This window comes from Trifolium pratense, linkage group LG2, assembly GCF_020283565.1.
Source record: "Trifolium pratense cultivar HEN17-A07 linkage group LG2, ARS_RC_1.1, whole genome shotgun sequence".
Lineage (NCBI taxonomy): Eukaryota > Viridiplantae > Streptophyta > Magnoliopsida > Fabales > Fabaceae > Trifolium > Trifolium pratense.
Window position 1 is genome coordinate 51,107,214 of NC_060060.1, and position 71,317 is coordinate 51,178,530.

Sequence of the window (71,317 nt, forward strand, 5' to 3'; positions counted from 1 at the left end):
GTTTTGTTGAGGGCCAGAATCGATCCTCTAACCTCTTTATCACTCCAATCCCTAACTCATTCATTCCGGCCGCCAAGCCATCCTTATATCTCCCTGACATATATTAGATTGATGGACTGTCTAAATGAATGGTAAAAAGTTAAAGATGTTTTCTAATCGGTAGTCACACCCCAAATAAACCTAGTTACACCCAAATTCAATCAAAATTTATACATAATACCGAAATTATCCTTGTACATGTTGTTTAAATTCAGTTTACATATGTATGTATTCGTAGTGTATGCAAACTGAGCTTACATAGTTACATGGTATAAAATTTTGGATGTTCTCAATTTGTGTGATAGTGGCTTCTAGTTGTGGGATTGTGTTGAAAGAGGGAAAATTCATACCTTATTGATACAACTAGGTCTGGTCCTGAATATGATTGTGGATTTATGATTTGGGAAACTTTGCACTGTTATATGTGATGCTACTTGCTACCATGTACACCGATATCAGTTTTTTCTTTTTGAAATGGCCAATGTTAATAATTACTAGTATTGTTAGTTTTATTGAGGGTGAGAATTGATCGCCTGACCTCTTTATCACACCAATCCTTAACTCATTCACTCCAGCCGTCAAACCATTCTTATATCTCTGTGACATAGGTTAGATTGATGGACTGTGTTTTGATGAACATAAAAAATGAAACTGTCTCCCCTGTCTGTGTTTCTATTGTAGTAATAGTCTAATAGATAACTGTCTGATTATGATAAAAGAAACTTAGACGGTTATGATTAAAAGTTGGCAATGTTAATCTTTTTCATCCAATTGTTTGAATAAGAAATCAACCGGTGTTACTTTTTCACTTTACAATTGGAACATTATTGAAAAAGGATTTTGGATGGATATATATGCAGTTGATTCTGGCACCTTTGTTTTTTTCTTTTAATGTTACATATTCTTATATACACCTTTGTTTCATATGAGTACCTCTCCTACTTCTGTAATCAAAATGCTTCTTTTTTAGAATCGAGTTTTTGCTAATAATCTTAATATTTTCTTGTTTGTTTCACAGGCAGGGGTTTATGCATGATACGTGGCATTGGGAGAAAATGTCATTTGGAATCGCCAAAAAAAACCTTTGGATTGTAATAATCTACATCCCTTTATGATACCGGGTTTAATTTGCTATTGAAACAACCAGTTGTGACTTATATATAATATACATATTATGTGACTCATTCCTAGTTTCATATGTACGTAGCATTTGTCCGACTCAATTGCATTTGAATTAATGGTTTCTACTTACTGGTATATATTGGGTTTCTTTAATTGACCGACATTTCATTGCAAAGTTCAATGAAGTGCATAAGTTAAATTCATCTAAAATACTTTAGGTTCCTTTTATTGAAGTTTAATTTCCTACAAGATTGATGATTAGCATTCCAAAACAAATTGTGTCAAATCGTCATTGTTCGGGTTTTGACTGAGAAAGCAAGTAATATCTTTGATACTTGAGCTGAATGCAATCTTTCAATTTATCTATTAACCGTTTATAAAATCTATCTACTCCTCTTCTGCAATATCAATTTAACCATGTGTTACAAGACTGAACATATTAGATTTTTATATCTATCTGTATTGCCAATTTCTCTTACAGGTCTGAGATCCCTTTTTATCCACTTGTCATGTGACTCACGTCTCACATTTCATTTTTTCTTTCTTTCAAATCACCTCTATAAGATGAGTAAAAATAGTAACAATATAAAAAATAAAGATAAAGATTGACAACTAAAATAAGAGTTATTCTTTATTATCATGACGAATTAACTCTTAAATAGTAGTAATCAGTCACTTGTCTTATTACCCTATTCATTAATAACAACCCTTAATCCCTTAGGTGAGTTGGGAAATTATGAAAGCATTAAAGATACGCGTTAATTCAAAAGTCACAATCTTCAAGTTAAATATATCTATGTAACTATAAATTTATAATTACATTAATACAATCATACATGTGTAGGGTGTAGTAGTTTGATTTTCCGTATGAAACGACATTTGATCTTTGTGACCCGCAAACGACGATGACAACGTATCCCCCTCTTGCGTTTTTCTTACAAATTCGATGAGTTGATGCATTAGCTCTTTTTTATCATGATGACCAGACATTACATTAACATTGTCACCACTAAACGCATATTTCTCTAGCAACATCTTCAGTTTTTCCGGGATCGATTCCGAGATTTTGGAGGCCCGGGACAAATAATAAAAATGGACCCTAATAAAAAGTATAATTTTTTTAACAAAGAAATCATTTATTTAAATTATAAATAGTATCAACAATTTTAAAAATAATCATTTGTCGGTGTAACTAACATAAACAAAGGTCATTCCACAACGTTGAAATTGAACTGATAAAATTAAGAGATAATTAATAAATAAAAATAACATTTTCACAACAATGCAAATGTTGTTATGGATGAAGCTTTTCCCTTTCTATGATCAGGAAAAAGAAAAAATCAACTAAAGTTTGTCAAACCAGTTGGCTTGTGGTTCTTCCTTAATTGAGACTCCTTATTCCCTAAAGCACTCTTTAGAGAGGGAGAAGAGACGATATGTGATTCGTCTGGTATATTGTGGACCATAGTTTATATATAATGTGATGACCTATTAGAATTCTCATTATTCTCAAATGGATCATCATGACAACCACTCATATTAAATTCATATTAAATTATTAATTAATTAAATGTTTAATCAATTATCCAATTAGAAACCTAATTACCCTTATTACTTAATTTGACCACTAATCAATTAAAGCTCTTTATTCATAAACATCTAATATAATTACGGGGTTTGCTAACTTACACCCACCTAAAAACATGAAGGTCTAAGTTAGCAAGGTGCACCTTTTCACTTTGGACAAAAAATTCTTGACATTTAGTTATTTTATACTAGAAAATTGAGGGTTAGTTAGGTAAATTTTATTAAATGTTGGTGCACTCATTTGCTAATTTACACTCACTTAATTATAAATATATGCAATCTAAATAAACATAGGAAATCAAAAAATGACAACTCAAGAAAACATGTTACTCAACTTTGAAAAGGTACACCTTGCTAACTTAGACCTTCATGTTAAATATCAAATCAGTTTTACTAAACTACCCTTGGCTTGAAACTATATTAAAATAGTAAAAAAGGGTATTTTGGTCTAAAGTGAAAAGGTACACCTTACTAACTTAGACATTCATGTTTTTAGGTGGGTCGCAAACCCCTATAATTATATAAAGATTTGCTCACATAATATTATTCAAACATAATAAAATATTCCAAACAGCTCTTAAATGAACGTCAAGTGTAACCAAAAAATAAAACAAAATGAACGTCAAGTATTTCTTAAGAAAAAAAATTGTCATTGCGTAAAAAAAAATGGCATTTTGTTTGATTTTCTTTGCCTTAGTGAATGAAATATCCACTATCAATTAAATTAAAAATACCAGCCATAACGGGGACATAAAGTTACAACAGACATTTAAATTTAATACAAATAATAATAAATAACTAAATGTAATTTACAAGAAATGGATTATGTTACACAGACATGAGATATGGTCATTGTTGCGGCACAACGTCAACTTCACTACCTTTGTCGGTAACATCCTGCACATCTGGAAGATCTTTAATAGTCTGCAAATGCATAAAAGAATTGTTGTATCACTAGCCATAACCTATCAACGATATTACCAAAAAGCTTGAAACAAGATGAAGTTAGAAATCATTTATTGGTTGATTGAATTTACTATATAGGATTCATTTAGCGATCATGAGTATGCTGAGTTCTAGTTTTCAGTGTTTTGTATTGGCTTAGGTAGTCCACCAGATAGTATTGTGTTATCATATATATCATGTGTTTGAGTGATTCCGGTAGTGAAATGTTATGATACAACATATTAAGATTGGGTCAGTTGAAAATGACAGATGGAAGATGGCAGTGATGAAGGGCGTTGGGAAGCAGTGCTGATGGTGGTAAGTGTTCGGTGGTGATGGTGAAAAGGTGATTGGTAACGGCAATGGTGAAAGATGACAGGCAGCGGCAATGGTGGAGGGTGTCGGGTGCAAGTGTGGAAAGTAGGGAAGTGTGAAAGAAAGGGGGGGAAATTCAATCTCATTATGTAAGTTTATAATCTTCTATTAAATCACCAAACTATGTATCAAATCATGACACAGTGAAGTGATGACAGATGAATGATGATTGCTCTACCTTATCTTGACCATCAAAGAATTCCGTAGTACCTGATAGAGAAACCAAGAAGCAAAAGCATCCGTGGCAGCATAGTCTAGTTGTTCCTTTGACAAAAAAGGAGTCTCCCAATTCCCCATTCTTATTTTGCTGGGCTTCATAAGCTGCAAATATAAAAAGCTTGCTAAATATTCCATCGATATAGTTCTTAACCTTTTTCAAGAAAGTGGTTCATGTTCAAAGTGAAACACCTTCACAGTTCACATTTTCCCTCTCCCCAGTGGCAAAGAAAATAAAAATCAGTTGACAAAGGTTACTAAAGCAGGGAAACAATCAACTAGGTAACAAGATGTCTACAAATTCCCATGATGTCTACAAATTCTGGTAAATTTGAAAATATATATAATTTGTAATTTTTATCGTTTAAAAGTTCCCATGATGTCTACAAATTCTGTTTGTCTGACAAAACCTTTCCCCCATTGAAGAACTTAATCTGCATTGTGAAAACCCAACCAGTGCCTAAACTGGAAGGATCAATTCAGAATTATCAAGTATCAACTATGACTATCTGCAATAAAATATATGCATATATCAATTTATCATGAAACTCTCGTGTAACTACTACTCAGCAATTGGAAATATTTATGGTGAACAATAGTCATTATTATAACTGCAGCATTTTTACATAGATGATGATTCAGGAACATTATAGAGAGGTAGGTGGCAGTAGAACTGGTCTGTGATCTCGTGTAACCTATATATGTAATGTCAGGAATTCAAATCCAATTAACTAGGGGTGTACATGGGTTGGGCAAATCCGGTCGACCCGGTCAAACCCACCCAATCCAACCCAAAAAAGTGGGTTGGGTCGGGCAAGTGGGTGGATATGAATTTCAAAAATGAAAAACCCATTAAAAAAGTCGGGTTTCGGGTAAAACCAGACCCAACCCAAAGAACCCACTAACCCACTATTGCTATGTTTCTTGAATTTTTTTTATGAAAATACTAAAGATTTTTTCATTTGATTATTAAATATTTTTATATTGAAAATTAGTTATACTATTTTTTACGAAAATCAAAAAGATTGAATAATTTTTATGAACAAATATGATAATTTTTCGCATTATTTTTTTAAAATTTAAAAAAATTGAATAATTTTCATAAACAAATATAGTGATTCATGGTTTAGTCATTTGATATTAAAAAAAGCAAAAAAAATCATTTGGATAACACGCTATCCAACCCGTAAATTAGTAGATTTACACAAAAAAATGGTTGATTATTTTTAATAGTGAAAAAAAGTTACCCTATTTTTCAAGAAAATACATTGATTGAATTATTTTTTATGAAAAAATATTTTTAGATATTTAATATAAAAAAAATAGAAAAATAATTTGGGTAACCCACAACCCAACCCAATCTAACCCGGAAATTGGTGGATTTACCCAACCCGGCCCAATGTTATAACGGGTGGTTATTTTACTAAACCCAACCCGGAGTACCATATGTGGTTTGGGTTTTGCTTTTGGCCAAACCCAACCCAATCCGGCCCACGTACACCCCTACAATTAACAACTAAACCTACGGAGAAGCCCTGTCAAAATAACAAATAACAAAAAAAAAAATTCTTCCCCAAAAGATAGTACAGTATATAAAGAATTGAATATTGCATTTGTTTGGCGGGAAGAGGACAACAACTTTCCTTATCTCTAGTTTGAGGCTTAAGGTAGTGTTTGGCCTGACTTATTTTCTACTTTACTACTTTTTTAAGTGGAAGTAAGGCCAAACATAATTTTGATTAAGTGCTTAAAATAAAAAGTATCTTTTTTGTAGTGTTGAAAACACAATAAAAGTGACTTAAAGAAAAAGAAGATAAAACCAACTTTAAACCAACTTATACGGAGGTTTCACTCTGAGGTCTGCCCATCGATTCCCGTGTGTGGCACTTTATATTTTATTTTATTTTTTTAGCACAGTTCTCGCTTTTTATTTTTATTTGGGCAGCAGTTCCCGCTAAAATTGATTATCCTATTTGTTCTCACTGCTATATTATTATTATTATTATTTCCTTTACACCACACTGCCAAAACCCTCACGCCGCCTGACTTTGTTGCAGAGTTGCAGCAGGTATGAATTTCTTTTTCATTTGTTTAATTCATATCTTTTTTGTCCTTTTGTTGCTTTGTTTTATTTTTTACTTTATGCCATTTATTTGAGATATACATCATTCAGTTTTTGTTCTCTTATTCCTTAGTTTCTATCTATTTATTTTTTGTCTATTTGTTTTTTATCACCTATATTATCTATCTTGTAAAATTTATTTATTTTCTTTACTATATTCTTGCATTTTTTTTTTACGAAATGCAAAGAGATATGAATGAATTAATAATAGTTGTAAGACCTGCCTAGATCGGTAAGAGTAGAATAAATAGCAACCAGATGAATTCCAAAAAAATTTATAGAAATATTTCACCAAACAGATTGTAACTTAAAAGTACTAATTAAGTTGAAAAAAATAATAAATACCAAACAAGTTTAACTTTAACTTAAAATTTCTTATTTTCAACTTTAAGCTTAAAGTGACTTTTAAACCAAAAAAAAGTAGGGCCAAACTCACCCTAAGAAAATTTCAAAGGAACCTACTAAAAATAAGAACATAAGAATAGGTGAGCAGGTCTGAGACATTAAAGTAGCAACAGTTTTCTCGTTAACCAGCCAGTTTGGGAAGGATGTAAAACAGTTTCTTGTGCCATCAGGTGTTAGAAGAATACTGGACACATCGAAATGTCGCATCGGGTGTCAAGTCAGTTTTAAGAAAATTGAACTCAAAGCATACCTGTTTTGATAAAAGTTTTTCGGTCAAAGATGCAAGACCCCACTTATGCAGACCCCCGCCTATCTTTTGATTAGCATGAAAAGAAAGATCTTCCACACCTTTAATGGATATGCCATAATCTCTAGAAACCTTTGTAGCATCACCGGCAATCCCAGCTCCAACCTTGTAAATGTCAAACATAATTTAATTTATTACTTTTAAATTATGACGATTGATTAGTTCCTACAGATAGAAAGGAACACAAACAAGAAAAATAAAATCCAGCTTAATATAAAAACCTTCAAAACTGTGGGATCTTCAAGTAAAAGCTGTAGATTTTGAGGGATTCCAGAATGAATTAGATGAAGAACATGACAATGATTAGTGTCACAACATATCTGCATCACTGCTGCTTTCCCAGGTGGAACACCTACAGAAGTTTCATACAAATACTGATTCAGTAATTTTAAAGGATTATCGTAATCAATGCTATTAAATGATTATGGTTTACAGGCACTAAAGGAACAAAACACTTTTCTTCTCCTGAAAAGGTAAGAACATAGGTGGCATTGTGAAATGTTCCTAACAATAGAACTAATTAATGGAGCTAGAATAGGGGTATATTTTATTGAACTTTCAACAAACAGTTGGCAGGTAAACAAAAGGAATTACAAGATGTGAAAAGAGAGTTTGGGAGAGAGAAAATAAAAACTTCACTCATCACATAACAAACAGAATACCCCTAATACAAACTATATAGCTGCTCATTTCTTCACAAAGTGCTTCAACATGCAATTGGGCTTGCGTGACCTCACTCCTCTGCATGGTCCAATCATATCCGCGTGATTGCTAACGGTATTGCTTTCATGCATATTCTGTGGACCCTCCATCTGTTTTGCTGACTCACAAGCTACTAGAATATCCTCATTAATTGGCTTCATTACACGTTGCAACAAAGCCATTAGAGGATAGATAATCCATAAGCTATGTGATCGAGTGAAGAGATAACAATTGACTAGAAGAAAACTGTGAAAGCAGTTGTGAAGGTGATATTGCCATGGAGGGACATTTTCTTCATTGAGGTGATAGTTATGATAAAGTGTATAAGAGAACACATAGGCAGAAGGGTGAGGGAGTGGGAGTGCATGTGAGTGCACATGCCAATCCTAACTAATTTTGTCTGTAGCACAGGACTGGTGATAGTTGGCGGGAATGGATTCTCTCAAGTGTAATTTACACTTGAGAGAATAAAGTGTGGTTTGTTACCATTGATCAAGAGAGAGAAACATATAAAAATTTAGAGAAAATGAATTTAGATGGTGTTAGATTACACTTTATTCTCTCAAGTGTAAATTACACTTGAGAGAATCCATTCCCATTTTAGTACTCAATTCCCTAGGAGAGATAAGGCCTCTCGAAGAGCTTGTATCCCTTTTCCCAGTTTTCTTTCATTTTCAGTGTTATTTCTTGTGCTTGTACCAGATCCCATATGAACTCTTGTCTTATTCCATCAATAATATACTATATTTCCCCTATTGTTTACTGTTTCATCACTTATTTTCACTAGAGTACTAAATTGAACCTATCATGAGGTTCTTCTATCAATAACATTATCGAACCTTCTTTACCGGAATTCCTATTTACCTAGTTGTTTCACTGTTCTGTGGTCCCTAAAAGACATATTCAAAACCAAAACTACTTGATCAACTGTTCCACTCTTGTTTGCATATTAAATCAATGGAAATATATTAATATCAGACACATCGCCAATATTGTTCCCTAAAGGCAGAAACCTTAATAGACTGAATATAACTAAGTAAATATGATAATAAGCCATTAAAAAAGAACGAAAAAAGCGAACCAACCTCTTCTGAAGGTGGGTTTCCACTCAATGTCAAACCCAATTGCAATTTGCATCATCTCTCTTTTCTTTTCTTCAATATTTTTTATGAACTTTGTTACAGCCTTCTCAACATCATTAAAAGTCCTACTATACAAAATTTTCCCACAAAACTTCATTACAGGCAACCGCATCTTTGAATGGCCTTGCAAGAATAAAAAGAAATGTCAAAAGCTTGACAGAAAAATAAGAAGAAATACTGATATAAATTTATCCGAAATTTCATTTTGCAAAGAAAAAGAGAAGACTTTTCCGGGTTTCCACCGAGTAGAACCATTAGGAGATCCATGCTGAATTGGGTAGCCTAAAGTAAACTAATCACCAGTTTCCAATTAAGCCGGTAAATAAATCAGTAAGAACTTATTTCACTTTCATGATCAAATTGAATTCCTTTGAAAATATACTAACCAATATAAGTTAACAAAGAGTAGTAAATACTACAAGACAGTTTGAAACTTTGAATAACACTTGCAACAAAATTTACAAGAAAACAAAATTCAAATAATTCCACAATGATTATGATGGTAACTGATCCAAACATATGAATAACTGTATAATACTGAAGATACTTTAGTTATTAAATCTCTGTTTACTAACTTCTAAGAGACACAATAGTTAAACAGAAACATAGAAGCACGATTAGAGAGAAGAGAATAGCATGGTAACTGCTAATAACCACCTAGTCTCTCCCAATCTCCCAATACATGAAAATGGCGATACCCTCTATCTGTCACCTCCACTTTTATTTATAATCATTTTGTTAAATAACTGTCGTCTTATTTAAAAAACTGCTGCTAAAAGCCCTTTTAAATTTGAAAAGCCCTCTTATATAACTTCTCCATTACCACATGTAAACTTGTAAAGGGATTTTTTCAGTGTAAAATAGTTTTACACAATCATCTAATAAGAAATAACCAATTTGCCCTGTGATACAAATACAACTAAGTTTAAGATATCTCTGTGATTTGACGGAATACAAAATGTTCATTGAATGTCAGTCTAAAACTATTTTACATTATCAGTGTATCTTCTATTTCCTCCTTTCTCAGAAGAAAAAAGGTAAAATAGGTAGAGACAGTGTAAAACAATTTTACACGTTCATCCAATAGCAAATTTGTATTCTGCCCCGTCATCCCACTCCACTTTAATGGTATGACATGGATGAATAAACCATTCTAATGTAAATGCATATATCCATTAAACCGCTTAAAAATAAAATTTTTATTTTAGCTAAGAAGTTCCTATAAACCCTAAACTAAATTGGACCTAAGTGTTGTTTAGACATGCACCAACCGAATAGAGAAGAGAAACATTGAAGAGTAAAGTAATGAATATAATATCAAGATATTTCATAGATATAATGAGGGAGAGGAGAGGAAGTGGGACCTGGAGAAGGTGAGAAAGAGAGAGAACGTGGGAGTTGAAGAGCGATGAGAGATGTTGGCAAGTGGCGGCGGCTGCGGTGGCGAGTGGGAGAGTGAGAGGAGAATGGACGTTTGTTGTTGTTGTTGGTGGTGGTGTTGGTGGTGGTGGTGGTGGATTTGGGGAGAGAAGATTGAAGAGTGGCGTCAATGGCTTGAAGATCTTCCTGAGATAAAGGCTCAAATTCGCACACGAACGAGGCGAGTCGCCTGAAACCAATCTCCTCCTCCCTTTTTCCTTCCTCCCATGAACGATCCATCGAACAATTATTCGGAGGGAGGGAAAATGATAAATCAATTTGTGAGGCTTTTATATTTATTTATTTATATAGTATAAGGAAAAATAAAAAATAAAGCTAAAGTATAAACGAAAAATAAAAAAATAAAGCTAAAAGTATAAACTTTTGTTACACGAGTGCTGCAGCCCAAGAGCTAGAATGCGCCGCAATGATTGCAGAGCTAGACATGGTGATGAAACGATTGGGATCGGATCTCGGAGGTTCGTTATGTTAACCACGTACTGGAAGAGAAAGATTAGAATCGCAGTGTCGTGTTTTGTTTAAAAGAAAAGTTGGAAAATGGTTTTTTTTTTTTAGGGTAAATTACACTTTTGCTAAAAGTTGGAAAATGGATATATATTTTTGGCTTGAATATTTTTTTTAGTTTAATGAACACGAATCGTCAGTGTAATTTAATTTTACACAAATAATCAATTATAATAATTCAATTTTCCATGTCATGTTAAGAAGATGAGGTTAAGTGGAGTGACGTGGTGGAAAATTTTATTGTGATTGGTTGACAGTGTAAAATTATTTTACACTGTCAGTGTATAATCCTTTTTCTCATTTTTTTTTTCTCTATAAATATTTTGAATTTTATTTTTACTTCATATAAAATTTTTTAGCAACTTTTAGTTATCAAATATTTTCTATCACAACTTTTGATCCATACTTTTTAATCAACTTTGCGTAGTTTCACATTTTGAAAGATTTTTTATATTAATATTTATAATATTATAAGAACATCTCCCACAAAAAATTAGATTTTTTTTGGAGGCAAAACCCCAAAATTTAGAATTTTTTAATACTAGAACATCGACCCGTGCGGTGCACGGGTCGTCTCCGTTGAAATTTAAAAGGAATTCCCACGTCAGATGGTGTCAGAGAAAATCTATGTATGAAAACCTGATCACCAATATTACTTCCTGAAATAATTTTTCCTTCAAGAGCACGTTTTCCCAATCTTATAATAATAAATCTTGTTCTATTGCATAATCCTAATTTTTTATTCAAATTCCTTAATAGCATAACTGGAACTCCAACTTTAAGTCTCAACTTGTGATTTGGAAGTCCCGACGTAGAAATCATGTTCAAAATTCGAGAGTATGAATATCATCCACTGTTTGACCGTCTACATTTTGTGTGAGTGGAGTATCATAACTCAAATATGTTTTTTCTTCATCAGGAATTAAATCCAACATATAATCATTTATTGTGTCGACTATTGAATTTTTAGGAGCTAGTATTTTGTGTGAGTGGAGTATCATAACTCAAATATGTTTTTTCTTCATCAGGAATTATATCCAACATATAATCATTTATTGTGTCGACTATTGAATTTTTAGGAGCTAGTATAGCTCTATTTTGGAAATACGTTATATCGTTCATGTTTTGTAAAAGTTGGGCATAAGTGCTTTCAACGATAGAATCAAGAGGATCACCTGAATTTGAAATCAATAAATCTGATGGAATGTCAAGTTCTAAATCATCTTCGTTGTCATCTCCAATTTCTCCATCGCCAACACCCAAAAACTCATTCAAAAAACAATCTTCTTTGTTCAACGTCTGCACTCGAAGCACTACCGAAAAGCCTCATGTTTTTACTCAATGTTAAAACTTCACAAAAATTCCAAAGAACCGAAGAACTAATAGTAACATGAACAACTTCTGGCCTTGTACCTTTGGGTATTACTGATAAAATTTGTCTAAAATCTCCGCCAAAAACAACAATTTTTCCACCGAAGGGAATGTGTTTATTTTTTTCATCAACAGACTTGAGAATATTTTTTAAAGTTCAATCAACAGCTTCGAAACAGTGTTTGTGCATCATTGATGCTTCATCCCATATAATGAGCTTTGCTTTTTGTATTAATAGCGCCAAAGGGCTTTTAGGAACTATGGTACATGTTGAAAACTCGTCAACATTTAGAGGAATACAAAACCTTGAATGTGTTGTTCTACCGCTAGGTATAAGCAATGCAGCGATCCCACTTGAGGAAACTATTAAAAACTATCTCACCTTTTGAGCGTAATGCGGCTGACATGGCCCTCCAGATAAATGTCTTCCCTGTACCGCCATAACCATAAAGAAAAAAACACATCAGGTTTGTTTTCCTTAACTCTTGTCATGATTGTGTCATATAGTTTACGTTGCTCTGAAGTCATAGTTGACATTAATCTAACATGTTCCTCAGCTAATGATTGTCTGTTATAATTCAATTCGTCGTGTATTAAACTATTTTGTATATCAGGAACTAATGATGTGTCTGCTCTATGCATTGGAGGATAATCTTTTAAACTATTCCCACAACTACGTAACATCATCTCAATATCTGCTAGTACATATTGTATTAATTGATCATCGGTTAATATTAAATCTGCAATGTTAAAATCAAAATAATGAATGTGATCAGTGACATGACTATGGTTGTGTTTGGTTGTATTGCAAAAAAAATTGATTTAGCTGAATTGAGTTTGATAGATTTGATTTTGGTTAAAAGTGAGTTAAAAAAAATTGATTTATGTTTGGATACATTAACGTAAAAATAAAGGGTATTTATAAAAGATATCAATTTTTTTTTCCATTTTTTTTGACAAAATTCTTTTTCCAGTTTTAAAAAACTACAATTTAATAAACTGCATAATAAATAATTTAAAAAGTGATATAAGCAAGGTTACATGAGACAATGAAATGTGAAAGATGCTTTTTTTTTAATAGATTTCAATATTGTTGAAGGTGTTATAGTATGAGAGTATATATATAACTTTCCAAATCACACGTGATAATAACTTTTCAAATCTCACATGATAATTATTCTCTAAATTTATGATCCGGTAGAAAAAAACCATTGATCAGGAAAGATATAAAAATATTTCGTGATGAATAATATAAAATCTCAACAATAATTTTGATACGATATACTTTTAAAATTGATGGTGCTTATCAATTATTGCACATAATTTTGATCACAATTGATATATTTGCCATAGTGGTTGGAAATATTGCCTTGTATAGAAGGGTTGTAGGTTCGAATCCTAGTCATGACAAAATTGTATTATTTTTTAATAAAAATTGCAAGATAAAATCGAGGGAAAACATGAAAAACAAATTAGGGTTTAGAGTTTGCTTGTGTATACAAGCTTATAATATAAAAGATTTTTTTTTTATGAATTTAAAGGAAGTGCATATATATAATATAATATAACAAATATTTACATAAACATCTAATAGAATTCGACTATATTGTATCACAAAAAAAAAAAATCGACTATATTGGAAACCTACTTAGGTTGGTCTTGTGGTATTAGTTTGGAATCCGAGAGTGTGCTCCTCTTCTCTTAGTGTCTTAGGTTGGATTTTTCTGGTGTCAATTTGGATGAGCTAATTTAACTTTTTTTAAAAAAATTCACTATTTTGCCATGTCATTATTTTAATTTAAAATATTAAAAAAAAATTAATTTATCTTTTTTCCAACTATTTGCCCATGTTTTTATCCATTATAAATCTCCAACTTTCATCCCAAAACTCTCCACCCCTCACTATTTCAATAACCCCTCCCCAGGATTTTTGCGAGCACTCAACAAATTTGTTGCGGATTTCCATTTTGCATATGCTAAATTAAAAAAAGATAGGTGATGATTGTTTTCTACATATTGTAGTGCCCCTTGGGTGATTAACACAAAAAATAATTAGATTTTTATAGCTAAACATCAATTTGTCAAATAAGAGCTTATCTTTGCATTTGTTTTTGTGCTGTACATCCCTTCTTGCTTTCAATTTTAGTGGAGGATTAAATCTAAAGTTTCACTCTATTTAAGAGACCAAAATGAAAATTTATTTGACAAATCAATAAAGAAAGATTTAACATTTTGAAGATAACTAACTAATCATAACCGACTAATAAAAGTAACATTTTGTTGAAAGAGTTTTAAATAAATAATAAAACTTTATCTAGTTTAGAGAGTAACTTCACAAGACACGACACTTTTAGAGACTAAGCAAGGGTTTACTAATTCTTGAAAAAAAAGAAGCAAGAGTTTACTCATTTTATTTTTTTAAGTTAGATAGATATTAGTTCCATTATTTTAACTCAATTGATAGAAATATCATATTTTATATGTAAATCATAAGGGGCGAAGTTTGAACTGCAGACATTTCTTTTATCCATCTTAAGTGGAATTTCTAGCTACCAAACTATCCGACAAAAAAAAGGGAAAAGTAATGCCATTGGGCCTCTTCATGTACGGTATGTTACAAGGCCCATCCCAAAATGATTTTTAATTATGAATAAGAGCGGGTAGCAGCAGAATATAGAAGCACGAGTAGAGTACTGAGCACGAGTTGAAGAAGCACTGTGAAATACAATACAACAAATGAATAGTATCTGAAAAGAGAAAACGAAGAAGAAAAGCAACGATGAGTACGGTCGATAAGATGCTGATCAAAGGCATCCGTAGTTTCGACCCTGAGAACAAAAACGTCATCACCTTCTTCAAACCCTTAACCCTAATCGTCGGTCCCAACGGTGCCGGAAAAACTGTACGTTTCATTTTTCGCACTTCATCACTCTCAATCAATCAATGATTCTCACACATGCACTTTCAATTTTCAATGCAGACTATCATAGAATGCTTGAAGCTTTCATGCACTGGTGAATTGCCACCAAATGCTAGGTCTGGCCACAGCTTCATTCATGATCCTAAGGTTATTTCTCACTCTCTTCGCCGATTATTTTGTTTATATGAAACTGTGTAGTTGTTTAACTGTTTGGAATTTGTTTTTGATTCGGAAGGTTTCCGGTGAAACGGAAACCAAGGGACAGATTAAGCTCCGGTTTAAAACCGCCGCCGGTAGAGACGTGGTTTGCATAAGGTCGTTTCAACTCACTCAAAAAGCATCTAAGATGGAATACAAAGCAATTGAAAGTGTGCTTCAAACTATTAATCCTCATTCGGGCGAGGTATAACTATTCCAACTTAAATAATTGAAAAAATCTAACACTGCTATTTGTTTCCTCTTTTCATTTCCTTATATTTTTAAAATGCTATATAGTACGAGTTTAATGGATATGCCTTGTAGTGTAAATTAATTTTACACTGACATCCAATAGAAAATCACGCATTCCTCCACGTTGTATAATTAAAGTGGGGTGGTGTGGGATAATTTGGCGTAATACATGACTGATATTGGACAACAGTGTAAAATTGTGCCTATCCTATTTTATCATAGTATATACTCTACTTGCTGAATTTCATTGTGTTTTTGGTGTGTATAGTTTTAAAAAATCATTGAATTAACTTGAATTGTTTGCTATGCTATGTTAGAAAGTTTGCCTTAGCTATAGATGTGCTGACATGGATAGAGAGATTCCTGCACTGATGGGTGTTTCAAAGGCCATTTTGGAAAATGTTATATTCGTTCATCAAGATGAAGCTAATTGGCCGCTTCAGGATCCTTCCACGTTGAAAAAGAAGTTTGATGATATCTTTTCGGCAACTCGGTACCATTTATTTATATTTATTTATCCCGCTTTCATTACTCTCGTTCCTTTTGCAATTCTGCTTAACCTATCACAATTCAAACATATATTGTTGTCACATTTTCGACTTTGTTATGACGGATCCAGTTCAAGGAGCTAGGATATTTGATAAGTAGTTAGGTGCTTCTTGTGTTTGTAGCAGTCAGAACATGACTATCTTGAGTTGCTGCTTTCACCTTTCAATTTTAACATACTGGATGGATTATGCTGAAAATGCTGTTGATTTTGACTTAGAGTTGGTAGTCATTGCGTGTTCTTGTACTGAGCAGATACACAAAGGCACTGGAGGTTATAAAGAAACTTCACAAGGATCAAGCTCAAGAGATAAAGACTTACAAGCTGAAACTGGAAAACCTTCAAACTTTGAAAGACGCGGCTTATACGGTCACTTTCTTTTCTTAAATTTAAGAGCTCTACTGATAAATTTTGAATTATCCTGATGGGTACCTTGCCTTTTTCTAAATCAAAAGTAAATGTAATCACATGAAGTGTTTGAAAATATCTATACTTTTTTTCCCCGCCTTAGTGTGCCCTTTTGTGCCACCGTGTCATGTCTTTTTGGGGGATGAAGTGGGGTAAAATAGGAAATTTTTTGCTAGGCCTTGAGATTGGCTAAACATGAAGAAAAACACTCTTCCGATAGAAACTACATAAATAATGAAACTCCAGAAATTAATTGTGCGACAACTATTCAAATAAACACAAAATATGTAGAGGACTATTATATTTTTTCGCAAATAGGAAGTATTTTCCAATACTCTCCTTCAATTTGGAGCATAGGCTTGAGATGTTTCTGAGAAGTATAAGATGAAATGATTTTGAATATGATCAAGTGATTGGATCAATCATTGTTTACTCTATTTTGGTTCGCTCATGGAAGACTGAGATGGAGGCAATTGCGTGATTATCACAGATTAGAGTCATCATCCCAACCTCACATAATCTTAACTCTTTAATGAGTTGTTTCAACCAAATCAGTGTGCATTTACTATTGATTCAACACTAGACCTTGAAACCACACTTCTTTCTTGATTTTCCATGAGATGAGATTTCCTTTAAATAGAACACATTTTATCCAGAGGTAGATCTCCTATTGGAAGGCGACTCAATCCAATATGCATCAATATAGGCAATAAACTCCCTGTTTCCTCTGTTCTTGTACACTAATCCCTTTTGTGGGTCTCCTTCAATAAACCTCAAGATTATGACAACAAGATTCCAATGGTCAAATATAGGGAGAATTAAGGAATTGGTTTGCCACAGTACAACAAAAGAGACATCTAGTCTGGTTACAGTTGAATAATTCATTTTTCCTACAAACCTTTTATATTTGCTTGAGTTTGAGAAAAAATTTGTATACTAAATATGTACTCTCCCTAAATAGGAGAAACTTTCCAATCACCACAATGTCCCAAAATAGATGGAAAAGAGAATGTAATTACCTAATTTTATTTTCTGATAGCTTCGGGAAAGCATAACACATGATCAAAAGAAAACAGAATCTCTAAAAGATCAGATACAGCAGTTGGGTGGAAGCATTAAAGATTTGGACACTAAAATTGATCATGCGGAAAAAACATTGAAACACTTGCGGAATCTAAAGGAGCAAATAAATGCTAAAACTACAGAACGAAGCACTCTTTTTAAGGAACAACAGGATAAACATTCCGCTCTTGATGAGGAGTATGAAGGTGTGTAAGTGTTGACCATGATATATGTATTACATCAGTGAGCCAGTTTTAAATTCTTAGTTTTTCTATAAGTATTACATCATAATATATTGTAAGTTTCTCATGCTTTCTTCTGCTTCATATATTTATTAGAATCTGATGAAGAGTTGATGGAAATGAAGACCAACTTTGATGAAAAGATTGCAATTGCTAGAACACAAATAAACAAATTGGAAAGAGAGAAGAAAGACATTAGCACAAAAAGTGATTGCCTTAAGAACACAGTCAATGAGTCCATCTGGGAGATCAGCAAGCTACAAACTGAAGCAGAAGTAAATGAGTTTATACGTTGCCAACACTGACATCTTGTTGTGTGGAATGTTATTGTAATTTTGTCTCTGATTCAAACTGCAGGCTCACATGTCTTTGAAGAAGGAACGAGATACTTGCATTCAAAATATTTTTGCCAGGTATAACTTAGGTTCTCTTCCGAAGCCACCCTTCAGTGCTGAAGATGCTTTGAACCTCACCAATCGTGTAAAATCAAGGTTGGGGGATCTTGAGAAGGATCTTGACGATAAAAAGGTGACCCTTCTGTTCTCCATTTTGATTTCATATTCACTTTTAGGGCCTTTGATTGGACAGATATTGGGAAATGGCAGATTTTCAAGGATGATTTCTTCCTGTTATTCAAATTTTGGGATTTGGGAATCTTTCTTCATGGTACTTAAATAGGATAGGGTTTCTTTGCTGGATGTACAAAGATTGGCATTCTTTGCTCAATTCATGGATCTTTGATTAGGTGTTTTCTTTAGAAGGATATCATACCCTGTGCTCCTGTCCTTTTGTTATATTCTGAAGAGAGAGAGAATGAGTTGTTATCTCATGGATTTCTGCTACAAATGATAAGCAGCTTGTATTAGTGTCTTGATCTGTTAGTTAGAGTGTGCCACGTCAGCTCTGGCACTTATAACTTCCAAGCTTGCAGCCAAAAATTTTTAGTGTTTGGTGCAGGTTTAGCCCCCAGCCGAGTGTAGGGCACTCTAAATCTTGTAAATCTCTAAAATTCATCATTAGAAAGAATATTCAAAAGAAACTCACAAAATTTCAAATTAGTTTTCGCTCACTCTCTCTCTGCGCCCCCCCCCCCCCCCTCTATCTGTATTAACAATGTTCAAATTGTTGTTTTCACCATTTCTGAAGGAAGAAAACAACAATATTCTTCTTGAATATGTTAGTCATGTTATTAGATCTCTAAAATATCCATCAGACCACTGAACCATGGGACGACTGACTCTTTTTGACATCTTTTCTACAGAAAGCAAATAACACTGAACTCCAGATGGCATGGGATTGCTACTTGAGTGCAAATGAAAGTTGGCAAAATACTGAGGCTAAAATACAAACTAAGAGAGAGATCAAGGTTTAGTGTTTGAATCATCCCATTTCTTATTGAGTGCCTATGTTAGTTTTACTGTGTTTATAGTTTGTTGTGCAAACAGGTTGATATTATAAAGCGCATTGAAGAGAAGAAAAATAAGCTTGATTCATTTGAACATCAAATATCTAATATAAATTTTTCTCAGTTAGATGAGAGAGAAAGAGACTTGGTGAGTCCAAGTTACTGTGTTGTTTGGTAGTTTACAATCTCAATTTTAGACATCTGGCAAATCTGTTAACATAACTTCAAGTAATGTTTGCAGCAAATTCGGCTGGAGAGGATGATCAAGCAACACGAGGAAAGCAAATTTGAACAAAAGAAAAGTCAAAATGAAATTGAAGTCCATAATGTGGAGCAAAAGATTAAAGCTGTCAATCGAGAGTTGGTTACCATGGCTAGTGATTCATCGGACAGAGAGAAACTATCTGTTTTGAAGGGAGGCTTGGAGAAGAAGAAGAAGCAACATAAAAAGATGTAGATCAGTTTTATTTTTCTCTCTTTTATTAACTTCTTTTTTCAGAATTATATATCTTTTGAATACTTTACAGAATTGATGACCAAAAAGATAAAATAAGAAGGGTGCTAAAAGGGAGGATTCCTAGCGATAAGGACTTGAAGAAGGAAATAACACAATCATCAAGGTTGGAAAACCTTCTCTTTGATTGTGTATGTCTAAGTTGTAGTTTTATCTTTAAGAAATTTCACTTTTACTGTTTATTTACCTAGTCTTTTCTACTTCCAATTGGATCACAAGAAATGTGCTGAAATCTCTCTTTCTTTCCGACAGTTTAACTTATGGATCTGGTTTATCCAGTTATATGTATGCATGCCTTGTTTGCCTAATTATACTATTCTTGTTCCAAATTTAACTAGACAGACTGGTGTAGTGGTTGTTTATTCATTGTCTTCTGATGCAAGTATTTGTTGAAAGTAGAGAAGAGGGAAAAAGGTTACAATTACCAATTTTGCTACTTTAAAATACCAATTTAGAAAAGCAGAAATAAAACTAAATTGGTTTCAAAGGAGCTCTGCATTCCCTCTACAAATTAGAAAAAATGAATTCCTTAATGAATCCTAGAGCAGAGAACCAGAGAAGCTGTAAGAAAAACCCTCAACTTGTATGATCCTTAGTCTAAATATTAGAGGAAAGGTAAATTGTATTCTTTCAGTTAAAAGAGTGCTCTTTTTATATGAGAAGGTACATGAAGTCAACTCATCAAATCAAAGAGTGATATAATATAATAAAAACTGATATAAATAATAAATGCCAAGGGTGTTCTATTATTCATCGACACCCTTCTCAAGTTGGTGCATACATATCTATCTTGCCTAACTTCAGAGGCTCTTAGGTTGATCTTGCTAAACTCTTGGTTAAAATATTAGCTGTCTATTTATTTGAGGGCACAAATGGCTAGCAGAGAATGCCAGAATCATATTTTTCCTAGCAAATGCTAACATGTATCTATAGGGCACTTGTTTATGAACCGAATATAGAAATTTTGTATTGGAAACTGTGTCAATTTCTTGAAAAGTTAAAATTTGTCTTTTTCAACATGAAAATTTCAATTTTTTATTCCTTAACTAAGGGCACATGTTAACAAGACCCGTTATTTTTTTATAAAGAGACTAACAATTTCAATATGCTTTATCCTACACGCTGGACAGGACTGCAAGCTATGCTTATTGTGGCCTTGCTATCACAATACAATTTCAATGGGAGCTCCACTATCATCTTTAGTCCCTATAGAACTCTAAGAATCAGTGGACCTTTATAAATTCCTTGGGCCATTGCTCCAAACTCAGCTTAAACACTACTCTGGGAAACTACCTCTTGTTTTTTGCTTCTCCATGTTACCAAGTTTCTCCACACATGGGTACTATAACCTAAAGTAGACTTCCTATCTGTAACAGCACCTGCCCAATCTGCATCAATAAAAGATAAACACGTTTTTATTGTTAGTTTTTCAAAGAATAGGCTTTTTCCTGGAATAGGCTTAAAGTATCTCAACATTTTGTAGACAACCTCAAAATGCTCTTCATAAGGAGTGTATAAACCGACTGACAACACTGACCGAAAAGGCAATATCAGGGTGGGTATGAGCCAAGTATATCATACATTTATGATGAAATGAATAGATTTCAGTATTAAAATAAATTATGTGCTTTTTACATCAGGCATATAAGAGCTGAAATACATGACATTTGAAAAAAATATTATTCTCAATGCCTTGGGTGTTTTTTCCGTTAAGTTTTTGCTTTTGCATGACAATACCTTTGACTATCTATCATATTTCAGTTTAGTGAAAATGCTTTCTTTGTGTTGAGTGTGCACAAATTCCCTTGTATTAATGCTATTTATGGTGCAGGGCTGTTGTAGCTGAATATGATGAGCTGAATGCTAAGTATCGGGAACTTGACAAGGAAGTAAATGTTTTGCAGATGAAAATACAAGAAGTAGACAATAGTCTTTCTAAACACCACAAGGATATGGAATGTTAGTTTTATCTGTCATTTAAAGAATTTGTATATAAATGATCTTCCTTGCATTCTTTATCTTGAAAGCCATTATAAAAGTAGAAGTTTGGGTTTCTAGGTTTGAATCTCTGTATAGTTTATACAGGGTGCTATTGAACTCCACACGATTCTGTCTAACAATATCATGGCAATAGTGCACAAGAGCGTAGAAATAAGCATTACATAGTGTTGAGAGAGTTAAAAGAGAAACATATGTTGAAAATCATGTATCTCAATAACACAACAGAGTCAGTTTTATATAAGCCTCAAGACAATAAATACAAAATAAATTGATTGATCTATGACAGATATGGTGTATTCGAATATATGGGGAATATATATATATATATATATATATATTAAAGTGGTACTTGTATTATTATTATCTTAAATTCTTAGGAATAACTTCCTTCAGAGTTAGTTACAAGATAATTGAATAACAAACTGCTGCTAGTGCAGAAACTAACTGTCCGAAAATAACATAACCTCTAGGAACTAGAGATCCCAGTTTCTCCCAACCAAACCAACATAAAACTACCCAATGAGAATGTGTCTTCCCATCTTTATTCTATTTAAACACTCAATTACATTAACTTGGTCCCAATTACTTGGGCATGCCCCTAATGTATACCCCTAACGTATACATGATTAATATGATGTCTACTAACAATACTCCCCCCAAAAGTTTCACCTTGCCCTCAAGGTGAAATAGTTGTAACTGTTGGCTAATGGCATAAAAAAACTCTCAAGTAGCTTCGAATTATCGTAAATCTTTTCATTGAATCAATACTTCAACATTCCCAATGGAATTAATGTGGATTGCTTTTACTTCTTTGGGATCCACTTGTAATTTCAAGTCTTCTGACAGCATGTTGGGCAATGGTTGAGGATTGGCAACTAGTGTGTGATGGCTTTCTTCAGTAGATAAACATGAGAAGGCTAGATGGATTTTACTTCCAGAAGGAAGATCAAGTTGATAAACCATATGACTTATGACCTTAATGATTTGGTAAGGTCCATAGAAACGATAACTCAATTTTTTAGTTAATTTTATTGGCCAAAGATTTCAGCCTATAGGGCTGCAACTTAAGATACACCTAATCCCCAACAGCACAGGAGACATCCCTCATGTGTTTGTTTGTTTGGCCTCTCATCTGATTCTGAGCCTTCACCCTTCACCAAGTTAGAATCAATATGATGAAGTATAGTGTCTCGTTCTTGAGTCAAGTGATTAACTTCTTCCTTGGGCGGTCGTCTAAATTGCTTCTTTGTGGCCAATTTTGCATTAGCCATGAGTAACATCATTCATAGTATCTCTACATGCATTGATGGTGTTTTGTGAGCTAAATCCCTTCTTTAAAATATTTTTAGCGATGTCAAAGGGAAAGCAAAATTGCAAAGGGAAAGCAAAATTGCACGTCAGTTAAAAGCACAATTGTCATGACATAGTGAGCGTATGGTAACACCAAATTGAGTTTTGCTTTTCTGATAAAAGTGATCAATGATGGAGAATAATTCAGACTCTTTTTTCATTTTTCATAAAGAAAAAACTACGTACAATGTGAAAAGTTATCAATAAAAGTAACATAATTTAGACCAAAGAGTAGAAATAGTGTGACGACTTGAGGAACTCAAACATCAGAGTGAAGTAAAGCAAACCGGGACAAAGCTCATTTATCGCCTAGATCGAGGAACAAACTACGAGTGTGTTTCCCTAGATGATATGACTCACAAGGCAAATCGGATAACTTGGATAAGCTCGACACTAACTTCTGGAGTTTGGAAAGACCATAATAACCCAACCGAGAATGATAGTTGGTATAGGCCATCATATTCACACCCATCACCAATTATCCGTCTTGAACTCCGGTCCTTTAGAATAACAATGTTGTAAAGGTAATCAAACAATCATTAGACCGTGTTAACCGAGTAACCGTAAGTAAATTAAAGGAACACTCAGGGACATACAGGACAATATTATTTATCAAGGAAGGGAATGGATCGTCAGTCCCTATCCCCCTTGTGCTTGAGTTTGAGCGCTATTATTGAAAGTTACTACGTATAATTAACTAGATATTGTTTAGCGTATTTATGTGTCTTGGTATGGCCGGTGATGCCCAAGTGATACTTGCTTTTGTTTATTGTGTTTTTCCTTCTTCTAGTAGTCTACTGTGCTTTCTTCAACCATCTAGAATCACATCATTTGTACAAATAATTATTTGCAGCAAGAAAGAGATTTATTGAATCCAAGCTTCAGTCTTTGGATCAGCATTGTTCCGGAATTGATTCTTATCTCAAAGCTTTAGAGTCTGCCAAGGAGAAGAGAGATGTACAGAAAAGGTCAACTTATCCTAGACCACATCTATGAAGTCATCTTTGTGACCACATCAGATTGCTGTCTGTGTTGTCCCAGATGTCCTTGTCTCAAATGTACTAATACATCTTCTGTTGATTTCTTACAGCAAATATAACATTGCCGATGGTATGCGACAAATGTTTGATCCTTTCGAAAGGGTTGCCAGAGCCCATCATTTTTGCCCTTGCTGTGAGCGTTCTTTCTCGGTAGAAGAAGAAGACAGTTTTGTCAAGAAGGTCGGCACATTTTATATCCTATCATAATATAGTGACCAAGAACTTTATATGGTTTTGAATTATATTTTTTTCTTCTTTTAATCACAGCAAAGAGTGAAGGCTGCTAGTTCAGCTGAACATATGAAAGCTCTCGCTGTGGAGTCCTCCAGTGCAGACTCTGATTATCAGCAGTTGGACAAGCTTCGTATGTGGTACGAAGAATATGTTAAACTTGGCAAGGAGACAATCCCTAATGCTGAAAAGGAACTCCAGCAAGGGAAGGAGGAGCTGGATCACAAATCCCAGGCACTTGATGATGTAATCATTATATTTTCCCTTAAATATTTCCTTGAAATTATTTTAAGTAGACTATCCCTTCGGGCCTGTCACTTTCTTTTTTAAATGAATGGTTTCTGGATGGTGATTATTAATTTCGTCGAGTCTTGTTTTTGTCCTTCTTTCTTGGTGTTAACTTAGCTTAGCTTACATAATGCTGTAATTTTGTTTCAGCTTTTAGGTATTTTAGCTCAAGTAAAGACCGAGAAGGATTTGGTTGACATAGTGGTGCAGCATGTTGAAAATGCTGATCGACTTTTCCAAGAAATTCAAACTTTGCAGTCAGATGTTGAGGATTTAGAAAGTAGGCTTGATTGTGGAGGACTAGGTGTAAGGACTCTAGAAGAAATTCAATCTGAGCTCACTGCATTGCAGGGAACAAAGTAAATAAATTCAGTTAATTTCTACTATTTACTAACACAACAATTTATAATCTAGATCCAATTAGAGAATTGATTTTCATCAACTTAACATCATCGACCATTCCCTATGTGCATCTACATCTTACTTGGTTTGATGTTGCTTACTCTTAATATTATTCTCATGCATATCTTCGTTACAAGGGACAATTTGCATACCGAGATGAGGAAAATGATGGATGACGACAGCTATATGAAGAAGGATATATTAAATTTCACGAACCGGTTGAACCATGCAACGAATGATAAAAATAAAGCAGCTACCAAATTGCAAGAAGTTAAAAGATTAGAAGAAGATTTGGAACACTTAACTGAAGAAATGACCCAAGTTGATCTTGATGAGAAGGTTGTCTAATTATATTAGAATCACCCCTCCCCCCCCCCTCCCCCCTCTCCCACATATTCAAAAGAACAATAAAGTGATTAATTCTCTCAACATTAACTTGGAACTCAATAGTTTGTGTTTATTTACAATAATGAAATAGCTTTCTTCTACAGAAATTACATCTTTTTTAAAAATTCTCTACCTCAAAAACATTCTCTAGAGGAAATAAAAAATCAGAAACTTGTTTTTCAAAAACATTGCCTCAATCAAAATTCTAAAATTCATTAGTTGATTCATTTCTTGCTGCATTTTTTTAAATGCTGGAGTTTCTTTCTGTATATCAAATCATAATTCCATCCAAAATCTTGGTATTTGTAGAGTCTGCTAGAAGCTGTTGGACCTTTATGCAAGCGCAAGGATAAATTAGTTGCTGATTATGATGAACTAAAAAGTAGACTTGACAACGAGCATGAGAATTTGGTTGGTAAAATGAGAATTTATCAGCAAGAAGCCGAATATGTTTTTAGAATGACTTCTAAGATCAAAGAGTAAGCGTTTCACCAGCTCGAAATTTGTTAATTTTGACTAGTTCTATTTTCCTCAACACAAGTTTTGTTTGTTCAGGTACTCTGAATTAATGAAAGGAGACAGGTTGAAGGAGCTGCAGGAAAAGAAATCTCTGTCAGAATCTCAACTGCAAAGTTGTGAAACCAGGATGCAGAAAATTATAGAAGAACTAGACAAAAAGAAAGAATTGATGAGAAATGCTGATCCGCTTAGAAGAATAATTGAAGACAACATAAATTACAGAAAAACAAAGGCTCAAGTTGATAAGCTATTACATGAAATTGAAACACTTGAAGAAAGTATGTTGAAGGTTGGTGTATTTGACACAATTGAAAAGGAACTCCAGAAATTATCCAAGGAGAGGGAGAGGCTTCTTGAGGAGGTATTTTCTTATTCCTGAGTCATACTTCTATGCTTGCGGTTTTTATATAGTTCAGTCAACAACCATGATTGATGGACATTTTACCATTTGTATGTTCACATTTTCAATAGTTATTTACTTTTCCTTCCAGTACAGAATTAATACACTCATTTCCCCCTTTTTTTTTCTCTCCTGTGTACCGCTACCTTTGTGACAGTCAAACAGGTGCAAAGGAACAATGGATGTTTACCAGAGCAATATTTCCAAAAATAAGATTGATCTTAAGCAGGCCCAATACAAAGACATAGATAAGCGATACTTTGACCAGCTTATCCAGCTTAAGGTGTAATGTCATGTGATATTGCATGTGTATGTTTTGTACGATTGTATTTAATGCTCAATGTCTATTAAATTGTAACTATTTTCTTTTCTTTACAGACAACTGAAATGGCAAACAAGGACTTGGACAGATACTACAATGCACTTGACAAGTGAGTTTCAGTAATGTTTATCATCGCATCCGTGCAGTTTATATTCTTTGACATGTGCTTCATAAGTCATGGTTTTGCAATGTATAATCAATTTATTAAGGTCTCCTCTTTTGGGCTCCTAAGGTAATTCTCTCACGGTGGTTTGTTTCATGTGCTTCAAATGCTGAGACATATATCCACTTCATTTTGCAATGAGAGGTGAATGGGTCACTTTGAAACTTCGGTGTAAACTGTTGGGTGGTGCTGGATTGATATTGACTACATTTATATATTACATTAATACATTTTATTTTTCCATTTGCATGCTTGGATGTATATTAATGTGCAGTGAATTTAAGTGTCTATGCATCATTCTTTCCGATTTTGAAAAAGAATACTGAATACCGATTTAAACTTTCGGTCCCTTGAGCACCAATGTTAGAATTTGATCCCATTGGTTATTTGGCGTTAATTTTGATAATAATGCTTTACCATTAGTTTTGCAATTGAAGCTAAGGGGTCACATCAAACTATGGTAAATCTAGGAGAATCAAAATTATAATTAAATTTGTTTACTTTGTAGTATTTAGTTCTTATTGTGAGCCTAGCCTATTATCAATGTTGGCATACATTTAGGCTCTATTTGGAATTTAGGAGGGGAGGACCTGGGGAAAAATGAAGGATCAAAGAGAAAGTGAATGAAGGATAACTTAAAAAATGTATTGAAGGAGGATTTTGGAGGGCTTGTAAAAATTCTTCAAATATTTTCCATCCTTTTATAATACTCTCAAGATTAAAAATATATTATTAATCATAATCATTCTTTACAAAAGCACTCTCTCAAATAAGGTCAGAGATTTCTCTATTTTGACCTCTCCTCCTCTCCCTCCAAACTTCCAAACGGAGGCTTAAAAGTTATGAAAGTGTATTAGACTGACCATTTGTTGTCAAGAATTATTAGTTAATAAAATTAGATACTTTATGATAAATTATTAGTGAAAATCTACATTTATTTATGTTCGATATCGTTCATCTTTTAGAGCACTGATGCGTTTCCACACCATGAAAATGGAAGAAATCAACAAAATTATAAGGGAGTTGTGGCAACAGACTTATAGAGGACAAGATATTGACTGCATTAGTATTCATTCTGATTCTGAAGGTGGTGGCACCCGTTCCTACAGTTATAAGGTTGTCATCTTTATATTGAAACACTGGTTGCTTCAAAAGATTTCTAATTTTCCGAATACAGATTTTGAAATATTGTTTATTGTATATACAGGTTCTCATGCAGACTGGTGATGCTGAATTGGAAATGAGAGGAAGATGTAGTGCAGGTCAGAAGGTATGTTATGTTATCACTTGGAGTTACAACAATATTGAGAATGTATTTTTCAATCAAAAAGTAAGTTTTCATTGTTTTTGTTGAAAAAATAAATAGTTAAACTTATATAAGCTTTGCTTATTTATGAGATTCCAGGTACTGGCATCTCTTATCATACGGTTGGCTTTAGCTGAAACGTTTTGCCTCAATTGTGGAATTCTTGCATTGGATGAACCAACAACAAATTTGGATGGACCAAATGCTGAAAGTCTGGCTGCTGCTATCCTAAGGTTTGAATGGAATTGTCGAGATTTGAGTAAATAGCGCCTAACATTGACTTGGTTTCTTTTTGCTTATCGTGCTATCTTCCTTGACATGCAGGATCATGGAGGACAGGAAAGGCCAGGAAAATTTTCAGCTGATTGTAATTACTCATGATGAGCGTTTTGCTCAACTGATTGGTCAGCGCCAGCATGCAGAGAGATATTATCGAGTCGCAAAAGATGATCAGTAAGGAACAGCAATGCTAATGTTTTTTTTGTTTTCATGTTACTTCCGAAACACATGTATTAACTCTTGTATATCTCACATTTTCAGTCAGCACAGTATAATCGAATCACAGGAGATATTTGACTGAAGCATGAATTTTATTTAGTTACTCTTTTGAAGTGACTTGTTGGAGGATTGACATATCTGTAAAACCAGCGCAGACTCCGAAGATTAGATGTTCCAGTTAATTAAAAGATCGACACTTGTTGTAGATTTCCATTTGTACGCTAATTTCTGACTGTAAGCTTGTTTATGTTTTGGCTTTTCATCCTGTGGCCAAATTGAAGTTTTAAAATTAGAACTGTGTAAAAAGTAAAAACCAACAGGAGAATATGCAGAAGAGAGATTTTACTGGCCACTTTATTTTCATGCCATCAGTACGATGAGAGTTGAGAATATCAAGTTTGTTAACCCCATAGTTGAGATGAAAAGTCTATCTCTTCACCCTTGGATCTGATGTGTTTTTATGTAATTGCTTTATTGGTCTCATTGATTCCTAATTTCCTTGTTTTCTTTAAGAGGTTCGAAATCTTACGAAGCTGTTGTACACGAAAAATACACTAACGCGTCACATGTGTTATGGTTTTTATATTTTAAAATATAAAATCAGTGTAAACATGTCCTTTCACCACCTCATATGGTTTTTATATTTTAAAATATAAAATCAGTGTAAACATGTCCTTTCACCACCTCAAGCTACAACCTCGTCATGAGCACACACCTCTTCATTTCAACCATCGTTGTTCAGTTAACTATATTCCACAATCCTCAGGTTGTCTACCGATTGTTTTACTTATATAGTACTGTGGTATTTAAGGGATTTGCTTCACATCAGTCAACTCTTGTGGAACATGCCTTTTGTTCCTTGTATAAAGAACACTGATTAAAGAAAACAATAACTGGATTTAGTACGACTAAACTTGAGATGTGTTCATTTAACATTAAGGTCAGAGATAGATTCTGGAATAGGAGATTTGTGGGAGGAACTCGAGATGGAAGGGTGATGCAATCATCCCAGATAATACTAGTATGAATGAGTGGGTTGAATTGATTGTGGTTCAGATTGTTTTAAGTAGAGGAAATAACGAAGAAGAAAGAGGCCGAGTATCATAAAAAACGATTTTCAAGTTTGGGTCTTAGAAGTTCGTGCTTCTCGTGGATAGGAGTCTTCGTGGCTTTTAGCATTTTCCTTTCATTAATATCAGTTTTTTTGTTTAGTGAAAAGAATCAGTTTTTTTGTTTAGTGAAAAGAATCAGTTTTTTTGTTTAGTGAAAAGAATCAGTTTTTTTTGTTCTTACTTTTTCTTTTCACATGCATTTCTGATGATCTTCGTGTAATTGCTTCATTATAGAGATGACTGGAAGGCTGTTGGGGTGCCAGATTTATTTATTATAAATTGAGGGTAACCAAAGAGAAACTAATACTAACAGAGTAATAATGTGAAATAAAAAATAATAAAATATAATTGTTATGATTAGGTCTTGGGAGATTTTTTGTTTTCAAGTAATTTTGTTGATAGAATTTTATATTTAAGGTGAATAAAAAAATTGTTAGAGATTCGAATCTCATCTTTACTTATAAAATACGATATCTTAAGCAACTGAACTAAGTTCATGCGAACTTGGTGGTTGGTTATAAATCAATAGAAGTTGGTTTTATTGTTTTGATTATTATGATTTAATTCAAACATAAAAGAGAAAAATTGAATAAGTTAATTGGTTTGGATTGTGGGGTTGAGCCTGGAAGTCCTCGTTCGCCCTTGGAAATTCCAAAAATACTCTCCTCGCTACTTAAGTATTGAACTTGGGGGGCGTCAAAATTGGAAGAAAAAAAACAGTTTGCATCCTAGTTCGCATTCTAGAATGCTAACCTTATAAAATAGGGGACGAAAGAAGGAGAGAGATACAAAAATATTAAATTTTATAATGTTCGCATTCTAGACTCGCATCCTACACTGTGAGGGGTAGTATTGGAAAGTCGGGGGCACATGTGAGACTCAGGAGACACGAGAAGGAGTATGTGGGGTTGATAGTGTTACTTGTTTACCTCATTAGAATAGTAATAGTCAATTTTAGGTAGAACACAAAGATCATAAAGCCCTACAATACAAGGTTTGTTAAAATCCCGATTTAAAACCTAAAAACTATAGATTTTAAGTTTTTAGATCAGTATTTCAAGTTAAATCATTGGTAGAATCGTTTTTGGGTAAAACCATAGTCTGGAACAATTTTACATGATTTAAATCCCTCTAAAATCACTGAAATTGTGTAATATCATAAGTTTTAACTCTTTGACACGATTTTACTTCTTTTTTTTTTGGATAATTTTTTGATTGGTACTAGATGATTTGGTGGGTAATTTGTATAGTTTTATCCAAGTTTATGAATATTAAATTTTATTACGATGATTTAGTATATTTTAGCTAAATAGAATACATTCTTTGGTTTCATTAAAAATACATTTGTAAGAAATAGCATTTTTCTTGAGAAAATATGATATCATATCAGGGATACAAACACATAACAACAAACACATGAACCGATAAATTGAACCAAAAACAATCAAATTTAGCCTATGCGACGTCCAACACAAGAGCATTTATCTCGACATTCCCATGATTCAGGACATTCATTTTGAAAGAGTTGTGTGCGGCCAACCTAATCCTTGTACTTCAACTCAGATACTAGGAATCCAGGCATATCGAATGAGGCTGAAAACTTCTCAACATCAGCTTTGAGGTCTTCAAGTGCTTTGTTGTTCACCAATCCCTTGTTGAAATCCTTCAAAAGTTTGCCATATTCCTTTTGAATGTCTAGTGTAAGAGTTACTGCACGGTGAAGGAACTCTCCAATCTGCTCAAAGTCCTTCTCAACCAATCCCCTAGAAGTCATAGCTGGGGCACCTGTTAACAAAAGCTCCTGTCAATTACTCGTGCAAAATGATGACATTCGGTTGTAAATTATAAAACATGCGCAGAATAACACATCAACACTTTGCAGATCTCCGGTGCTAATACAGCATAGCTCCGGCAGCCACTAAATTTTAAATGTTTTTAATTAATAATTTAAAATAACACAAGTTAGTATATACAGGAGTTCTTACCAATTCTTACTCCTCCAGGGGCCAAGGCACTGCTGTCACCAAAAACAGCATTCTTGTTCACAGTAATGTTACAGAGATCACAAAGTTTTTCCACCTTATTTCCTGCAAGAGTATGGAAATTGCATCAACAAATTGGTGATCCAACTTTAAACAATCAAAACCAAATGAGCTTACTACTATTTTTCCAAGTTATTATTAGTTTACCAGTCAAACCAAGAGGGCGGAGATCCCACAAGACAAGATGGTTTTCGGTTCCGCCGGTGACAAGTTGGTATCCCTTGCTAATCAAGTAATTTCCAAGTGCAACAGCATTGGCCTTAACTTGCTTGGCATATGCCTTGAACGCAGGCGTCGCGGCCTGTTTCAAAGCAACAGCAAGGGCACCAATCTGGTGGTTGTGAGGACCACCCTGAAGGGAGGGGAAAACAGCAAAGTTGATTTTGTCTTCAAAATCATAAACTGCATTCTCGGGCTGACCCTTCTTTGGTGGCTTAGGTCCCTTCCGGTAGAAGATCATACCAGCCCTGGGACCCCTTAAGCTCTTATGGGTTGTTGTTGTGACAATGTCACAGTACTCAAAGGGATCGTTAGCCTCCTGCATCCACAAGTAACTCAATCTCATCAAATAAAACACTAAAACTCAAGAAAGCATTACTAGTAAATTAGATTCCTGACAAATTCTTGCTTCTGTCTTTAAGCATAGTCAATATAAAATCTCAAGCAATGAGCTGCCAGTGTTTATGTTATTTAGTTTAAATATTATTTTCAACCGACAAATTTATCAGTTTTTACTTTCAATACCTATACAAAAATTAGTCTTGTAACATTGGTTTTAGTCTTGTAACATTTGTTCATATTTAAATTAGTCTTTATATTTATCATATTTCAACAACAAAAATATAATGGTCTATAACAAATATTATAGGTACTATAACAAATACCAAAAGCAAATTTTCATGTGTTGTACTAAAATCAAACAAAAAATATATAAACATTATTATTAGCACTAGTAGTATTATATTAAGAGCACTAATAATTTAACAAAAAACATATTTTGACACAAATCTTGCCACCAAAACTACATCACTATATTATTATATACTTTTTCTCCTCTCCCTTTCATTCAAATCACCACTTATGTTGGATGTATTTATATATTATTCCTACTTTCTATACAGTGTCCAGTTTTTGTATCAAATTATCATTGTTCAGATTCATTAATATTAACTTAACCAATCCACAAAAGAACACAGATCTAGCTAGTAACTATAAAGCACATACACTCCTCAGATTAGGTGTCCCGGTCGGTGTCCAACACCGGCACAACACCATAGCATATGATTACATTGAATTATGTAATTTCCTCAAATTATTTCGGTATCGATGTGTCAGTGTCCGTGTCATGTTCGGTTTCATGTGATGGTGCTTCCCCGGTTACTAATAATAATAATAATAAAAAATAACAATAACAAATTAACAATCAAGATTATACTAACACTATCTACTTCAAGCATGAACAAAAAAAGCAAATTTGTTAGATGATAGATCCATAAGAAATGATCCATACCTGAGCAGCAACAAGGCCACTAATATGAGCCATATCACAAAGCAAAAGTGCACCACACTTATCAGCAACTTGTCTAAACCTAGCATAATCCCAATCTCTAGGATAAGCACTTCCACCACAAATAATCAATTTAGGTCTAAAATCCAAAGCTTTCTCTTCCAACCTATCATAATCAATAAATCCAGTACTCTGATTCACCTTATAAGGCAAACTCTCAAAGTAAATCGAAGTAGCAGAAATTTTCTTCCCACCGGAAGTATAGTAACCATGAGTCAAATGTCCACCGGAAGGTAGATCCAGTCCCATAATCCGATCATGAGGCTGAAGCACCGCCGTGTAAGCGGCGAAGTTCGCCGGTGAACCGGAGTAAGGCTGAACATTAACTCCCCATTTTTCAGCGTCGAGATGGAAAGCGGTTAGAGCGCGTGAACGGCAGAGGTTTTCGATCTGATCGATGAATTCGTTACCGCCGTAGTAACGGTTACCGGGAAGACCTTCGGAGTATTTGTTGGTGAGGGCACTTCCTAGGGCTTCGATGACTGCGAAGGAGGTGAAATTTTCTGAGGCTATGAGTTCGATTCCACGGCATTGACGGCGTTTCTCTTTTTCTATTAAGTCGTGGATTTCTGGGTCGACGGTTACTAACGGCGTGTTTCCCCATTCACTAACTGGATCCATTTTAGTTGAATGAAATGAATCACGGAAATAGGAAGAATTTGGAATTAGAGGGAAAAAGCACAAACAGTGTGTGGTGTTACTCACTGGTCGTGTTTGTACATCTCAGTTTGCGTGCTGTGTGTTGCTTTTAAAACATTTCTTAGCTGGTGATTTGAGTATTGAATGTACAATTCTATCCTTTTTTATCTTTTTCCTTTTATTGTGTTAGGATTTTGGTAGGTAAATCAGATTTGTTTGTCTGGTTAATTAATACTCCATAGTAAAAGTTCATTTTTTAAATTTATTAAAAAAATAATCTATTAGGTCTGCATTATAGTTTAGATACATAACTTATTCAATGAATCTGACAAGTTGATTTTTGTTTATAAATAAGGATAGATGGAATATACTGATCTTATTTGACTTATTTTAACTTAAGTGTGGTTGGCGGTGAGTAGGTGTCATTTATGTAGTTCTTAAGAGGGAATTGTGGTTGACGGCGAGCATGTGAGTTGGGTATGCGAGCTGGGCCGCCCCGTTTAACCTGCCCAGCATAAGCCCGCATAAAGACCATAAATGTTACATACGTAGAATTTTGCCCATTAAAATTTGATGCGGGAGATGGATCCCTAAAGTGTTGGATCGTAAATGGTGAGGAACTTAAAATTTGACCCAATTTCACTTAAACTTTGACTCAGTTCAAAATAGTAACCTTAAATTGTTGCTGAACTATTCTCTCCGCTAAAATTAATCTTTACTTAAAATGTCCTGCATTAAATATGGAAATTTTCTCAAGTGAATTTTGAACATTTGATATACGTTGGTGACAATATAGTTCATTTTGTTAGACCCACTTTTTGTGTCAATAGATAGATTGTGTTAAGATAAAAATGGCGCACTAAAAGTCATGATGTTAGGTCCATTGTGAGTAATGTAGGTAGATCTGTAAGTGACGTTGATCCAAATTGTGGTTTATGTCATTTTCTATGTTTGTTAAGTGGCTATTAGCTGAGATGGAGTTAGAAAAACTTTGGCGTGCAACCGAAACTGTGGTTAAGTTACTTCTATTCCTTTAAGTTGGTGGGATAAATTTTGAAATGAGTAGGTTGGTTGGTGAGGGTAGTATGGTCATTCTATTCTCACCAACCCCACTGGCGACTGGCGATTGCCCTGCCCTCCTTCATGAGCCCATTTACTATACTAACTAGGTTTTAATCATACAATTTTCTATATAATATATTGAAGTAACTGGTCTTCTATAGTAGTATATAAAAATATTTATTTGGGCACCATAGTCGTGAATGTTGAGTTTTGAAATCAAAGATTAAATTCAACAATTGACAAATATTTTTATATTGATTTAACTAACATTGTAGTAATATCCATGTTTATGCTTATACCACCTACCTCGTGTCTTTGCACAACCAAAAAGTAGTGCTTCAATGCATTGTTAACTTTTATGATCAATCATTGATTTTTCACAACATAGAAGGTGGGTGGGTGAGCAAGTACCACAAACAATTTTAACTCCTCCAATTCATTGTTCTTGAGTTGTTTTGAGGAATTAAAATTTAATTCATAATATATAATTGATTTTTTGGTAAATTCTAATATGGATCACTTCATCAAGTGGTCTATGGTGGACCAGTCGTGAATAATATTATAACGAATACGAATTTTACAAAATTCACCGTTGGATTGAAAGTTTATATCATATAGATCATCTATAGAAAAATTTAAAAAATTTGAAAATCATTTGATATGTTATTGAGACACATCAAGATTAACGGTTTATTAAATAATATAAATCTTGATAGGTCTCAATAACATATAAAATGATTTTCAAAAAATTTATGGATGATTTACGCGATATAAACTTTCAATCCAACAATGAATTTCGTAAAATTCATATTCCGTAAATCATTTGTCCACGGTGGACCACTTGGAAAGATGGTCCACCGTAGCATTAGCCTTATTTTTTTTACTAAATGTTGAAAGGTTGTCCAGTAAAATTAATTTTGCTTTGAGAATTTGGTCTAATTTGAAATTATTTTTTACTCTTTCTTTTTTTGTTGGTGCATATAAGTTTTTACTTTTACAATTGATTGTAACTTCAAATATTCAATGTTCAGTCTTTTTTTGAATGAATTTAATTAAAAATAAATCACTTTTAATTTGAGTTTTTCATAAAATCAATTAAAATGGTATAATTTGTGTCGTGGCATAACCAGATGCACACTAAATTAAGAATCAAAGCCTACTTTTATGTTAGGTCGAAATGAGTTGGTATTCTTAGATCTCATGTATTGATCTAAGAATATCAATTCGAAGTGGTAACAACCACTTTCTATTTTTTAAAACAACAAGAAACAAAAATATTTGAAGTAAGAAGTTATTTTTGCGAGAGAGAAGGAAGAAGATTTCGAATAGCAGAAATCTGAGAGAGAAAAAATTTTGAGAACTGAAAAGTATTTATAGAATAAGTGGCCAACTGAAGTGGATCAATTCGTGGGAGGAAAATCAGGTCAGCAAAGCAAAACGTGGTCAGTATTAATCAGGTGTTGATTGAGTTGAGTGGAAACAATTTTCGTATGTGTAATTTATAAACGGATAGGAATGCACAGTTAAAAAAAAAGGAATGCACACTGATAGCGAAAATCATAATTAATAAGTCGGACGGACGGCAGCGTGCGCGTGTGTGATATTCGTCATGGTGTGCCCCGTTTACAAAACTAGGTATCTCTTGTGGCGTACCCCACGTAGTGATATTTTCATATATAAACACTACTAAATTGAGTGTCCTAACCAATGTGAGACTCAACATGAACTTTTTCAAATTCACACACTCTAATTCTTTACTTGTGTTTATTTCTATACCAAGTTCTTCATACAAGTTGCTATCTTGTTCCAACACAAATAAACTCAAAGACACAAGAGTTTGGTCTTTTTTATTTTTATATAAATACACACATTTTCTTGTGATAGAAATCACTGCAACGATATTTTTCTTTAGATAAAAATCAGTATGCTTAGTTTGAAGAAGAATTTGCTTAAGAAGTTTTATTTTATTATTTATTTATGATTTTTTTTATTGAGGTGTATGTTTTTTTTTATTCATATCGATTTTTATTCGGCGTTGTTAGATGGTTTTAAATTGCATGCAGTCAAGAGAAGTTTAATACCAAAATCGAACAGTTTATATATAAAACAATTTTTTTTGGTAAGTAATATAAAATAATTTAAGTGATTATATCATAAATCTACCAACAATGAATTGGTCTAAGTGATAAGGGTTTTGGTCCCCTTAAGCATCTGATCAGAGTTCGATTCCTAACTTATGCGTATTGAAAAAATTCGGTTGGGAAGGAAGAACTCACATTGTGTGCCCCACCGATTTCTCAACGGAGATTAATCATCACTAACGACGGTGAAAACTTCATACCAACATCATAATAACCCAAAAAAATAAATAAATCTTAAATCTATTTTAAATCTGAAATGTATAAAGGCTCCTCTAAAACAAAATTCTCTTTGTTTGTTTTTCTTTTTCTTTTTGTTCGTCCACCGGAGTGATGTGATTTAAAGTAAATTTTAATTCAAAATCATTTTTCTTGATTTTTTTTCCCACACTATTTTAGGTTTTGTTTGAGTTTTCTTCGTCTGGTGTTGGGTTACTCCTGTCTCATCGAGTTGTTTCTTTATATTTATCGTCTTGGTACGATGCTTGTTTTGATTTTTTGTCTTCGTACGGTGTTTGTTTTGTTCAGATTTATAAATTTGCTTTTTATGTTATTAACTCCAATATTGTGAACTTAAATGTATAATAATTTTGGTTAATATACTCAACTATTTTTGTTAGTAAAGAAAAAAAAAACAATTGACCTATCTGTCAAATCTATTCATATTGCATGCAGTTTCCTCTCCCTCTTTAACAAAGATAGATCCAGGCATCTTAAATATTTGTTCAAGATCTGTGTGTACAAAATTCTTCCCAACACTCAACTAACATGAATTTCATAGATGCATTATGCATACATAGCCTTTACAGCCTTTTATGCATGTACTGTATTTTTTATTAGTAACCTAACCTTTACTATTTACTTACTACTAGATCAAGATCACCGACAAGCATCACCATATAGTCATGTGAACCGACACTTTAACTGGCCTAAAATGGGACACCACGTTCCATAAATGAATGAATTTGATGAGATCTCAAAAACTTGTTACTTTATTCAAGGGCCAGTGGGCCACACAGCCCAAATCTCCCATTCATTTCATATATTCCTATATATTTTAAAATTCAATTAAAATATATCCGTGCAGCAATAGCACTACTAAGTACTGGCAAGTTTAATTAATTAATTAATTTTAATTCTTAATACACTTCAGAATTCCCATGTGTGTTTATTAATTCTTGATGTATAAGTCATAAAAAACAGTGGCAATAATACACTTAATTGTTTTGCAATATGAAATATAGAAAGATAGCATTAAAAAGAAGGGGGTGTGTAGGTAGTGGCACCGCAGCTTGCTTGCTTGATGATGATGTATATTTTGTCAATATGAGACCCACCAACCGCGCAGTCATCATCGGGGGTTGTTGACCGTTGAGTCCTAACTAAGTAAGTAATGACCACCATGTCACACAACCACGTAAATTTTTACTAATTCTACTTATATTATTTATCTAATTAATATTATTTATATCATTCTCAATTCAGTATATATCGGCATGATCTTGTTGGGATGTATTTTTTTTATGTTTTTAAGGCGCATGAGTATCTATGAAGAAAGAAAAAGATGTCTGTAAATTTGCTAGATGAAAGATCTACATTGAGACCATGTTTTGGTGTATAATTGAATATGATAGAAGCATGCATGTGGATTTGAATGAAGTTTCTTCACTTACGGATTGACAACTAAGGATTTTACTATAAGAGACGGTTCTCAAAACAGCTTCAAGTAAATTGTTTTGGTCCATAGACAAAATAAAAAACATATATTGTCTAATATTCACACATAATTATAGAATCACAAATTTATATCCAGTAAAAATGTCTAACCTAATAATATTAACATGTTTAGTAATTGTAGACAAAATAATTTACATTTTAATCCAAATGAAAAATAGAGAAACGATGATCCATAAACTTGAACTCGGTTGCAAAGAAAATTACATTATATCAATAAGTAGGGCCAACTCCGACAATTTGGAGGCCCAGTTGAACATTAAAAATGGACCCCCTAATAAAAAATGCAAAAAAATGAAATAAAAAGAATCGTCATCTATTTAAATTGTAAATAACATAAGAAATACATACAAAATAATTATTATATATAACATTAAAAAGCGACAATCTAATTAAGGATTAAATTTGATGCAAAAATTAAAATGACCTAGTGATTGAGTTTGTAAATGACTTCAACATGTAATAGTTTCAGCTTGTTCAAAAAAAAAAATGTAATAGTTTCAATTCTTAAGTTTTCCAAAAAATGGCAATGTAGGATTTGTTGAAGCAATGACCTTGCACAATGGGATTAATCTATCGATACACAATTTTTTTTAATGAACAATCTATTGATACACGTATAATATTTTATGAACATTGACAATATATATATATATATATATATATATATATATATATATATATATATATATATATATATATATATATAATTTTTTTTGAATTGAAGCCTCTAATATTTTAAGGCCCGATACTATCGCACACTCCACACTTGTGTGGAGGGCGGGCCTGTCGATAAGTTGGTGAAATTTTAACAACCAAACTAAAATATGATTTAGTGATGACATTACACATACAATTATCTTTTTTGTCTTGTGAGTCTAACACAGTTGATAGAGACGAATTGTTGGAACAAAATTGATTTAAAAATGTTTGCCCCTAAATCTATAAAGGTTTTGATGATAACAAAGTATTAATAAACAATTGGAAGGACTAAAAATTTATTTTAAGTGCGCAGATATAAGCATCATATAAGCTCTGAGTGAAGTTCAGAGGATGTGAATTCAGAAGTTCACAAGCGCTCAGAAGATGTTGGATTTCAGAAGATACAACCTTCAGATGATGAAGTCTTCAGAACTTCTTGACTGACTACTAGATTTATCAAAGTCTGAAGATCTCTTTGAAAGCTGTGAAGATTCCCTTTGCTAGTCAACTCTTCTACCAATGAAGAAAAGGACCGTTCAAGCCTGATCAGTTCAGCTACTCTCGTTTTGTCTGTCCTTACTTGAGAACGTGGGTTTTTCAGTTTTGTTAGCTGAATAAGGAAAGTCCACTCTGCAGTAGTCAAAGTAACTGAAACTCTTTCTTAGTTTTGGATACAACCAAACTGCATCAAGACAGACTGCTTGAAGACAAAAGATTATCAACTCCAACGGCTCCTTTTGCAACGACTCTTTTCTAGTGGTATATATACTAGAAGATTCAGCTACAACATATATACAATTATCAAGAATTGAACGTGCGCTGAACAAACTCTGAATTCTGTGTATACAAGCTCTGAACCTCTTATCAAGTGTTTTTGCACTTTAGTCTAATACTCTGTACTCTTTGTATTGGCTCTCATTAGGTTCTATTAAGAGCATTTGTATATTGTTATATACTTTACTATTTCTTGAGAAACTTAAGCTTGTGTGCTTAAGTGTGAAGTCTTAAGCTTGTGTGCTTGAGCATTGTTGAGAAGTCTCTTGCTTGTGTGCTTGAGCAGGTGTAATCTTGTGTGATTATAGTGAACTCCCTTGGAAGTGCAAGGGGACTGGACTACTCTCGTTTTGTGAGAGGAACCAGTATAAACTGCTTGTGTGATTTCTCTCTCTCTCTCTTGTTATTATTTGTGTTATTTATCCGCTGCTAACGTAGTTGAGTTAAGAACTTGAAAAAGTTTTAACTTAGCTAAAACACAATTCAACCCCCCCCTTCTTGTGTTTTCACACCTTCAATTGGCATCAGAGCGCCTGGTCTGTTACTTTCACTTAACAGTGAGACAGTAAAGATCTTGTGAGAACACTATGTCTGGAGGAGACGATAGTAGTACTAGAACAACCGGTGAAGCCGGTGAGGCCAGTGGTGCTGGTGGTGGTCCTAGAAATGCTTTTGGTTTTGACTACTTAAGTAATGAATCACATGAACATAGTGGCAACAGAAAAGCCCCTATATTCAATGGTGATGCTTCATTATTTGAGTGGTGGAAAGAAAGATTGTATAGCAATATTACTGCTATTGATCATGAGTTGTGGGATTTGGTTGAGTTGGGAGTAACTTTTGAAAACTTAAATGAACATGGAAGGTTGTCCATTGAGCATAGAAAGTTACTCACACCAGCTAACTTAAAAACCTACACTAAGCATCATAGAGTAAAGGACATTGTTGTCGGTGCTATTAGACATGAGGATTATGTCAGAATAGAGAACAAGTCTACTGCTAAATCTATCTTTGATTCTATGTGTGCGACCTATGATGGTAATGAAAAGGTTCAAGAGGCTAAAGCTAGTCTTTTGATAAGGCAATATGAACTATTCACTATGCAACAAGATGAAAACATTGAGACTATGTTTACAAGGTTTCAAATCCTTGTATCTGGTCTTAAAGCTCTTAAGAGAAGTTATTCCACCTATGACCATGTTCAGAAGATTCTGAGAAGTCTTCCTATTGCTTGGAGACCCAAGGTCACTGCAATAGAGGAAGCTCAAAATCTCAAGACTCTGAGTCTTGAAGCTCTGATAAGCAATCTCAGAAGCCATGAGATGGTTCTGGATGCTGACTCAGAAACTAAGAGGAAGTCCAAGTCAGTGGCTTTGCAGTCAACTAGGACTACTTCTAAGGCTCTTAAGACTCAGCTTCTTGATATTGAAGAAGAATCTTCTGCTGATGGTCAAGAGGATGAGATGAATGAGGATGAGTTTGCTTTATTCACCAAGTTTCAGCAATGGAACAGATTTAACAAAAGAAATTTCAGAGGTAACAGCTCCAGAAATTTTGTCAGCAAAAAGGATGATCAGAAGAACTGCTTCAACTGTAAGAAGCCAGGACACTTTATTGCTGACTGTCCAGAAATGTCTGCTAAAGACAAAAGCAAAAGATACAGCTCAAAGAAGCAACAATTCAAGAGTAAATTGAGAAAGAGTCTGATGGCTACCTTTGAAGAGCTATCATCTGAGGAAGAAGTTGAGGAAGAAGAAGAAGCAAATCTAGCCCTGATGGCTTCAACTGACTCAGATGTAGACTCAGACGATGAATCAGAATCAGATTCAGAAGTAACTGATGAGGTATTTTCTGACTGCTCTAAATCTCAACTAATAACTGCACTTAACAAGGTCATTGAGAAACATCTCAGAGTGTTAAGTAAACAAAAAGTTTTACAAGAAAAACTTAACACTATGACTGAACAAGCAGAACATTTTCAAGGTCTATATCAAGAAACTCTGAATAGAGTAAATGACTTTGAAAAGGGTTGTGCTGTTTGTCACAAACCTATTGATGAGCAGGAAATAACTCTTCAACAGTTTGTGCATCTCAATCTTGGAAAGAGCAAAGCTGCTAATAGAATTTATAATGTTTTGAGACATAGAGGAGAAGGACTTGGCTATGAATATGGTAGAACATATTCAAAGCTGAAGACCTTTGCCAAAAAGGTTGGAAAATCTTGTGTTTATTATGTTGTTCCACCAAGTGAAGAGGGAAAGAATCCTGGTATTTGTGAAAATGACAATGATGATCTGAGTGATTTAGAAGCTGACAGCTCAGAGGAACCTAGTTCCTCAGGATCTGGAAAGAAGAGTTCAGAAGATAGAAGTTGTTCAGAACCTGATAACATTAGTTCAGATGTTCTGAAAGCTCCAACATCTGAGACTTCAAATTCTGGATCCAAAGGAACTTCAGTACCTGAAGCTAGTCAATCTAAGAGATCAGATGTTTTTAAAAGAAAAAATTCAAACTCCAAATCTCAGATGAAGTACAAGACTCAGGTTATTTATGATTCTAGAGTCAGTAGATATAATCAATCAGAACATAGGATTGATGATAAATACAAACCCTGGAATCATAAACAATCCAAATCTTGGAAAAATAACAGATTTCAAACAAAGAAAAGATTTCAAAAAGGTTATTATTCCAAACCAAGATCTTTCTCAAACACTAGACAACATAGTAAGCATTTGTGGACTAACAAGCGTGGACCCAGAAGATGGGTACCAAAAGCTGAAATTATGTACCATTCAGATTTACCAACTAGGAAAGGATATGTCCTACCTAGAGTGTGGAAACAAGTCTTATGCAAAGGAAGAAGGGCTTATGTCCTAGACCAATGGTTGACAAGTTCTCAAGTTAACAATCAGAACTTGGAAAATGAAGAGGAAGAATACTGGGATGACTTTATCATTAATCTTGATGAAGAGTTCTATCGCAATGATTAAAGTTGTTTCTCATACAGCCTACCACTCAAAGAAGTATCATGAATCACTCATGGTATTTAGATAGTGGATGTTCAAGGCATATGACTGGTGACAAACAACTATTTTCTAAGCTGACTATGAAAGAAGGAGGATCTGTTGGCTTTGGAGGTAATCAAAAAGGAAAGATAATAGGTACAGGTACAGTAGGTAATTCTTCCCTATCTATTAATGATGTTTGGTTAGTGGATGAACTCAAACATAACCTATTGAGCATAAGTCAATTTTGCGACAATGGTTATGTAGTTGTCTTTAATAAGGAATCATGTACTGTGTCTAAACAATCTGATAACTCCATGATATTCAAAGGTCTGAGAAAGAACAATGTTTATAAAATTAATCTTTCTGATTTGAATGAACAAAAAGTGATGTGTCTTTTGACCTTGAGTGAAGAAAAATGGATCTGGCATAAGAGGTTAGGCCATGCTAACTGGAGGTTAATCTCTAAGCTTAGTAAGCTTGACCTTGTCAGAGGTTTACCTAAAATCAAATATCACTCAAACACACTTTGTGGTTCATGTCAAAAAGGAAAGATTACAAAATCATCGTTTAAACCTAAGAACATTGTCTCTACCTCAAGACCATTGGAACTTCTTCACATTGATCTTTTTGGGCCAGTTCACACTGCCTCTATCAATGGAAAGAAGTATGGATTAGTGATTGTTGATGACTACAGTAGGTGGACTTGGGTAAAATTCCTAAGAACAAAAGATGAAGCTTATGATGAGTTTAGCATCTTCTGCAAACAAATTCAAAATGAAAAAGGCTACACTATTTTAAAAGTTAGAAGTGATCATGGTGGAGAATTTGAAAATGAACCTTTTGAAAACTTTTGCGAAAAATATGGCATTTTGCATGAATTCTCTTCTCCTAGAACTCCTCAACAAAATGGGGTTGTAGAAAGGAAGAATAGAACTCTGCAAGAAATGGCCAGAACCATGATGCATGAAACTAATGTAGCAAAGTTTTTATGGGCAGAAGCTGTAAACACAGCATGTTATGTTCAAAATAGAATCTATATCAGATCTAAGTTGAACAAAACTGCTTATGAATTGTTCAAAGGAAGAAAACCTGATATTTCTTATTTTCATCAGTTTGGATGTACGTGTTACATCTTAAATAACAAAGTCCATCTAAAGAAATTTGATGCTAGAGGGTATAAGGGTATCTTTATAGGATACTCTGAACGCTCAAAAGCATACAGACTGTATATTTCTGAAACACATACTGTGGAAGAAACTATGCATGTCAAATTTGATGACAAAGAGCCTGACCAAGTGTCAGAGCTTGTGGAAGGTTTGTCTAGATTTCAGGTATCAGAGGATCAATATTCAGATATTCCAAACTACTCAGAACATCCATTCTCTGAAGAACCTCTGAATACAACAGTTCCTACAAACTCTGAACAACAAAGAACTGAAGCAACTGCTGAACCTGATGTTGATGAGTCTGAAGATGATGAGCCCCCAAGAAATACTTTCAAATACAAATCATCACATCCAGAGGAACTGATTTTAGGCAACAAGGATAGTCCAAGGAAGACAAGATCTCAACTGAGAAATGAGGAATCATTAGTTGGTCTTATCTCAATGATGGAACCTTCAAAGATTGATGAAGCTCTGAAAGATGATGCTTGGATTGTAGCAATGCAAGAAGAGCTGAATCAATTTCAAAGGAATGATGTGTGGACTCTAGTGCCTAAGCCTTCACACAAGAACATTATTGGAACAAAATGGGTATTCAGAAACAAGCTGAATGAACAAGGTGAAGTGGTAAGAAACAAGGCTAGATTGGTTGCTCAAGGTTATAGTCAACAAGAGGGGATTGACTATACTGAAACCTTTGCACCAGTTGCTAGACTTGAAGCAATCAGGTTACTTCTATCTTATGCTGTTAATCATGGAATAACCTTGTATCAGATGGATGTTAAAAGTGCCTTCTTAAATGGTTTTATTTCTGAAGAAGTGTATGTTAAGCAACCTCCTGGTTTTGAAGATGTCTCAAACCCAGAACATGTTTTTAAATTGAAGAAATCACTGTATGGTCTGAAACAAGCTCCAAGAGCTTGGTATGATAGACTCAGTAATTTCCTTCTTGAAAAGGGTTTTGAAAAAGGAAAGGTTGACTGCACACTCTTTAGAAAAACAACCAAAGAAGACATTTTAATCATTCAAATTTATGTTGATGATATTATTTTTGGTTCAACTAATGCTTCCTTGTGCAAGAACTTTTCTGAGATAATGCAGGATGAATTTGAAATGAGCATGATGGGAGAATTGAAATTCTTTCTTGGAATTCAAATCAATCAGAAGAAGGAAGGAACTTATGTTCATCAATCAAAATATACCAAGGAACTTCTGAAGAAGTTCAATCTAGATGACTGCAAGATAATGAACACTCCCATGCACTCAACTACCAACATGAGCAAGTCAGATGATGAAGGAAAAGTAGATCAAAAGGTCTACAGAGGTATGATTGGTTCCTTACTCTATCTGACAGCCTCTAGACCAGATATTTTATTCAGTGTATGCTTATGTGCAAGATTCCAGTCAGATCCTAGAGAATCTCATCTTACAGCTGTAAAGAGAATCTTTAGGTATCTGAAAGGAACAACTAATCTTGGACTTCTCTATAAGAAATCCAATGATTATGTGCTAAATGGATTCTGTGATGCTGACTATGCTGGAGATAAAATTGAAAGAAAATCCACAAGTGGCAATTGTCAATTTGTTGGTGAAAACCTTATCTCCTGGGCTAGTAAGAGACAAACTACTATAGCTTTGTCTACAGCAGAAGCAGAATACATTTCAGCAGCTAAGTGTTGTACACAACTACTCTGGTTAAAATATCAGTTAGAAGATTATCAGGTAAGCAGTAACAATATTCCTTTATATTGTGACAATACTGCAGCCATTCATTTATCTAAAAATCCTATCCTACACTCTAGAGCCAAACATATTGAAATTAAACACCATTTTATCAGAGATTATGTTCAGAGAGGCATTATAGATATTAAGTTTGTTGATACTGAAAATCAATGGGCTGACATATTTACTAAAGCCTTACCTGTTGAAAGATTTGATTTTATAAAGAAACATCTGAACATGTTTTCAATCTCTGAATGAAATTTTTTTTGGGTTTTTAAAGTGTAAGAAGTTATGTATATCAGAACTTATGATTCAGATCATCTGAAACACAAGCTCTGAAGTACCTAACTCTGATAGAGAATTTTAAATAACTCAGAGGCTCTGAACTATTTAAGTGGGAAGCGTTTAGTATTCACTGCTGAACAGTTGTCCATTAAAATAGCAGTTACCGAGTAAATTTCTGCACGTGGTCTACGTGTGTCAGGTAGTGGGTGGTTAATGATGATTTTTTGGTATTCAACTCTCTGTCAATTAGCGTAACTTCCCAAATTTGCTATTTTCATGTTAACTGTACTCATTTAAATAAACTTACACAATACACTTGCACACTATTCACTTTCACAACCTACACTTTCATATTCTCTCTAAACCTCCAACACACTTTCTTTCTCTCTCGTTAGTTTTCCAAACCCTACCCTAATCTCCAACAATGGCCGGACCTTCGTCATCTTCTTCAACAAAGATTCCACCGTTTATGTTCAAGAATCTTCAGATTGTTGGGAACGAGATGGAGTTTCCTGAATCTGAACTCTGCTTTCTGTCTGAGAAGATTGTGGACTTTGATAGTCTTTCTGCAAATGGTTTTGAAGTTAAGCAGTACTTTACATCACAAAGATGGGATAAGTACTTCGACATGCTTAACGGTCCTATCTACCCAGACTTGCTTAAGAAATTTTGGATGAAAGCAAGAGTGTTTGATAAACATGAAGCAAAGAAGGAAGAGATTGCTGCTATTGAGAGGAATCCTAGTCTGAAGGGTAAAACTAGGAAGGAAATGGGCTTGCTGGAATTTACAGGTGTTCAGATTAGGTCTAACATCTGTGGGATGAATATGGCTTTCTCACCAATTCATTTCAATGCTCTCCTTGGTCTACCTAACTCTGGGATAGAGTTAGATGCTTTTGAAAAGGATACCAGATATAGAGATGATCTTCTGCATCTCATCTGCACTGACTTTAAGCTGAAAGGGAAAGTCAAAGGATTGACTGACGAGTGCAGAGTGATGTTCAAAATAATCCTTGCTTCTATCAGTCCAAGAGTTGGAGGGACTGATACAATCTCCTGGACGCATCGTCATTTGTTATATTTCCTTCTGACAAGGAAGAGAGTTAATCTTGGAGATTACTTTTTTGAACGGATTTGTGAAGCAATTTTTGCAAGTAAGTCTCAGAGGAAAACTACTATAGTTTATCCCAGGTTGTTGTCAGATCTTCTATATCAAGGTCACGTGGTTCAGAACTTGCAGAAGTTCCACCCAGAACTGGTTCAGAAGAAGTTTTATCCAGAGATTCTGAATGCTAGTTTTCTGTCCAAGATGCGTTTGATTGCATCTAAGCCTGTTGCTCCTCCACAAGAGTTCTCTGTTAGGCTTGAAGATCGTCTGTACATAGAAGGCTACCCCGTTATATCTGAAGCTGATGCTGAGCATGTAATTCAGGACTACTTAGAAGTGCTCAGAAAAGAAGGTTTTATTGTTGATAGGAGTATGGTTCCAAAGGCTCCTGCAAACCAGTATAACCCTTCTAGGAAGCAAAAGAGAAAGGCTGAAGCTCAAGATGATCTACCTAAGCCAGATCTTTTGGCTCAAAAGAAAGTTAAAGTTGAACGATCTATGGCTGAGCAAAGGACTAAGAGAAAACATGAAGAATCTGCTGCCAAGGCTACTGAAGGAGCTTCAAAAGAGCCTGCTGTTGTTGAGGTAGACAGTTCATCTGAAGAATCTGAGTCAGAAGATGAGACTGAATCTGATGAAGAGACTCTGGTTGCAAGTTTGAGGAAAAGACCTGCTCCTACTCCTAAAGATAAAGGTAAGTCTACTAAGTACATCTTTAATGAAAATGAGATTGGAATAGGTTACACCAAACCTCTCAGAACTGTTTTACCAACCTCTGATATTCCAACCTCTGACAACCCTTTGTCTGAACTAGAGAAACATCTTAGTCCAGACCCTCTTAATAATCAAACCTTCACCCAGAAACCTTCATCACCTCCTAAACCTAAATCACCTCAACCTCAACCACAAAAAGAAACACCTATCATATCACTATCTGAACCTAAATCACTTATTCCTAACCCTGAACAAGCTTCAACCACAAAACAACCATCTCCAATTAAACCTGCTGAACCATCATCCCAACTCAAATCTCCTGAACCATCCCCTGAACACATTTATCCTGAATCAACCTCTGACATCTCATCATCTGAATCAATTCCTGAACCTCAACCTCAATCAAGTGCTGAATATACTTCTCCTGAGCGTATTCATACTTGTGCCCCCAAGCCTTCTGAGGCAGAAGTTGTTATTATTGACAACCCTGCTACTGAAACACCAAACTTCTCTACCATTCCCAATCTTTCATCCTCATCATCTAACCCTTTTAGTAATCTCTCCACTCAGTTTCATGATGACTTGGTTAGATTATCTATGTTAAAGGACAGGTTTCTAGTTTGTCCTTCTGATGTGGATTTGGAAGTTTCAAGCATTAAGGCAAGGATTTGCAATGCTTTGGATGGTGCTGCTGAGAAAATTAAGGCTGTAGTTGGAAGAAGAGACTTGGATGTGATAAGCTTCATGAGGGAAAGTCTGGCTAGGGCTGAACTGAAAAGGTTAACCATGTTTAATCATGCTGAATCTGAACGTGCTAAGCTGGAAGCTTTTGCTGCTGCTGAACAACGTCTGAACGCTTTCAAAGTCATCTGGATAGACTCCAAGCTGTTTCAGAATCTTGAAGCTCAGAGGTCTGAGTCTGAAAGGTTAGAAGAAGCTGCTGCAAGAGTTGCCCAGTTGGCAAATGAGTTGCAACCCGAAGACTTTTCAGAGGATGATGTGCTGGCTTCTCAGAATCAAGAGGATGTGCTGATGATTGACTATCCAGAGGAAGGTGAACCCTCTGATAAAGGCAAGGCACCTTTGGTTGAAGAACAAGTGCCTTTGGTTGAAGATCAAGCTCCTATGGTAATTGATCAGTTGCAGATCTTTCAAGAAGCTCTGAGGGAGCAACAAGAAGGTCTGGAAAGGCAAAGAGCTGCTCACCAAACATTGGAAACCAAGGTGGATGGTTTAGTTTCCAATGTGGGATCTTTGAACGACAAATTTGACCAACTCTTAGCCTTCCTTTAGAAACCCTAGGATTCTATGCACTTATTTTAAGTTGTTTTTGTTTTAAGATGTGTTTTTGTTTGTGATAATTTTCTTTGGTAAAAAGGAACATAAGAACACAAGATGCTTTCAAAAACGAAATTTTTTTTATTGATCTAACCATGTTGAGTACATTGGTAAAAAGAAAAGAAAAAGACAACCTAATCCTAATCAGATGGATAATACTCAGAAGAAATCTCAGATTTCTCCTCAGCATCCTCTGATGAAATCTCTATGGGATCTGGGTTTTGCTCTTCTTCTTCTTCTTCTTGTTCTTCTTCTGGAACATAGCTAGCCAAGAACTCAACATAGTCAGCATCATCTTCGTTCTCTTCAGCTTCGGAATCTGATGAGATGATTATTATCTCAGCATCTTGTGGTTTCTTGTTGTCTTCTTTATCGTTCTCATCTTTTTCGCGTTTTTCGTCTTCTTTCTTTCTCCTAAACTCTGCAATTCGTGTGCTAAACCTTCTCATTATTCCTAATCTTTCTTGTTTTACCTGTTTATTCTTGTTTTCTCGTGAAAGAGGCATGTTAACTCGTTCACCTTTTATAAACCCTTAAGCGCGTTGTTATCTGTTTTTGAAATTAATTCACCTTTGTAACAACCACTCTTCTTCTTTGACTGTCTTGGTTATATAAATTTTTTCTTACTTTTTGATAATGACAAAAGGGGGAGTAGTTACGCATTAATTGATAAGTGATAAGTTCAAAAACTGAAACCACACTTTTATCTCGCTTTTATCCGTTAAGTTAAAAGTTGTTACTTTTAAGTTGTTTTACGTATTTCAAGGTGGAGACTAAGTTAGTTGAAACTGAAATAAATTTCATAAGTAAGGATAAGTTAAGAGTGCAATTTTAACTTAGCCTTATGAGACTTAGGGGGAGAGCTTGCAAACCTCTCACTCTGAAGAAAAATATGAAATTTGTTTTATTTCAAATTATCTTAATCTTATACTAAATTAAAATATCATGGATATAACCTAAAGTTTTGGCTTTAAGGAATATCAATCTTAGGGGGAGCTTGCAAACCTCATAAACCTAAGAGAAACATGATAAGTTAATTTAACAACAATTGTCAATTAATACTGATGTTTGTCATCATCAAAAAGGGGGAGATTGTTGGAACAAAATTGATTTAAAAATGTTTGCCCCTAAATCTATAAAGGTTTTGATGATAACAAAGTATTAATAAACAATTGGAAGGACTAAAAATTTATTTTAAGTGCGCAGATATAAGCATCATATAAGCTCTGAGTGAAGTTCAGAGGATGTGAATTCAGAAGTTCACAAGCGCTCAGAAGATGTTGGATTTCAGAAGATACAACCTTCAGATGATGAAGTCTTCAGAACTTCTTGACTGACTACTAGATTTATCAAAGTCTGAAGATCTCTTTGAAAGCTGTGAAGATTCCCTTTGCTAGTCAACTCTTCTACCAATGAAGAAAATGACCGTTCAAGCCTGATCAGTTCAGCTACTCTCGTTTTGTCTGTCCTTACTTGAGAACGTGGGTTTTTCAGTTTTGTTAGCTGAATAAGGAAAGTCCACTCTGCAGTAGTCAAAGTAACTGAAACTCTTTCTTAGTTTTGGATACAACCAAACTGCATCAAGACAGACTGCTTGAAGACAAAAGATTATCAACTCCAACGGCTCCTTTTGCAACGACTCTTTTCTAGTGGTATATATACTAGAAGATTCAGCTACAACATATATACAATTATCAAGAATTGAACGTGCGCTGAACAAACTCTGAATTCTGTGTATACAAGCTCTGAACCTCTTATCAAGTGTTTTTGCACTTTAGTCTAATACTCTGTACTCTTTGTATTGGCTCTCATTAGGTTCTATTAAGAGCATTTGTATATTGTTATATACTTTACTATTTGTTGAGAAACTTAAGCTTGTGTGCTTAAGTGTGAAGTCTTAAGCTTGTGTGCTTGAGCATTGTTGAGAAGTCTCTTGCTTGTGTGCTTGAGCAGGTGTAATCTTGTGTGATTATAGTGAACTCCCTTGGAAGTGCAAGGGGACTGGACTACTCTCGTTTTGTGAGAGGAACCAGTATAAACTGCTTGTGTGATTTCTCTCTCTCTCTCTTGTTATTATTTGTGTTATTTATCCGCTGCTAACGTAGTTGAGTTAAGAACTTGAAAAAGTTTTAACTTAGCTAAAACACAATTCAACCCCCCCTTCTTGTGTTTTCACACCTTCACGAATATCATATTATATACGAAGAAGTTGAGATTCAAATCCCGAATAAACTAATTAGAATTTCTAGCTAATTTGACATTTTTTTTTTACATAGATACATGAAATTGGGTAGTTAAGAAAAAAAGTGTTTGCTTCAAAAAAAAATGAAAAAAGTGTTGGTCAAAAAAATAAAATAAAAGTGATTAAGCATATAATTAGAAAGGAGATGAAGTAGGAAGAAGTCTGATAGATCCATTCCCAACCATAACCAAAGAGTAAATTACGCATCATAAATTTGAGTCATTCAAACCTATTTATACTCCATTACACACTCCCCTCACTCACAAACACACAAACCAACACTCTCTCATTTCTCACACTTCTCTCTTTCTCTCCATACCATTCCATTTCCACAATGGCGTTGCTTGTTGAAACCACCACAAGCGGCCGTGAATACAAAGTAAAAGACATGTCCCAGGCCGACTTCGGCCGTCTCGAAATCGAGCTGGCCGAAGTCGAAATGCCTGGACTCATGTCCTCCCGTAAAGAATTCGGCCCATCCCAACCCTTCAAAGGCGCCAAAATCACCGGTTCCCTCCACATGACTATCCAAACCGCCGTCCTAATCGAAACCCTAACCGCTCTCGGCGCTGAAGTCCGTTGGTGTTCCTGCAACATTTTCTCCACTCAAGACCACGCCGCTGCCGCAATTGCTCGCGACAGCGCCGCGGTTTTCGCCTGGAAAGGTGAAACTCTCCAGGAATATTGGTGGTGCTCTGAACGTGCACTTGATTGGGGTCCTTCTGGTGGACCAGATCTGATCGTTGATGATGGTGGTGATGTTACTCTTTTGATCCATGAAGGTCTTAAAGCTGAACAAGCTTTTGAGAAAAATGGTACTTTGCCTGATCCTAAATCTACTGATAATGCTGAGATGCAGATTGTTCTTACCATTATCAGAGATGGATTGAAAACTGATCCTAAACGTTACCACAAGATGAAGGATAGAATTGTTGGTGTTTCTGAAGAAACTACTACTGGTGTTAAGAGACTTTATCAGATGCAGGCTAATGGAACACTTTTGTTCCCTGCTATCAATGTCAATGACTCTGTTACCAAGAGCAAGGTATAATTATTATTATTATTTTTTAATTTTAATTTTTGGTTTTTTTAATGAGTTTTTGTCTTGATTTAATTTAGATCTGTTGTTAATATGTGTTTATTTGTTGAGTTTAGTTAAATTGAATTTTAGATCCATGGTTTTTTTTTTTGTATGGTTTGAATTTGCTAAATTGTGATGAATTTGGTAGCTCCTATGAAATGGGAGAGCATCATTTTGTTTTGTTTTTCATTAAAAAATTATTTTTTTAAAAGACAAAAATTAATATAACAAGTGTGATGATGTAACTGTCTTTTTTTTAGTATATCTAGAAGATCTGGAAATATTTAAAATTGGATTTTTATTTTATTTTATAATTCCATGTTGAGCTAATAAGGTTGGTTGGAACTTGGATTTGTCAAAATAAAAGGTTGGTTGGTTGGATCTAATGTTTTAGTGTATGTTTGGTATCACTTGGATGTGTCAGAATCACAGTGATCTATTGTGATTTTGCAGAAGCTAGAACATAGGCTTAAATTGTTAAAAATCACAGTTACTGCTGATGGATCACAATTGCGGATCCGGTTTCTGCACATTAATTGATACGAGTCTTTGAGTTGAGATCTGTCGGCTCACATTACACCTTCACCATATCCAATTTTTTTTTTAAATAATATTCAGTATTAACTAATGATTTGAAATCGGCCTGAAACATTGATGTTGCGGGCCAGATTATGGTTGTAACATTAATTTTTTCAAGCAAACAATTATCTGTCTCTAAGTTGTATCTTGTTGTATATTCAAATCGGCTTTTTTTTGGTGTGTGGTCTAACAAACAATGTTGTTTTGTGATATTAACAGTTTGACAACTTGTATGGTTGCCGTCACTCACTCCCCGATGGACTGATGAGAGCTACTGATGTCATGATTGCCGGTAAGGTTGCTGTTGTATGTGGTTACGGAGATGTTGGCAAGGGTTGTGCTGCTGCCTTGAAACAGGGTGGTGCTCGTGTCGTCGTGACTGAGATCGATCCAATCTGTGCACTACAAGCTCTCATGGAAGGTCTTCAAGTTCTAACTCTTGCAGATGTTGTCTCCGAGGCTGACATTTTCGTTACCACAACCGGTAACAAAGACATTATCATGGTCAGTGACATGAAGAAAATGAAGAACAACGCCATTGTCTGCAACATTGGTCACTTCGACAATGAAATCGACATGCATGGCCTTGAGACATACCCTGGTGTGAAGCGCATCACAATTAAGCCACAAACCGACAGATGGGTTTTCCCCGAAACCAACTCTGGCATTATTGTCTTGGCCGAAGGTCGTTTGATGAACTTGGGATGTGCTACTGGACACCCCAGTTTCGTCATGTCATGCTCCTTCACCAACCAAGTCATTGCTCAGATTGAGTTGTGGAAAGAGAAGACTTCCGGCAAATATGAAAAGAAGGTCTATGTTTTGCCTAAGCACCTTGATGAGAAGGTTGCCGCTCTTCATCTTGGCCAGCTCGGAGCTAAGCTTACCAAGCTTTCAAAAGATCAGGCAGATTACATCAGCGTGCCTGTTGAGGGTCCATACAAGCCTGCTCACTACAGGTACTGAAGTGATCAAGGGATTGTTGAGGGAAAGAATAAAGATGATTCTATCCGTATTTCGTTGCATTCCATTTTGGAATATTTTTGGTTTCTCATTACAATTTTTAGATTTGTGGTACATTGGGAATTCTTTTGGATTATTATCCTAGAATCTCAATTCCATTGGGTTAAGGGTAAGAGCAAAAAAACCTATTGGTTTCTGTCAATTGAGACCAATTGGGTTTGAATAATGCTTTGGTTGCGGCTGTGTGGGTTATGATTGATTATTAGAGTATAATAACGTGTTTCCGTCGTCTATCTTTGACAAAGAAACAGGTTAGGAAAATGCAGAAAAAAAATGTACTTCACTGTTTTAAGCTCGATTTGTTTTAATTTATATTTTCTTATTTTTTTTCACTTTATGAACGGTACATGGCAAAATTGCTTACCAAGCTACCTCCAACCAAAACAAAACATATAGATCATCAAAATTAAAGGAAAACTTAAGTTAATTGCTTTGCACAGAATTTACGTCCAGAAAAGGAAATAATTTGACATGTAGCGTTGGATGCAAGAATCCAAAATGATTGAAAAGCAACTACTATATCTAATTACCAGTCCATTTATTGTTCAAATAAAGCAACGCAATGCTTTCAGAATAGGACCAAATAGTGAAAGTGACTCAAATCGTGGTTTTAGTTTTTTTGTATTCAAACTAATTTATAAATCCTAATAAAAATATGCAGTAGTTATACTGTTATAGTAAGGCTGCTGTGGTAGAGTGTGGTAGGTATGTAACATACTCCATCCACTATGAAACAAAATATGAAAACAAAAAGTACTGTACTATTTTACAGTTCTTTGAAGTGAAAGTTACATCATTATTTTACGTAAAATTTACGGCTTTTGGACTTTCTTAAGACAAAAGAATCAATTGCACGTTGTTGGTTGAACAGTTTTGAGCTACCTAGCCTACCTTTGTTTGTGGTAAGTGCACCAAACCCACCAAAAAGGTCAATATAAATAAAATTATTTAAAAAACACAGAATTTTAAACACGGAGTTTATACTATCCTTTTTATAATCGAAGAAGTGCTATTATTATCCTTGTTAGGCGCCAAAATGGCATTTAATTTTTTATTTAGAAATTGGTTTTGATAAAATTATGAGGACCAAAAGCGTAGGTCTTTTCTACCTTAATCAAAGTTCTATGTTCGATTCTTAACTTGAAAATGCAACAGTGTTAAAACTCTTAGGGAGAGTTTGTCATCTCTTTGAATTCTACAAGACTCGAGAGATTACTCTTTACAGTTGCGTGTAGAGGATAATTTTGGAAAAAAAATAATGTGAAGGGTTAGTAAGGGCATTAGTTTCTCCACCCCCAACATAAATCTAATGATACATATCCAATAAAATTATTAAGTTTATTTATTTTTTATTGCAAAAGCAAAATAAAATCATTAATTTTATGAGGCTCAGAAATGTACTTCTAAATAATTTGTGACATCTGAAAGTGTTAAAAAAAAAGAGAAAGAAGGGATATTGTTTATTGAGGAGAGTGGGAAAACTAACACTCAATTTGTTGGGTCCTGTTGACATTATGACGACAGTTCAAATTGGATCCAACAGGCCCACCAATCGATAGCTCATTAGTTTTCACAAGGACAATTTGTATATAAATTTCTTCTTTCATAAAGAAAATAATATTTATGTGGCAAAATGCAGGTCTTTTATCGATAGTCTATAGCTTGTATCTTGGCAAAACATCTTCTATAGTTTGGATAAAAAGAAAGATCAACATATTTGATTAGAGATGACAATTGGACCAAATTCACTGGATACCCATTACTCGCGTTAAATACCCACAATAGATATGATAAAAACTCGCATTTTAGGTATGTGTTAATAAGTCCCACATTGGTTGTGAGATGACCTTGACAAGTGTTTATAAGCAAGTGGCAGTCCAAATGTTATTACCCAAACAATATGTATGAATCGGAGTAGTATTTTTTTAAACTGTAAATACGGAAATGAATACTATAATACCCTACATATACCCAACAAATTGCATATCTAATATCGAACTAATGTCCTAATTTTATAAATTTAAGTCTTTATAATTGCTTATACCTAAAAATGATAGTACTGCATATCTCCAATTCACATATCTTTACTACACTTGACTAAGTGGCGTCTACCATTGGCATTATTAGTAGTAGGAAATATAATATAGTATGCCTTGATTATCATGTGATCAAGGAAGCATCGGTGTACTCCAGCCAACATGTCTCCCCATATCTACCTACAGCTCTACTAGTATTGTTTATTGCTTTGGACATGTCACATGTGATGGTCAACAACAATCAAACTTGTGATATCCTGAAACTGACCAACCATAACACGGAGAGGAGATTGTAGTGTAAATAAATCTGAGAATAACTGTTAGAACTTGTTTTGTTATGAAGAATAATTACTGTTAGAACTCGCAACAACATGATTAGGACTTTGACATAATATATTATTTTAGGCAACTTTTACAAACAACATAATAAGCTGAATATATGGTCCCTTTTTGTAACCAATAGGAATGTTACCCTTTAAAACAACCAACAATGAATGACATTATAACATTTTCTAAACAATTCTATTCCAACCTCAAGTTTGTTACCCTACTTGTAAGAGATATGGTCTGTTTTAGGTTTTATGCGGGTCATCGCAGTTTTATGATTAGTTAAAGACATCTCAGTCGGTTGAGTAGCGTGAAGTTTTAAATTACTTTTAATCTTGATTCTCAAACAATATAAGACTTTTGTTGTACTAGAACAATAGCGCCCTCAATCGTGGTTGAGGGGTAGAGATCTTAGACTCTCCTTCTATAGCACAAATGTTCTGTCCTTAGATCCGCTGCACCACTTTTCCGAGAAATTGTCCACTTTGATTCTTATGCAAGTCCTTACAATTTTATCCTCAACTAAAAGACTCCTTAGTGGGTTGAAGAGAGTAAATGTTTATAAACTACTCTTAATTTCAATTTCCAAGCAATGTGAAATTTTTCGATGTTCCGAATCAAATTCTAACTCAACTATGTGTATATTTATCATTTGTTAACAACATTACATCTTTGACCACATTTAGTCACATGTTATCAGCTTAATGACATTTCATGCTATCATCAAGATGAATAAATAAAGAACTGACTCTTTTAATTTAGGAAGGGGTGTCATTGACACAGTTCAATAAGCATAAAAAGGAATGAAAGAGAAGTACTGTTGTCCCTCCCAAGGGTATTTTTTTCCAAGTAGCACTACTGATATAGAAAAAGTAACATTAAAAAGCATAATGGAATCACATATACTGTTGAACATATCTTATATGGTGAAACTTTCCAACCAAGATATTAAGATCCAGGCCACTGATCTAGTAGGGATGTCGGCTAGCATATTCTTCTCTGCATTCACTATATTGATTGGATACTTGTCTTACAAGTTACAAGAAAGCTCAAAATGCAGTCATAGATGCTAAGTTTTGAACAGGATATCCAGCTAATTCTAAAATAAAATGACAAAGTTAGGAAAAGGACAGACCGGGATTCCCTCCGGTAAAAATATTACGCTGTTATATGCAGTAAACAATCTTGGTCATTGATTTGAGATTGGAGGATTTAGATTATACAGTCGGTAAATTAATTTTAAATTTTCTCAGTTATTGATTTGAGATCAGTGATCTTGATCTGTAATTGTGTGACGCACGCAGTTACAACAGGGAATCTATTTCTGTAAAGGACAGGTAAAGTAACTAATTTTTAAACACTTACTTTGCAAAAACGTCGACTTCAAATGAGGTTATATTGGTGAGAGCCAACTTTTAATTAATCGGTTAAATTAATTTTAGTCAAATCTTACAGCAGATACTAGTCTAAATTCTAAAATGCCACTCTGCCCTTCTTATCACATAGCTTAAAACTTTCACCGTGGTTTATTTGTGATCTTCAACTTTGATTCAGGTTCCTATCAGGGGTTAAGCTTACAAATATAAGGAATGTAACTTGGTTAAATATTCAAACCATAGTGGCAAGTAGATGATTTGAGTTACGAAAGCACCTAGTTTCGGGAAAATATCAATCATTTCCATAGTTCTAAACTGCAGTTTGCAACTGGCGTAAAAGGTAGTGTAACCACAATTGCGGTCACATCAGCTGCAACTATTTACATTTTCCTACAATATCAAGAACTACGATCTAACGGCAACTGCAACCAGCCGACCACAATCATAATTTAAAACTCAACTCTATTTTTGTTATCCTAATGACACAAGTTTTTTACCAACACAAATTCATGAGAAAGTTCAACACTGCAACCAAGTCTGATATTATTAATTGTTCCATAACCATTTGACTGTAGTACATTTTTGTTGCTAAATGTGACACCGGACATTTAATATTTCTAGACTTAGCTCTAAATCTAAGCCTATGTTTGGTATCACATTCAATATATCAGAATCATGGTGATCCACTATGAATTTTCAAAAGCTACACTCGCTAGCTTATGCAAAATCACTTCGAGTCACCATCTGACATACTCACGGTGATACCAAAAATACAATAACTGAAATTGTAACCCCAAATTTCTATAACATAAAATTGACTAACAAATAGGCATCATAATTCAAAGGAAATTGCCACTTCCACAGTCATATTTACTCATAAACAAAATTAGATATTTTTCATAAATACACTAATCATACATAAACATATGCTTAAGAATAAGGAAAAATAGAAAGCATATTAAAATCATAATCTTATTAATTAGCAACATAGGAAAGCTCATAAATAAAACAGCATAAAAGGGGTTAAATAAGGGAATTAGGAAAGGAAAGAAAAAGGGTAAAAAAGGACTTTCCTTGATCCATTTTCCATGAAAATGTCCTCTAAGAACCTCTAGCACAAGCAGTAATAACCTCACAACCTCTACTATAATGATTAGCTTGTCTTGGATGACAGTTATAGTAAGAAGCACCAGCTTTATCACAAGGAACCATATCTCTCTTCAATGTATCATAACTTATGTACTTTTTCTGCATTGCCAAAACTCTTCTATTACTCTCTGAATCCATTAACTCAGATTCAGTGAAACAATCTTCAATGGTTTTTGTACAAACCCTTTTAGTGATTACTGGATGATGATCCATTTCAGTGTTTTGCAACAGATTGAGGTTAACAGTAGTTGATAAGAGGGAAGTGGAGATTGGGAGATGTGTGTGAATGAGGAGAAGTGTGAGAAAAAGGAAGATTGTGGAAGTGAATCTGGGTTGGGACATTGTTTGGGTTTTTGGAGGTTTGTTTGTTTTTGAGTTTGATGTTGGGTTTGTGAAAGAGAGATGTTTGGTTGTTGGAGGGTCTTAAATTGGGTAGGAGTAGGACAAGGGTAGGGACAATGTTACTGGTGCAAGTGTGATTAGTCAACTACTAGTATATTAGTGTCAATTGGAAACAACCCATAATGGGAGAAATCATTACATATACAAATCCGGTAAACAATCATTTTAGTCTCTAGAAATATACCTCACACTAGTATTATTTATGAATATATCTAAATTGTAAATATATTTATAGGTGTTTTTTTTGTCCGTTGGTCAGTTTAACTCATAAAATTATCAACAAAAGAGATAATAGGGATATATTTATAATTTTGATACATTTAAAAGATTATAGTGACAATGATTCATAGATTTAGATACAAAACGGTTGTTTGCCTACAAGAATTACTAGTACATATACAGTAAATCAATTTTGTCTAGTTATCTTGAGTGAATCGATTTTCAGAAGCTGTGTTCCCATCTATGATACCATTTCAGAAGTTATAATCCAATATGTGTCTTGCCTTGTCTTTCAGCGTTTTACATTAGCACCTAATGGGAATGTATCTTTCGAACGAAGGCCATTTCAGATTGTACAACCTATCCATGCTAGGCCTAAAAAGAGAGTATTTTTGAATTTTTGGGGGTCTGCGAACAACGTGGGGGGTCTTAAGGGCAATTTTCTTTATCTATCGGTAAACTAAATGTATTCATCGCAAATGTTTAACTCTTATTAAAGTTGGCTTGTTTCAAAAAAAAAAAAAAACTCTTATTAAAGTTGGTGATTCTTCTTAATTTAACATGAGTAATGAAAGTGTTTCTCTTCTAATCTAAACTTTTTGTTTATAAAGGTTAGTCTAGTAGTAAGGATTCACCTCTCTTAGAAATGAGTATTGGGCCTAACTCAACCTTACAAAACCGGCTTGTAAGGTGAGGATTGCCTCTAGTTTATAAACACTTAGTCAGGCCATCTCTCAACCGATGTGGGACTCTTAACAATCTCATATCTATCAACATCACATTAGACCAAGAAAAACCGTTCATATAGTTTACATTAATCACATCACAGTTAAAGTAATATCATTCAAACCACAAATATCTATAAAACTACAAGTTACAACAATAGTCTTAACCCAAAAAAAAAAAAAAAACTACAACAATAGTCATTCTGAACTCTAAAGAGCAAAGTCATTCTGTAAGGTACTGTGACCAAAACAGATCATTCACTCTGTCTTTAACCGGAGCAGCTGGGATCCCTTGGTCGTTACTAGGAGAGACTATCGAGGAGGCTAAACTTGTAACCACATTATCCAAATTCCTGTTTGAAAAAGCTCCAATATGATCATTGGTATGAAATCTTGATTCAATTGATTTACCGATTTCTTGACAGTCTATTTGTGGTGATATATCTTGTGCCGGAGAAGATGCCATAGTTAGACTTAAAAGACAGCATATTTGATCACAATCACTTTCTCCGTTCTTTGGTTCCGAGGAGTTCAATTTTCCACCTTGTAATAAGCATGAATCCATATCAAAAGTGAAGCATGCTCCATTATCGGCATGATCTAAAATTTCAGATGAAGGATTTAACAGAATTATCATAGATACAAATTAAACCATATTTATACATACGAAAAGAGAGATCAACAATCGTGTACCTGAGATAAGATTGACCGAAGGAGAGCATGAGAGCAAATGACATTCTTTTCCAGATACAAATCCAAGAGTTTCTTTCGGTAATTCTCCTTCGCACAACATCTTATTATGTGTGCTTTCACCATCTTCATTTGAACTAGTAGTTGATAACAAGTTGAGTTTACTGCAGAAATCTTCACGGAAAAAATTCATATTTCCAACTTCCGTTATTCCAAAATTGCTATCATTGTCAACAAAACTATTTTCAACAACATGAGGAAATCGCCTTTTCTTGTTGTGTCCTGATAAATTTAAGGACTCAATTTTCTGATAAATTTGTTCAACAAATTTAGGATTTTGAAGTTCCCTTTCAAACAAGTTCAACAAGTTTTTTTGCCTCTTCTCCATGCCGTCTAATCGTTGTTGCAGATCTTCCAGATGAAGCTTTGCGGTTGATATATTTTGCTTGAAGTTTGAAATATTGGATTGAATAGTAGTTTTCTCGTTCGAAAGTTTCTCTATTTCTTCCTCAAATGCTAACCTTTCTGGATCTACATGAGAGCCTTGTGAATTATTGTGACTGTGAATTGGTTTCTTACGGTGAATGTTGTTAAGAAGATGCTTTTGATCTTTCACAAAATATTCATTAGCAAACTCCCATTGCTCATGATGTATTTTTCGAAATCCCTGTCATCGGAACACATTAACGAACTTTTGTCAGCTGATTTTGAACAAAATATCGACTGTTAAACTGATTTTGAAAAACCATATATTTTCAAAATCAGCTTAACAGTCGATATTTTGTTTTTCATAGCAAGGAATCCGAAACCATATATTTTATTACACAAACTTTTCATTTCATCAAAGATACATTGACACAAAGAAGAAAAGTTGTAATGATAGGTAACTAATCTTTTATCATTTGTAACCAGTGGCGAATTCAGCAAAATTTCACATGTGACACACACACACACATATATATATATATATATATATATATATATATATATATATATATATATATATATATATATATATATAAAATCTCAGTTTTACCCCTAAACTAACCCTTAGTTTTGCCTTAAACTAACCCTTAAAAATACCAAAATTTTTGGCCAGAGCCCGGACAACAGCCCAAGGATTGGGCCTTGGCTCCGCCCATGTTTGTAACAACTAGTTACTACTCTTTCTTATATCAACAAAAATAACTTTTAAATTGAAATAAATTTTTTAATTGCAATTCTTGCATAAATACATATATTTTCCAATTATGTTACATATATCTTGTATGGCTCGAAATGATGAAGAAAAAAAAAAAAACTTGTGTTAAATCATAAGCTAATTATCCAATTAAGCATGTTAGTCTTTCAAAATTCAGTATAACATTTCTCAAGCTTATTTACTGTTATAAGTTTTGTGAAAAATATTTGGATTTGACTTATTTAAACTTATCTACCATTATAAATTTTGTGAGACTCTTTGGCCGAACTTATTAAAACACCTTGCAACATTTTCCGTAAGTTTTTTTTTTTTCCAGCTTATTTTAATAAGTTCTCCAAGATAGCTTAGGCAAACAACTTATAATATATAGAAAAACATTTCAAAGGTGGAATTGATCATATACCAAAAACTAAAAACTAAAAACTAAAAACACAAACACATAAAGCTTAAGAGTGAATGAATGAATGAATAACGTACATAAGTATTAAGCTGACGAATGAAGCTAGAGAAATTATTGTGTTTGAAATAATTACGAAGAAGAAGACGAGCAAATTCAGTTGGATTCCAAACGATGAAACTGTTGTTGTTTTCACTCCATGATACTATCTCATCTGTACACGAATCATCAACCATCTCATATGTTTTCACTAGGAACGGTGCTGGATTACCACCGCCACCTGACCCCGTCGTCGAACTCTCCATGATAAACCAAAATGAGACAAACAAAAATAAATTATTTGTCATAAATATTGTAATCAACTTAGATTTCTTGTCGGTCCACGCACGCACAGTTGACTTTTACTTTGTCTCTTAGTAGTAATAGTATGTGGACCAAGTTGAAACCCATTGAAATAAGGCTCGGGCTAGGGTGAGAGAGTTTATCATGTCTCTCACCAATCGGCAGCTGTTAAGGGCCTTTAGATTAAAGGGTGTATAGAGTTTATTTTAAGCTTTCCATATCAGAATATTTTTCCTTTTGTCTTCTTCTAACTTTTTCAACCTTGATTTTTTAACTTTCTCCGTTTCAAGTAATTCTTTTAATTTCATTTTTTGACAAAAGTAATTCTTTTAATTTTTAATACTATACTGCCCGCGTCCCTAATTATAAAACCTTGTTTAATCTCTACATGTACATCAATGTACAATTTTGATCATTAATATCTTTAATTGTCTATTAGGAAAAGCTATAAAAATTTAATATTTCCAAAATACTGATCAAAACAAGATCTTATATGCTAATATTTACATTTATATATCATTAAAAAAATACGGTCAAAATAAGGTAAATAAATAGTACATTTTTGCCAAACAGAGTTTTATAATTAGAGACAGAGATAGTACTACTTACTTCTATCTTTAAATATAAGATCATTTTTTAATTTTCAATCAATTTTTTTTTTATCTACATAATCCTAATTATTTTAACTACTTTTTTTTTCTATACTTTACGATAAATGTTTTGATAAACCTAAATAAATTTGTCCACAACTCCAAGCTCAACCAGTTAAAATGCCTAAATTGTTAGGTCAGACGTCATGATCGTGGTTCGAATCCCGTCTCCTTTACTTGAGTGTGTGAGTTTATAATGATTTTGTCATTTCGTCTATCCAAAAAAAATAAACATAAATAAATACTCTCTCTTACACGATAAATTTATAAAGTGTGCACATTTTGCATTTGTTTTCACCATCAGTTTAATCTGGTTCGGGGGTCAGTTCTAACATCAAGTGGTTGCAGTCTCCTCCCAATCGCGAAAGATCGAACAGAAATCCTCCCTACCAAGTTCAGTATTAATCTTCACCAAATTAACTAACGATTGATAAAGAGTACACATTTTAAAGCAACTAAAAGTAGTACATTTTTATTAAAAAACAACAATTATTTAGTAAAAAATTTATGCAATTAATATAAAATTATACTCCGTAACGTGTGCCAAATTGCACATACTAAAAAACTCATTTATAAAAATAACCTCAATTATCAATAAATTTATTAGTATTATCACCAATTTTATTAATTCTCGTGATTTAATCAATAGAGTCATATTTATTTATTTATTTATTGTGTTTCTATTAATTTTAAATATTATACTCTCTCTTTTTTTTTTTGACAAAAGAGGGATTATAAAATTAATTTTATTTTTTAAAATTTTATTTTGAACTTATTTCTATTTCTTTTTTTTTTTTATAAAATTCTATTTCAGTTTTTATACCTTATAAAAAAGTTAAACATAAATAGTTTTTATACCAACTACACATAAATGATAAATGGATAGTTTTTTTTTTTTTTTTTTTTTTTTTTTTTTTTTTTTGTGTGTAGGTTTTCTTGTCCCTTACATATGTCCTATAAATAGCACTCTCATTTTCATGTAAAGATACACAAGAAAGAAATACTATAACTTACTTTCCTCTTTCTCTCTATTTGTTTTCTTACTCTTATTTTCATGTAAAGATACACAAGAAAGAAATACTATAACTTACTTTCCTCTTTCTCTCTATTTGTTTTCTTACTCTTTTAACTTTGTTTCACAACAAATTCAATGTTTTCTCATTATTCTTTTAAGCTTTTTTAATTCAACGTTTTCTCATTATTTTTTTAGGCTTAATTATACTTTTGGTTCTTTGGGTTTATTTTAAGTTTTAAATTGATCTCTTATCTTTAAAAGTTTCAAGTTGGTCCCTTATTTTTTATTTAAGTTTCAAGTTAAAAATTTCAAGTTTGTCCAATCATGTTCCATGTCATTTTCTTTTAATTAAAAAAAAAAACAAAATTAAAACATAAAGACCAACTTTAAACCTAAAATTAACATAAGGGGCCAACTTAAAACATAAAATAAACATAAGCGACCAACTTGAAATCTAAAATTTGACGGGACGACTAACTATGCAACAAAAGAAAATATAAGAGACCAACATGAAACTTTTAAAACATAAGGGATGAACTTGAAACCTAAAATAAAGATAAAGTATCAAAAGTGTAATTAAGACTTTTTTTTTATAATTCAACTTTTTTTTTTTTTTTTTTTTTTTTTTGTCCCCATGAGCTTAGCTCAATTGGTTGGGACATCATCATTTTATATGCAGGAGCCAGGGTTCGAACCCTGGACACTCCACTTATCCATCTTTAAAGGTGGAATTTCAAGCCACTAGGCTACCTGACCAAAAAAAAAAAAAAGAACACATAAAAAATACGCGTTTTCTTAAGGTTCCAGTTCCACTTCGTTCAAACAAAAAATAAATAGTGATCCATGTTTTAAAGTATGCATTTTCTTAAGGGTCCACTTAGTCCTCCTTCTTTGCCTGGGCGCCATTCATCTGTGTAAAGACTAAAGAGTGCACAGAAGAATAATAAAGGATTAAAAGAAATTTTAGATTAAATAATAAGAGTAAAGATAGAAGAAAAGACAATAAGCTATAAGCTCAAAAGTTAATTGAAATAATGTTCAGAAAATAAATTATAAGCTAGTAAAATAAGTTATAAGCTCATAATAAAAATGTCGTTACCAAACAGGATTTTTAGCTTATAAACTAGATTATTGACCTTCCCAAACAGAGCCTAATTTTTTTTTGTCAAATTTATTATTGCTAAATTTATGTTGTAAAAATAAAATGTTGAATTATAAAAAAAAAGTCTTAATTACACTTTTGATACTTTATCTTTATTTTAGGTTTCAAGTTCATCCCTTATGTTTTAAAAGTTTCATGTTGGTCTCTTATATTTTCTTTTGTTGCATAGTTAGTCGTCCCGTCAAATTTTAGATTTCAAGTTGGTCGCTTATGTTTATTTTATGTTTTAAGTTGGCCCCTTATGTTAATTTTAGGTTTAAAGTTGGTCTTTATGTTTTAATTTTGTTTTTTTTTTTAATTAAAAGAAAATGACATGGAACATGATTGGACAAACTTGAAATTTTTAACTTGAAACTTAAATAAAAAATAAGGGACCAACTTGAAACTTTTAAAGATAAGAGATCAATTTAAAACTTAAAATAAACCCAAAGAACCAAAAGTATAATTAAGCCTAAAAAAATAATGAGAAAACGTTGAATTAAAAAAGCTTAAAAGAATAATGAGAAAACATTGAATTTGTTGTGAAACAAAGTTAAAAGAGTAAGAAAACAAATAGAGAGAAAGAGGAAAGTAAGTTATAGTATTTCTTTCTTGTGTATCTTTACATGAAAATAAGAGTAAGAAAACAAATAGAGAGAAAGAGGAAAGTAAGTTATAGTATTTCTTTCTTGTGTATCTTTACATGAAAATGAGAGTGCTATTTATAGGACATATGTAAGGGACAAGAAAACCTACACCATAATGGGCATTCATCACATATTATTCATAACACTTCCCCTTGAATGTCCATTAAGGATATGCCTCGTTAAAACCTTACTAGTAAAAAACCCATTGGGAAAAAAAATCCTAGTGAAAGAAAAAGAGTACATTATCCTTTGTGTGTGAACTGCCTCATTAAAAACCTTACCAGGAAAACCCAGTGGGACAAAACCATGGTTAAGGGAAAAAGAGTGCAGAACATATTTATATCTCCCCCTCATAAAGACAATTATATATGAGACGAAGAAAATTTAAATAATCTTCTGTAGTAGTTGCTCAAAAGTTTACTTGGCGATGACTTGTAGAAAATTTGCTCTATCTTCCTTTTATGTTACTCCGCGAATTAGCAGTCTTGCGACGTTATCTTCATATTGAATTGTTGCAAGAACCCTTCAGAAGAAAAAATTACAAATCTCTTGTATGTGATAAATCACGAACTTCAATTAAAACACATTCTTGACTCATCTCTCGTAGCGCTAAAGTTTCTTCATCATTTCATGGGGTTGTTGTTGTGATTTGTTTCGCAGATCTCTATGAGTGATTTTATTTCTTCATGTAAACATATAGTTTGTTTGTGATATATATCATTATGAGGATAAGAGAAATAACCTGCAAATATCTAAAATAATGAAACGTATACTTTATGATATATTGTCAACAAATATTAGATCCATAATGTATTTGGCCCCAACTGAACTAAAATGTGGTACTTCGGGACCAATTAGTTCTTCATTATTGAGGAACTTACAACAATTTCATATAGAATCATGTTTTCTATAATATTCATGATTCACTAAGCATTCTTCAATTACTTATTTTGTAAGAAAAATGACAATATCTCATAAGCTCTTCAGGAGTCTTAATGATATTTTTATCATCGATATAAGTCTCAAATATAACAAATTCATTTTCAAATATTTTCTTAAAAATGGATAAATGATGTCCTTCTCATATTCCTCATTTGGAAATATTCACATGCATCAAAATTGTTTGAGAGACAAAAGGACTTATTCATTTTATTAAATCATCTATTCAATAGTCTATTTTACATGTCTCACGAAAATTAAATCCTTCAGGGATTTTCACATAATCATTATCTAATGAGCCGTTCAAACACGTTGTAACACATCTTTCAAATAAATCGAGCGTTTCATGTGCTACAAAACTTAATCAATTATAAAGAAGTATTGAATTCACTTCAGGTGAGTACGCCTCTTGAAAATTAATGGTAGACGTTTATCATCATTTTCTTTTCGCGCGAAAACTAATTTGTACTAGTTATTTTCATCTTCAGGTGTACGGACTGCTCGTCCAACAACCTTTTGCTTTGCAAAGCTAGTTTAATATTGTATCAATCGCATCTACCTATTTAATTAGTCAATAATTTCATTGTCTATAATCTTTAATAGACTTTGATCCATGATCCTCATTGTCATTTATCACATATAGCGCTTTATTATGTGCAAACATATTGTCAACGTTGACTTCATCTCGGTTCCATCGTATTTTATTCATGACATAATTTATTGAGATCTCTTTGTTTTAATAAATTACAGGTACCTGATGAGTTCTTCTGGAACTGAAAAATCAATTATGTCAAATGCTCTTTTGAGATTTTCATATCCTCACTTGGGTCATCTTTCCTTTTTTTAGCTCCTTATCTTATTTGAGGAATTTATCCTTGAAACCGATTTGTTTACCATGCTTCAAGCGTGGTTAAGAATCATTTGCAATATTAGATTGTCCAACAGAGACATTCATTTTTATTGGAGCATTAGCAGCTGTTGATTGATTTTATAAACTTTGCAAATGAGTTATCTTTTGAACTTCTGGTTCATATTTATTTCTAAGAGGATCAAAATAACAATTATTAATTTATTTCAAAACATTTCAATTGAACTTCTAGTTCATATTTTTAGCTGCTTATTATCTCCCCCTAATATTGGGAAAACTAATTCATCACTTGAAAATTAGCCTTCTGGGCTATAAACAAGTCCCTTATTGGCTCGATATAATTTATAAGGGATGAAGAGTTATATCAAATATATTTTCCCAATATTCTTTTACGACCCATTTAAATGCATTATATTGGAGCAATTGAGACGTACCCAACACATCCAAAAATGTTTATATATGGGAAATTAGGTTTATAACCAAAATTCAAATAAATTAGGGGAGAACTTATGTATATAATAATTTGTTGGCATGATGCTATTTAATATCTCAACATACATGTTTGAGTGTTCCCAACTATAACTTAGAAGTTACGATCTCATAAGTATCGGTCGTGTAATTAACTTTAGACCTCTAAAGAATGGATCTTCAAGTCCATTATTTTTGTTTGTATGAACATATTCTACAAAATGTTCAGTATAAATTTCAATTAACATATGATACTTATCAAATACTTTATAGAATAATATATATAAAATGAGCTCTTAAAAATAATCTCACAAACTTCTGGTTGTGAGTTTATAACAATCATACATGTGACCATTTAGTTGATGCATCAATTAAAATTTTAGGAATCGAATCGGTCCACATGATCGGTGTATTGATTTACAAATATCACCTTATATATATTCTAAAAAATAAAAGATGTTCATTTACTTAATTTATCAACTTCCTTCGGGAACTAGTAACACATAAAATTATTAGATTGAAGAAACTTCAGGCCCTTCAATTCATATAAAATTATTTTATATTTCACATCATAATAGATTCGGGATGACCCATCCGGTCTTGCCAACGATAAATTTAATATGATTTGTAAACTTCTGGTTTACAATAATTTTTGCTATGAATCTTCTGGATTCTTAGTTAAAGTACATCATATTATGGCTCTTCCGAGCTCATAATTTAAAACTCAATAAATTTCTATTAGCTTTTGAGGAATATCATGCATTCTTAATATTTACTTGAGTTCCTCTAAATAACAATATTTTAGCTCTTCTGGAGCTTTCAATAATTCTTGCATCACTATTCGTCATCTCTCCATTTCTTGTTTCAATATGATATTCATTTAGACGAATATATCTTTGAAACTTAATAAATTTCTATAGGACTTACTGCATTAGCATTGTGCTTGTTCTTTAATGTAACAATACATTATCTCTTATGAAGCTTTCGATCATTTTTACAGTACCAGATATGGTGCTCACATTTGATTCTTTCATTGCCAAGGATGCGAATTATAATTTATTGTGCATTGTTGCACAATCAGCGAGATAAACATTTTCTCTATGAAAATCAATAGTCATAGCTTAACAAATATGATATTTTAAGCATCAAATTTTCTAGTGCATTTCAATGCTTACACTCTTTCTTTGTTGGAACTATTAATGAGTCTTCTTGATTCATAGCTCTATTATATCATACTATGGTTCTTCAGGACTCATAGTTTACTTGTATTGTATATAATAAATCTTTCGGATTCGTAATTTATGTTTATTTTACTACAATTATTCTGAACTTGTAGAGAATGAATCTTCAGGATTTATAAAAAAAATTATTGCTTCTTTTCATAAATAATGATAAATATATACTTCTAATTTTAAAAGTCTTGCACACAACACTATAAATTAATGTGGCATCAGAAAAGAAATAAAAACGGTTTTGCATTTATCACCTTGCCTGTAGTTACGTTTCAAGTGATAAAAAAATAAATTGATTGTCTTTCAATGCAATAAACGCATGGGATCATGGGATTCTCTTTCAATGCAATAAAAAAAATAAATTGATGACAATAATCAACCGAAATGCTCTATTTAATAGCATTAGTTACAAATATGAATAAAGAAAATAACCAATCAATTTTCCCCCTTTTTCTCTTTAAACGCAGATTGAATTAAAAAAATATTATAATCGTAAAATGTGATGTATTAGAATCAAAGAAATATTCTAAAAACAATATTATAAAAAATTAAAAGGAGATAAGATCAAAACTATGTACACCCGTAATTATATATTTTTTGAATCAACATAAAAATAGGAAACATGGCTTAATGTACCAAAATAAATAGGAAACGTGGCATATAAAATTTACTGGTTTAGAAGATATGGATATATATATATATATATATATATATATATATATATATAT

The 71,317-nt window shown here is 33.5% G+C and overlaps 7 protein-coding genes and 1 pseudogene across 9 annotated transcripts in view; 3 read left to right on the forward strand and 5 right to left on the reverse strand.

Moving 5' to 3' along the window:
* Positions 1-1,296, forward strand: part of LOC123905591 (ubiquitin-like protein 5) — a 2,400-nt gene extending 1,104 nt beyond the window's left edge. The window contains exon 2 of the mRNA XM_045955260.1: positions 1,058-1,296. The gene's annotated coding sequence lies outside the window, so the exon portion shown is untranslated. The remainder of the gene's footprint in view (positions 1-1,057) is intronic.
* A 2,068-nt stretch (positions 1,297-3,364) lies between these two features.
* Positions 3,365-10,962, reverse strand: LOC123905592 (Werner Syndrome-like exonuclease). 2 transcript variants are annotated; one of them, XM_045955262.1, is made up of 6 exons: positions 10,327-10,962; positions 8,906-9,085; positions 7,340-7,470; positions 7,062-7,223; positions 4,279-4,389; positions 3,365-3,672 (listed from the first exon to the last, which is right to left on the reverse strand). In XM_045955262.1, the coding sequence occupies exons 1-6, from the start codon at positions 10,619-10,621 to the stop codon at positions 3,598-3,600; spliced, it is 954 nt and encodes a 317-aa protein (XP_045811218.1). In that variant the 5' UTR covers positions 10,622-10,962; the 3' UTR covers positions 3,365-3,597. The 2 variants fall into 2 exon arrangements, with proteins under 2 accessions (XP_045811218.1, XP_045811217.1); XM_045955261.1 differs by having other exon boundaries at positions 4,247-4,389.
* Positions 10,963-12,482: 1,520 nt separating this feature from the next.
* LOC123904899 lies at positions 12,483-14,126 on the reverse strand (annotated as a pseudogene).
* Positions 14,127-14,898: 772 nt separating this feature from the next.
* Positions 14,899-29,226, forward strand: LOC123905594 (DNA repair protein RAD50). Its single transcript, XM_045955263.1, has 27 exons — positions 14,899-15,179; positions 15,258-15,344; positions 15,433-15,600; positions 15,965-16,140; positions 16,449-16,563; positions 17,642-17,870; positions 18,003-18,181; positions 18,264-18,434; positions 19,168-19,272; positions 19,352-19,459; positions 19,553-19,764; positions 19,839-19,931; positions 21,657-21,784; positions 24,030-24,144; positions 24,267-24,396; positions 24,484-24,693; positions 24,886-25,094; positions 25,275-25,476; positions 25,834-26,003; positions 26,080-26,404; positions 26,601-26,726; positions 26,822-26,874; positions 27,894-28,044; positions 28,136-28,198; positions 28,334-28,467; positions 28,559-28,687; positions 28,775-29,226. Exons 1-27 carry the CDS (start codon positions 15,057-15,059, stop codon positions 28,812-28,814), a joined length of 3,951 nt encoding a protein of 1,316 aa, XP_045811219.1. The 5' UTR covers positions 14,899-15,056; the 3' UTR covers positions 28,815-29,226.
* Positions 29,227-31,143: 1,917 nt separating this feature from the next.
* Positions 31,144-34,237, reverse strand: LOC123905595 (serine hydroxymethyltransferase 4). The gene is made up of 4 exons (XM_045955264.1): positions 33,397-34,237; positions 32,034-32,424; positions 31,830-31,931; positions 31,144-31,629 (listed from the first exon to the last, which is right to left on the reverse strand). The coding sequence occupies exons 1-4, from the start codon at positions 34,072-34,074 to the stop codon at positions 31,385-31,387; spliced, it is 1,416 nt and encodes a 471-aa protein (XP_045811220.1). The 5' UTR covers positions 34,075-34,237; the 3' UTR covers positions 31,144-31,384.
* Positions 34,238-52,153: 17,916 nt separating this feature from the next.
* On the forward strand, positions 52,154-55,097 carry LOC123905426 (adenosylhomocysteinase). Its single transcript, XM_045955020.1, has 2 exons — positions 52,154-53,127; positions 53,962-55,097. Exons 1-2 carry the CDS (start codon positions 52,417-52,419, stop codon positions 54,706-54,708), a joined length of 1,458 nt encoding a protein of 485 aa, XP_045810976.1. The 5' UTR covers positions 52,154-52,416; the 3' UTR covers positions 54,709-55,097.
* A 4,508-nt stretch (positions 55,098-59,605) lies between these two features.
* Positions 59,606-59,995, reverse strand: LOC123904900 (protein RALF-like 24). Its single transcript, XM_045954505.1, has one exon. It carries the CDS (start codon positions 59,993-59,995, stop codon positions 59,606-59,608), a length of 390 nt encoding a protein of 129 aa, XP_045810461.1.
* Positions 59,996-61,040: 1,045 nt separating this feature from the next.
* Positions 61,041-63,735, reverse strand: LOC123911106 (heat stress transcription factor A-5-like). 2 transcript variants are annotated; one of them, XM_045962453.1, is made up of 4 exons: positions 63,368-63,649; positions 61,693-62,356; positions 61,186-61,599; positions 61,041-61,141 (listed from the first exon to the last, which is right to left on the reverse strand). In XM_045962453.1, exons 1-3 carry the CDS (start codon positions 63,632-63,634, stop codon positions 61,223-61,225), a joined length of 1,308 nt encoding a protein of 435 aa, XP_045818409.1. In that variant the 5' UTR covers positions 63,635-63,649; the 3' UTR covers positions 61,041-61,141; positions 61,186-61,222. The 2 variants fall into 2 exon arrangements, with proteins under 2 accessions (XP_045818409.1, XP_045818410.1); XM_045962454.1 differs by having other exon boundaries at positions 61,041-61,599; positions 63,368-63,735.
* Positions 63,736-71,317: the final 7,582 nt, after the last annotated feature.

Bases quoted from the DNA above. Each gene is read 5' to 3' on its own strand.
- LOC123905595 (XM_045955264.1), bottom strand. From the start codon at position 34,074: ATGGATCCAGTTAGTGAATGGGGAAACACGCCGTTAGTAACCGTCGAC. The intron at 32,425-33,396 runs GTATGGATCATT...TTGTGGATGCAG, and splicing joins GTGGCCTTGTTGCTGCTCAG to GAGGCTAACGATCCCTTTGA. The intron at 31,630-31,829 runs GTAAGAACTCCT...TTTTGTTAACAG, and splicing joins CCCTGGAGGAGTAAGAATTG to GTGCCCCAGCTATGACTTCT.
- LOC123905426 (XM_045955020.1), top strand. From the start codon at position 52,417: ATGGCGTTGCTTGTTGAAACCACCACAAGCGGCCGTGAATACAAAGTA. The intron at 53,128-53,961 runs GTATAATTATTA...TGATATTAACAG, and splicing joins ACTCTGTTACCAAGAGCAAG to TTTGACAACTTGTATGGTTG.
- LOC123905592 (XM_045955261.1), bottom strand. From the start codon at position 10,621: ATGGATCGTTCATGGGAGGAAGGAAAAAGGGAGGAGGAGATTGGTTTC. The intron at 7,471-8,905 runs GTTGGTTCGCTT...AAACTTCTGTAG, and splicing joins GAAACCCACCTTCAGAAGAG to GTGTTCCACCTGGGAAAGCA. The intron at 4,390-7,061 runs GTATGCTTTGAG...TTATATTTGCAG, and splicing joins AAAAACTTTTATCAAAACAG to CTTATGAAGCCCAGCAAAAT.
- LOC123904900 (XM_045954505.1), bottom strand. From the start codon at position 59,995: ATGTCCCAACCCAGATTCACTTCCACAATCTTCCTTTTTCTCACACTT.
- LOC123911106 (XM_045962454.1), bottom strand. From the start codon at position 63,634: ATGACAAATAATTTATTTTTGTTTGTCTCATTTTGGTTTATCATGGAG. The intron at 62,357-63,367 runs GTACGTTATTCA...TTCCGATGACAG, and splicing joins TTCGTCAGCTTAATACTTAT to GGATTTCGAAAAATACATCA. The intron at 61,600-61,692 runs GTACACGATTGT...CTGAAATTTTAG, and splicing joins TTCGGTCAATCTTATCTCAG to ATCATGCCGATAATGGAGCA.
- LOC123905594 (XM_045955263.1), top strand. From the start codon at position 15,057: ATGAGTACGGTCGATAAGATGCTGATCAAAGGCATCCGTAGTTTCGAC. The intron at 26,875-27,893 runs GTGAGTTTCAGT...TTCATCTTTTAG, and splicing joins TACTACAATGCACTTGACAA to AGCACTGATGCGTTTCCACA. The intron at 28,045-28,135 runs GTTGTCATCTTT...TTGTATATACAG, and splicing joins CCCGTTCCTACAGTTATAAG to GTTCTCATGCAGACTGGTGA.